This window comes from Emys orbicularis, chromosome 1 (genome assembly GCF_028017835.1).
Source record: "Emys orbicularis isolate rEmyOrb1 chromosome 1, rEmyOrb1.hap1, whole genome shotgun sequence".
Lineage (NCBI taxonomy): Eukaryota > Metazoa > Chordata > Testudines > Emydidae > Emys > Emys orbicularis.
In genome coordinates this window covers 159,774,506-159,845,770 of record NC_088683.1, presented here as the reverse complement: position 1 = coordinate 159,845,770, position 71,265 = coordinate 159,774,506, and the positions used below count along the sequence as shown (strand labels likewise).

At 47.0% G+C, this 71,265-nt stretch overlaps 2 protein-coding genes across 3 annotated transcripts; one reads left to right on the top strand and one right to left on the bottom strand.

Annotated features, from left to right (window-relative positions):
• Positions 1-14,795: 14,795 nt before the first annotated feature.
• LOC135881523 (beta-1,4-galactosyltransferase 3-like) lies at positions 14,796-31,156 on the top strand. 2 transcript variants are annotated; one of them, XM_065408195.1, is made up of 7 exons: positions 14,796-14,867; positions 15,552-16,044; positions 22,795-23,030; positions 23,911-24,101; positions 25,320-25,442; positions 29,061-29,165; positions 30,732-31,156. In XM_065408195.1, the coding sequence occupies exons 2-7, from the start codon at positions 15,807-15,809 to the stop codon at positions 30,901-30,903; spliced, it is 1,065 nt and encodes a 354-aa protein (XP_065264267.1). In that variant the 5' UTR covers positions 14,796-14,867; positions 15,552-15,806; the 3' UTR covers positions 30,904-31,156. The 2 variants fall into 2 exon arrangements, with proteins under 2 accessions (XP_065264267.1, XP_065264274.1); XM_065408202.1 differs by lacking the exon at positions 14,796-14,867 and having other exon boundaries at positions 15,167-16,044.
• A 4,678-nt stretch (positions 31,157-35,834) lies between these two features.
• On the bottom strand, positions 35,835-50,254 carry B4GALT4 (beta-1,4-galactosyltransferase 4). The gene is made up of 6 exons (XM_065414886.1): positions 49,984-50,254; positions 47,832-48,064; positions 43,834-44,021; positions 38,007-38,129; positions 36,596-36,700; positions 35,835-35,976 (listed from the first exon to the last, which is right to left on the bottom strand). Exons 1-6 carry the CDS (start codon positions 50,252-50,254, stop codon positions 35,835-35,837), a joined length of 1,062 nt encoding a protein of 353 aa, XP_065270958.1.
• Between the last annotated feature and the right edge of the window lie 21,011 nt (positions 50,255-71,265).

Here is a 71,265-nt window from a genome sequence, read left to right as displayed (position 1 = left end):
AAGAGTAAGGCAGAGCTGTTGGGCTCCAGACTACAGCAGTGGAATCTCCTGGCAGGTGATGTTAGGGTTTCCATGTTCCGTGACCGTCAAAAGGATCTTGTCCCATTCTTCTTCATGGAAGGTGATCTTGTAGCCTGCAACAACATCGATGGTGTGATGGCAGCCCTCAACATCGTTCACGATCCAGATGAGTGGAGACTGTTCATTGATTCATCGAAGATGAGTCTTAAAGCTGTTTTACTGCATAATGGCAATGTTTTGCCATCAATTCCAGTTGGTCATGCAGTCCATATGAAGGAAACCTATGACAACATGAAACAACTTTTGAGGTGCATAAACTATGACCAACATCAGTGGCAGCTTTGTGGCGATTTGAAGGTTGTTGCTCTCTTGCTTGGTCTGCAGACTGGATACACAAAGTACTGCTGTTTTCTCTGTGAATGGGATAGTCGTGCAAGAGATTCCCACTACATCAAGAAAGATTGGCCACTCCGACAGTCATTGGAGCCTGGGAGGAAAAGTGTTCAGCATCCACCACTTGTTGAATCAAGGAAGATTTTGTTACCACCCTTACACATCAAGCTGGGTCTGACGAAGAACTTTGTCAAGGCCATTGACAAAACACAAGCAGCTTTCAAGTACCTCCGTGGAAAATTTCCAAGGTTAAGCGAAGCTAAGATAAAGGAAGGTGTCTTTGTTGGTCCTCAGATTTGTGAACTTCTTCGAGATGATGCATTTGACCATGGAAAGCCTTCCAGTTAGTGGCAATAAATTTTCTCGGAAACAACAAGGCAGACAACTACAGGTTGTTGGTGGAAAACCTCCTCAAGGCATACAAAAGCCTTGGTTGCAACATGTCGCTAAAGATACATTTTTTGCACTCTCATCTAGATTTTTTCCCACAGAACTGCGGAGCAGTGAGCGACGAGCACGGCGAGCGATTTCACCAGGACATTGCAACAATGGAGAAACGCTATCAGGGCAAATGGAGCCCATCAATGCTTGCAGACTATTGCTGGACAGTGACAAGAGATGCTCCATTTAATGAATACAAGAGACAAGCCAAGAAGCGCCGAGTAGACAGTGAATAGGACTAAACTATGTACATAATAATTTTTTGCCTTTTGTTTCATAATAAATTTTATTTGTATAACCCTTTTGCTGATTTTTAAAGTGTTACATAAACAGGACAGGTGAAATATTATCATGTAAAGCAACCATAAACACATGAAAAGACCTAGGTTTACAATTTATGATTAAAACTCTACTATCTACACAATATACATAGACATAAAATGTAAAAACTTAAATATCTTAGAAACAGTAGCCAGTTGTTTTAATTGTCATATTTGAATTTAGCACATCAAAATACATAATAAATAGCACATTTTATCTCTGAAGCAGACGACTTCTCAAAAATTGTAGACCAGTGTTATTTCCTGCATTCATTTGCTTGCAGGTTATATTCTTTACCCTTCATCTGTTTGTGCCTTTAGATTGTAAGCCATGAGGGCATGCCTCTTTTGCATTTGTACAGCAGCAGGAGGCCTCAGTCTCAACTGGGGCCTTAAAGGTGTTACCATAATAATGTACATATTTCACAGTAATAATAATAGCAAATGTGCTTATTCCAGAGTCCCAGACTGCCTCCAGTACATTTCTGGATAAGGAATTTAAGTCAGAATAAATAACTCAGAGGTTACTGTACTGATCATCTTACTCATATTCAATTCATTAAAAATCTCCATTTTTAAACGTAAATGAAACCATCCCCGAATTTCCAGGCTGCTGTCCCAGAGTGTCACAGAATTTAGGTCCAGTTTGCCATGATATGCACAAGGCTTTCTCTAGGATTTAGAAGAGAAATAATGATTTATGAACAGACAAATTAGGCCAGAGGATGAGGGAATAAAACAACATTTTAAGAGTGGCGCTGTAGAGAAATGGAAGGGTAGAAGGAGATTCCCCACTGCTTCCCATCTTGTGTCCTCGTTTATACCTGTGCAAAGTGCTAGTGAGGCACAACTCTCCAATCACACCTGTGGGAGTTGTATCATGATCAGTGGAACTGGAGTCAGAAGACTTGTGTTCCCTGGAGGGAGTGTTATTGCAGGGACACAAGGAAAATAGGGAATGCTGGGGAGTTAGGCTGAAAGCAACTCAGCCACCTGGACAGAGCAGTCCAAAAAGTTAAATAACCTTTCAACTTAACCTGCAATCAGCATCTGTCTTTGTGACAGAAACATCATGAGCCATGGAACTCAGTCTGAAGCCCCCTGGATTTTGAAGACACAAACCTAGCCCCGCAAATGACCTGGTGGAGAGAGGAGGTTGAGCTGTACACAGACCTGGCCATGCAGGAGGATGACAGCAGCAGGAAAGTAAAACTATTATTTTACCTTATTGGGAAACAAAGTAGAGAAGCCCTGAAGCCCTCGGAAACTCACCACACTGCCTCAAGCCTCACAGCAACCCTAGGAGCCTTGGGGACCTAGTGCTCCCCAAAGCAGAACAAAACTGTGAGCAACACATGTTTTTCACTAGAGACAAGTCCAAAGGGGATAGACTCCTGCGTTACTGCCTTACACACATTGGATGCTACATGCAATTTTGGGGACTTTACAGACTCCCTAATTTGGGACAGGCTAGTCTGAGACATTTGAGATTACCACCTACAGAAGCAACTGCTCCACTGCTTAGATGTAAGGTATGCAACGGAAGCCTCAAAAAAAAAAAAAAAAAAAAAAAAAAAAAAAAGGATGAAAGCCCTATGAGAAGTCCCCTGCACTAGGACAGCATTGCAAGGAATGTGTCAAGCTGAACCATTTTAGCACTATGTGCAAGAGCAGAGAAAGTTCTCAGAATGATTCAGTCAGACTTGTACCAGAGGGGGTGGCACATCAGACAGTGGGGATAACATAACTCTCTCCTTGAGTCTAAAGCATATCAGGTTGTCGGGACAGGAAAGCAACAAAGGACAATACCAATCTCCATGCATGCAACAATGTTAATAGGGAAATTCCTTGTGCAATTTCAGCTGGATTGTGGGGCCTCCTGCAGTGTGATTCCTCAGGGTGAATTGGACTCAAAGACACTCATTACAAAGAGCAGGCACAAGCTAAGGTATAATAAAAGCATAATGCAGCCCATCAGAAAATGTGAACTCTTAGTCCAAAAAATAACAGAGATTACCAATTGGAGTTTGTGGCAGTGGATAGTAAGCACCTCTGATCCTTTTTGAGGAATACAGCCACACAAACCATGGATCTAGTCAGGGTGCAGCATGAGAATTTTAGAGCTGCACAGCCAGAAACACAAGGGGGAGTCCCACAGACAAAGGAAACAATTTTAAAAGCATATGGGGATGTTTTTAAAGGAAACTGTGAAGGAAAGCTGTGATTGGAAGTAGACCCCAGAGTGGAACCTGTGTGCTTACCACAAAGGAATATTCCAGTGGCATTACAAAATCTAGTATGTAAGGAGCTCAAAAATCTGCAGATCAGGGGTATCACAACACCTGTAGAGGCCCCTATAGCCTGGGTAGCCTGGCAGTGGTAAACAAGTAATCAGGGGCAAACTATGAATCTATATAGAACCAAACCCAATGAACCAGGCATTGAAAAGATGCCACTATCCACTGCCCTCAGTTGAGGACATCTTGCCAGAACTTTCCAAAGCCAGAATCTTTCTGGCCTGTGATGTGAGGAATGGGTTTTGGCACATAAGCCTAGATACAGAGTCCAGCATGCTGGTCACTACAGATATCTGCGCATGCCAATGGGCATAAACTCAGCACCAGAGGTGTTCTATAGAAGCTTCACTGTGATGCTCCGTACCTCGGGGGAACACTCAGCACCCCTATGTTCATCTTTATAAAATGATTGTGTGGTATCCAATGCAAAGCTTGTCATGCTGGGTGTCTTTGGAAGGCTCATAATGCACTGAGCATGGTTGTTATAGTAATTGGTTATAATTTCATGTATATAGTTATAAGGCTGAAAATGTACCCTCGTGGCTTAAAGCAAACCCAGGCAAAAACTCTCCAAGAACAGAGAGGCAGTTCACACCTCATCAGGGCCTGGATGGGACAAACCCAGCCAGCCTCACAGAAACAATGGACACTGGCTTAGGCAGCAACAAAAGAATCTGTTAGACCCTTCCTTTGGGCAGTTTGGGACTGCGATGAGGTAATGCTCACCTGACTCGGGGGGCGGGGGGGAAGCCAGGAGGAAAGAAAGGACATGATAAAAGGGAGAGACGTTTGCCATGCTCTCTCTCTTCCACCTCCATCTACAGACATCACCACCACCAAGCGACTGAAACGCTGATCAAAGGGGAGAGCCTGACTGAAAAGTCAGCCTGTGGTGAGAAGCATCTAAGTTTTTAAGGACATTGAAAGTGTTAAGATCAGCTTAGAATGCGTTTTGCTTTTATTTCATTTTACCAAATCTGACTTGTTATGTTTTGACTTATAATCACTTAAATCTATCTTTATAGTTAATAAATCTGTTTGTTTATTCTACCTGAAGCAGTGCGTTTGTTTTGCAGTGTGTCAGAGACTCCCCTGGGGATAACAAGCATGGTATATATCAATTTCTTTGTTAAATTGACGAATGTATATAAGCTTGCAGCGTCCAGTGGGTATAACTGAACACTGCAAGATGGAGGTTCCCAGGGTGGTGTCTGGGACCAGAGATATTGGCTAGTGTCATTCGCTTGCAAGTAGCTGGGAGCAGCTTACATGCCAGAGGCTGTGCATGAACAGCCTAGGAGTGAGGGTTCTCACAGCAGAGCAGGGTAAGGCTGGCTCCCAGAGTCAAGGATTGGAGAGGCCTAGCAGACCACCCCTCCAGATAACACCAGAGGGGAACGTCACACTCACTCAAGCGCAGGAAGGACTGCCTGGAATGAAAATAATTGCAGATGATATCCTCATTGTAGGTGAAAGAAGCAATGTTACAGAAGCTGAATGAGACCATGTCAGAAAACTACAAACTTTTGTACAGTGATGCAGGGTAGAGAATGTAAAACTCAACCCAGAAAAAATGTGATTCAGAAAGCCTGATGTGTCATACTTTGGACATTTGCTCGTGGCAGAGGGACTGAAAGCAGCTCCCAACAAGATCAAAGCAGTCAGAGACATGCTAGCTTCGGTGGATGTGAAAGGGGTACAACACTTCAGAGGAGTGATACATTTTCTGTCCAAGTTCTGTTCACAGAACAGGAGCAGAACCCATATGTCAACTCACAAGGCAGGATGTTGAGTGGGACTCGTGAGATCCCCAGGAGCTTTTGACATGCTGAAACAATTGATAATGGATGCCCCTATCCTGAAGTACTACCAGCCAGAAGAGCCACTGATACTCCAGTGTGATGCATCAGAGAAAGGTCTGGGTGTAGCTCTTCTGCAGGAGCAGCTGGCCCCTTATGCCAGCAGAGCCTTGTCAGAGACTGAACAGGGGTATGCCCAAATAGAGAAAGAGCTTCCAGCTATGGTATTTGGAGTGGAGTGATTCTATCAGTACACCTATGGCCACCCCATAAAAGTGCAATCAGACCACAAACCCCTAGAGACAATCATGGCAAAGCCCCTTCTTAGTGCTCCAAAGAGACTGCAGCGCGTATTGATGCATCTCCAGTGTTACCAGGTAGAAAACGGATATTGTCCAGGATGATTACTTGTGTTAGTTGACACCCTGAACAGGGCACATATACTGAGCATCAGTGAGCTGGAGGAAGGGGATCAGGACATTGAATCCATTAACATGCTGCACTATCTCCCAGTATCAACAGCAAAGCTGATAGAAATCAATGAGGCTACTAAAAAGGACACCCAACTACAGGTAGTCAAGAAAGCAATACTAACAGGGTGGCCAGAAGACAAAAAACAGTACCAGTAGGAGCAGAACCATATTTTCAAATTCAAGATGAGCTGATCATGCAGGATGGAATCTTATTGCGAGGACAGAGCTGTTGTCACCACCTCATTATGTCGGGGGTCCATGCAAAAAATACATATCTTACACCAGGGCATTGACAACTGTCTTAGACAGGCTTCAGAGTGTGTTTACTGGCCGAGAAAGATTACACAACTCTACTCCTTGAGAGAAGAATGTGACACCTGCCAGCCATGTGATAATCACCAGCAGAAAGAGGCTCTGTTGCCATATAAGGCCTTGGCTACACTTGCAGATGTACAGCGCTGTGAGTTAAACCTGATTTTGTGCAGCTGAGTAGGGAAAGCGCTGCAGTCTGTCCACACTGACAGCTGCCCAGCACACTGTCGTGGCCACATTTGCGGCAATTGCAGCACTATTGGGAGCGGTGCATTATGGGCAGCTATCCCACAGAGCACCTTTTCCCATTCTGGCGCCGTGGGTTGTGGGAAGGGGGTGTGGGTGCGGGGGATTCTGGGTCCTGTCCCAATGCCCCGTGATGCATCGCTTCGCATCCCAGAAATCCCTTTGTTTCCGTCCACCTTTGGCGCCATCTTTCAACGGTTTCTGTGCAGCGCGATCTGTCTGCGGGAAATGGAGTCCGAACTGCTGAGGCGTATGCTGACGAGTCTCGCCAGCACGTCACGTTTGGCTGTCGAACTATTCCTTAAGATCCAAAGTGACAGTGAGAGTGAGGGTGAGGAGTCCGACGATGCTATCGAGCCGCGTAATGCATACGACACAAAATTGCTTGTGGCATTCACGGACATGCTCAGCACCGTGGAACGCCGCTTTTGGGCTCGGGAAACAAGCACCGAGTGGTGGGATCACATCGTCATGGAAGTCTGGGATGACGAGCAGTGGCTGCAGAACTTTCGGATGAGAAAAGCCACTTTCATGGGACTGTGTGAGGAGCTTGCCCCCACCCTGCGGCGCAAGGACACGAGATTGAGAGCTGCCCTGCCAGTGGAGAAGCGGGTGGCTATTGCAATCTGGAACTGGCAACTCCAGACAGCTACCGGTCAGTCGCAAACCAGTTTGGAGTAGGAAAGTCGACCATTGGAATCGTGTTGATGCAAGTTCGCAAGGCCATTAATCGCATCCTACTCAGAAGAACCGTGACTCTGGGTAACGTGCAGGAAATAGTGGATGGCTTTGCACAAATGGGGTTCCCTAACTGTGGAGCGGCGATAGATGGGACGCACATTCCTATTCTGGCACCACCCCACCTAGGATCCGAGTACGTTAAGCGGGAGGGGTATTTCTCTATGGTTCTCCAGGCGCTTGTGGATCACCGTGGGCGTTTCATTGACATTAACACAGGCTGGCCCGGAAAGGTGCATGACGCACGCATCTTTCGGAACACTTGGCTGTTCAGGAAGATGCAGGCCGGGACTTTTTTCCCAGAGCGGAAGATCACGGTGGGGAAGTTGAAATGCCCATTGTGATCCTTGGAGATCCCGCTTACCCGTTAATGCCGTGGCTCATGAAACCCTACACAGGGAGCCTTGACAGCAGCAAGGAACGGTTCAACTACAGGCTGAGCCGGTGCCGAATGACTGTGGAGTGTGCCTTTGGCCGTTTAAAGGGCCGCTGGCGATCTCTGTATGGGAAGCTGGACTTGGCCGAAAACAGCATCCCCGCGGTTATATCCGCGTGCTGTGCCCTCCATAATATTTGTGAAGGGAAGGGTGAAAGCTTCACTCAGGCATGGACCTCCGAGGTTCAACACCTGGAGGCTGAATTTGCACAGCCAGAGAGCAGGGCTATTACAGGGGCCCAGCGCGGGGCTGTAAGGATTAGGGATGCCTTGAGGGAGCAATTTGAGGCTGCAAACCAGCAGTGATATCTGGTGCCCTGCACAGGAGTTAAGTGCAGTAGTTCCAATCTTTAGGAATCAGTGTCTGCTAAGCAGACAAGCAGACTTGCAGTGCCTGTTTATTTCCTGGGCTATGGAGTCTTTTACTTTATGCAATAATAAAGAATGTTTTCAAAGCCAAAGACTCCATTTATTGAAAAGAAACAAGGGGGTGGAGTGGGGAACAGTACAATCACAGATTCGCGTATGTCCAGTCTGGTGTGCTGTGCAGTGAGTGCTGCACTTCAGGACAGCTATACTTCATGGTGATGGGGGTTGAGTGCAGAGGGTAAGGGTCATGGTTTTCAGGGCTGGGTGGTGAAGATACTGGTGTTGGAGGCAGCAGGTGGCGTGAAGAACACGGAAGTTGGGGAAAGTGGGTTGGAGGTGACAGTGGGGCACAACGGAAAGAGTTTTGGGACAAGGGCTGTAGGGGGGTGTGGCGTTTGCGGTACTGCTCCTCTTTCTGCATGGCTACCAGCTCCTGGATAGCATCTGCTTGGCGCTCCAGGATGCTTATGAGCCTATCAGTGCTTTGCTGCCAGTGCGCGGTGCTTTGCCGCCGGTGCGCTGCGTTTTCCTGGCGGATCCTGCTTTCTCTCTCCCTCCAGTTCTGTGCTTTCTCATTCTCTTTAATAGATTGCCACATCACTTCTTGCAGCATGTCTTCTTTGCTTTTTCGCGGTCTCTTCCTGAGTCTTTGTAGTCTCTGAGCAGGCGATAAGAGGGACGGCTGAGGTCTCAAGGTTGATGCAGCTGTATAGGCAAAATGCAACATTTAACAGAGGCAGCATTGTTTATACCAGACAGAGTAATGATTCCCCCCGCACTTAAGGAGTAGAAAACACACAGGGTCTACACAATAGCATAATTTTCCCGTCCAAAACAGAGCACACGGGAGCCTCAAAATGGTGAGTAAGGGGGACTGATTGTTTCAGGGCTGCACTGTCCTCTGGGTTTCTGTGCCTTGGGGAGAGCCAACAGCTTCAGGGGGCACCTACACTGAACCCTGTCCCAACATTTTCCACAGGAGTTCGTCCTGGACGATATCTCGCTGCTGAGGGTGACCTGGGAAGCAAGGGAGGGTCTTCTACTGCAATGCGGCTTCCGCCCTGGCCCATATGCAGCTTGCCTGTGTGCAGAAATGGTCCCCTCGCCCCTCGCGGCACAGTGGCGCGGATACGTTAGCCTGGCTGGGACAAGGACCACGGTGGCTCTCCCGATAAACCTGCGCAAGCATTGCACACGTTCTGGATGAGACATTCGAGGAGATTACTGAGGCCGATTACCGCGATGTGATAAACCACATCAATGCACTATTCCGCATTTAGGCATGCATGCCTAACCGTCCTCTCCCAAAGAGCCCGAAAAAAAAAACGCTTACCGGGAACCTGCTCTTCTGTTTGTCCTCCACCAAGTACCGGCCGCTGCGACTGGCTACCTTCCTCCTGGCTCGAGAAGAGCTCCTGGCTGCATGGCTCCAGGGATTCCGGGGTGTCTCCATCTGGCCCACCACCATCACTCCCGTTTTCCTCCTCCTCCTCTTCCTCTTTCCCCCCCCACACCGGCTCTGAACTGTCCATGGTGGTGCTCGGAGTGGAGGTGGGGTTAACCCCTAGTATCGCATCCAGCTCTTTGTAGAATCGGCAGGTCGCGGGGGGAGCACCCGAGCGGCCGTTTGCATCGCAGGCTTTGCGGTAGGCAGTCCGCAGCTCCTTCACTTTAATCCTGCACTGCAGGGCGTCCCGGTCATGGCCCCTTTCCATCATGTCCTTTGATACCTTCCCGAAGGTATCATAATTCCTATGGCTGGAGCGCAGCTGGGACTGGACAGCTTCCTCCCCCCAAACACTGATGAGGTCCAGCAACTCGCCATTGCTCCATGCTGGGGCTCGCTTGGCGCATGGAGGCATGGTCACCTGGAAAGATTCGCTGATAGCACTCCACGCCAAGCTGGGCTGAGCAAACAGGAAGGGGATTTTTAAAATTCCCGGGGAATGTAAAGGGTGGATCACATGGTTGGTTACCTGAGGCCAGGGCAGTAGAGTTTGAACTGATGACCAGAGTGGCTAGAACAGGCATTGTGGGATACTGCCGAATAATTCTGGAGGCCATTCACAGTGCATTGGGTGGCCACACTGGCGCCGCAGCACTGCAGCGGCAGTGCAATACTCGCTATTCCTCTCGGAGAGGTGGAGTACATGCAGCGCTGCAACCACGGAGATACAGCGCTGCAAATGCCTTGCCAGTGTGGACGGGGAGTGAGTTACAGCGCTGGGGGAGCCTTTACAGCGCTGTAACTCGCAAGTGTAGCCAAGGCCTAAGTTGTTCACCTGACCACAGGAAAAGGTGGAGCAGACTTATTTATTTTCAAAGAACAACAGTACTGTATTTGATTACAGTGGACTACTTTGCAAGATACAACATTCCAGACACTGTATTCACGGATGACAGACCCCAGTTTGCCTCAGAAGAATTCCCAGAATTTGCATGCAAATGGAGTTTGACCACCACACCACCTCCCCAGCAGACCCACAGAGTAAGGGTAAGGTGGAATCAGCTGTGAAAACAGCTAAGAGACTGTTACACAAGACTGTTTCTTCTGGTTCAGTCTCCTTGTTAACATTTTTGGCACATAGGAATACCCCATCACAGGGGTTCCAAAACAATCCAGCACAGGTATTAATGGGGAGAAGGACCAAAACATGTTATCAGTGATGGCAGACCTGTTGCAGCCTGAAGGATGGAAAAACTGCTGAGAGGAACTGGCCAACAATCAGAGAAAGCAGGTTCTGGAGTACAAAAGGTTAGCCAAGGACCTACCGACCCTGGAGACAGGCAGTCCTGTGAGGATCCAGCCATTGAGAGAAATACCAGAAAGAGTAGATGAAGGGAGTTGTGAGGGGTGCAGTGGTAGGGTTACCATATCTGAACATTCAAAAAAGAGGACACTCCATTGGGGGGGTAGCCCCGCCCCCTGGACACTCCCTCCCACTTCCACCCCCTGCCAGCCCCCCCAGAGCCCCCGACCCAGCTAACCCCCCCACTCCCTGTCCCTGACTGTCCCAACCCCTCTACACACCCCTGCCCCCCGACAGGCCCCCCAGAACCCCAGACCCATCCAACCGCCCCCCCCGCTCCCTGTCCCCTGACTGCCCCCCTTCTCCAACTCCCCGGCCCCCTTACCGTGCCGCTCGGCTTAGAGCAGGTGTCTGGCTCCGCGCCCCAAGGAGTGCCCCCCCCCCCCCGAGCGCTGCCAAGGAGCGTGCTGAGGCTGTGGAAGAGGGAGGAAGCGGGGGAGGGGCTCTGGCCGCCGCTGCCAGCCCCGCCGCCGCGTTCCCTCACAGGCACACAGCCCCGCCCCCGAGCGCTGCCGGGCGGCGTGCTAAGGCTGCAGGGAATGAGGGGAGCCGGGAAGGGGCTTTGGCTGCCGAGGCCCCAATGCGAGCGGCACTCGGCCGCCCTGTCAGCCGCTTTTCGGTTGATAAATAGCCAACCGGGGGAAATCCCGGACATTTTTAGAAATCCCCCCCAGACGGCTATTTAAAGAGCGAAAAGCCAGACATGTCCGGGGAAACCCGGACGTATGGTAGCCCTATGCAGTGGTACCCAGGTGTAGAAGGGTTCGGTTGGGGGTCGCCCCCCTCTGGGGTGGCTGGGAGCCAGGCCACTTCACTACTTAGGTCCGGTGAGTCAGGGAATTAGCCTGGTGGGGCAGGAAACAGTCAAGGGCTCAGGCCCTCAGGCAGGGGCTGAGCAAATAGTTCAATAGCAAAACCCAGGCTCCTGGTTCTGAGAGCCTGGGGTGAGGGGGAGACTGCCACCTGTGAGTGGGGTGGCAGGGGGACGCTGCCCGCCCACTCCACTGCATCCCAGCCCGGGGCCCTAACAGCAGCAGGCAGCCTGCTGCTGTGTCAGTGGGGATCCTGGCCGCAACACACTGACATCGGCTCTGGGTGTGCCGCAGCCAGACTAGGGTCGGCTGCCCCCAGGCTACTTCCTACCTCCCCCTCTAGCAGTACCTGCGTCTGGTTGGTGTCCTCCACGGAATCAAGCACCATGGGCTCCTCAGGGTACTCAGCGAGCAGTAGGCTTGGCAGCTCCTCTGGGTCGCTTCTCTCCGGTAGGCTTAACAGCTTCTCCGGAGTCTTGACTGGTATGGCCAGTCCTCGGGTCGGTCACAGGCTGCAGGAGTCTCCCCAGCGGGAGCTAGGCCCCCAGCGTCTGGCTTCTCCGGCGGCCAGGCAGCTTCTGAGCCGTGGGGTGGGGCTTTTATACTTCCTGTCCTGCGCTTTGACCTTTGGGGGGCGGGCGCAGGCTCCAGTGGCTCCGCCCACTTTGGCATCCGGAGGGGCTCGTCCCTCTCTGGGGCGGCTGGGAGCCAGGCCGCCTCACTACACTCAAGGCTGGCTCCCGTTCATCGGGACCAGACCCTTCCATGCCTCCCAAGCGGGACAGAAAGTCTGCATTTGCGTGGTCCTTCCCAGCCCTATGGCGAACCGTAAAGGCATAGGGCTGTAGCGCCAGGTACCAACGCTGTAGTCTCATATTATTATCCTTCATCCAGGCCAGCCACTGGAGTGCAGCATGATCGGTGACCAACGTGAACAGGACTCCGAGGACATAGTAACGCAAGGCGTCACAAGCCCACTTTACTGCAAGGGCCTCCTTCTCCATCACCGCGTAGTTCTTTTCCCGGGGAAACAATTTCCGGCTAATGTAGATGACCGGATGTTCTTCCCCGCCCACTTCTTGGGATAGGACGGCCCCAAGTCCTACGTCTGAGGCGTCTGTCTGGAGGATGAACGGCTGGTCAAAATTGGGGCTATATAGGATCGGTTCACGGCAGAGACTTGCCTTGAGCGTCTGGAAGGCCTTGTCGCACTCTTGGGTCCAAACTACTTGCCGAGGGCTGTCCTTGGTCAACAGCCCAGTCAAGGGGGCTGCAATCGCCGCGAATTGGGGAATAAACCGCTGATAGTAGCCAGCAAGTCCCAGGAACTGGCGTACCTGGCGTTTTGTGGCAGGCGGTGGGCAGGTTGCAATGGCCTGAACTTTTCCCACGAGGGGCTTCACTTGTCCGTTCCCTATGGTATACCTAGGGTGACCAGATCACCCAGGTCAAATATCGGGACACGGGGGGGGGGAGGGGCGGGTGTCGGGTCAGAGGGGAAAAACCGGCGGCAGAGCAAAAAAAAAAAAAAAAAAAACCACACCCACACCCCCCATTTCTGCTCCCTCCGCAAGCGCTGGAGGGAGGCCCGGGAGACGCAGGGGACCGCGGGGCCGGGGTGAGTGTGAGTCCGGCCTGGCCCCGAGCAGACAGGATTTGGGCGCGGTACCTGGAGGGAGAGTAGGGGGGCGGCCTGCAGGGCCAGGCGGCGGCTGTTCTCCCCACCTGGGCAGCGGGACTCGGGAGCAGCCGCTGCTGCAGCTCCCACTGCCGCCGGGGGAGGAAGCGGCTGCTGGCCAAGCACGTGGCGCTCGGCGGCTGCGGCTCTGGCGCCCGCGAACCCCCCGAGCCCGGGCCTGCTGCGGGGAGCCAGCGGCGCGCACGCTGCGCCCAGCCCCTGGCCAGTTGCGTCTGGGCTGGCTGCCCAGCTGGTGCAATCCCGCGGGCGGCCCCGGAGTGGGGACAGCAGGCCCCAGCCCCCCCATCCTGCTCGGGTCCTGCAGGGGAACGAACGGGGCTGCCGATGCCTCCACTCTGGGGCCGCCCGCGGGATTGCACCAGCTGGGCAGCAGCCCAGACGCGACTGGCCAGGGGCTGGGCACAGCGTGCGCACTGCTGGGTCCCAGCAGCAGGCCCGGGCTTGGGGGGGTTCAGGCCCGGGCGACAGAGCCGCAGCCGCCGAGCGCCACGTGCGATGGTTCGATGACTCCCAGGTCCAGCATGGCCTGTACTACTTCTTCAACGACCTACTGCACGTGATATGGCAAGGGCCTGGTCGCGCCCCGGATCACCACCCCAGGCTCTGTCTGAATAGTATGATGGACGAGGGTTGTGTATCCCGGTTGGGCTGTGAAAGTGCACGGGAATGCTTGTAGAAGACACTGGGTCTGCTTAAGTTGCTCCTCAGTCAGTGTCTCCCCGAGCTGGGGTCCTGCAGGGTCCTCTGGACGTGTTACATGTGGACCCAGCTCGGGTTCCGGTGGGTAAGGGTTAATTAAGAGTCCCTCTCGCTCCCGCCAGGGTTTGAGGAGGTTGATATGGTACCGTTGAGTTTTCTTGCGCCAGTCGGGCTGGTTGATCTCATATGTGACAGGCCCGACCTTTCGGACCACCTCATAAGGCCCTTGCCAATGGGCCAGAATCCTGGACTCATTTGAGGGGAGGAGGAGTAAAACCCAATCACCAGGTTGGAAGTCGCGGGTCCGTGCGTCCCGGTTGTAGGTCTGGGCCTGAGCATCTTGGGTGGCCTTCAAATTCTCCCGAGTCAGGGCCCCAGCCTGAGTAAGGCACTCCTGGAGCTGGAGTACGTATTTTAAGAGGCCCTGAGTAGGTGACGGGGCTTGCTCCCATGTCTCCCTCATTAGGTCCAACAGTCCACGCGGGCGGCGACCATATAACAGTTCAAAAGGGGAAAACTTTGTAGAGGACTGGGGAACCTCCCGAACTGCCAGGAACAGAGGTGGGAGTAGCTGGTCCCATCGGCAGAGATCTTAGTGCAGGGCAGATGGGGCCTGATATACAGAATCAGTCCACGGGCCCACATCTATAACCAAGTGTGGTTCTCCACTTTCAATCTGGAGGGTCACCCCTTAAAGGCCACAGCTCCCATCCCAGCATGCACTGCTCTATATGAGTAGAACAGGACTGGGGGGTCTTCAGTGCATACGCTGGGGAATTTTAATTCCCCCCCCCGCTCGCGTTGCATGCTGGGAGCTGTAGTCCCTGAAGAGCCGCGTTGCATGCTGGGCATTGTGGTCTCGCATCGAGTTTGAGGCGGCGTGGATCGGGTCCATTTTATGCAAATTACAGGAGCGAGGCGGGGGAGGGGCGGTTTTAAACGGAGTGGGCGTGGCCCGGGAAGGGGCGGTTTAACGGAGGCGCCTGCTGTCTCCGCAGGCAGGTGAGGGGCTTTCTGTGACGCCGCTCGCCCCCGCCGGACTCCTGGGTTCGGTCTGGCGCGAGGGGAGACAGGAGAAGGCCCTTCCCGTACCGGTCCCCGCCGCTGTCGAGGGGGGTGGTCACTGCGGCCCCTCCCATAACCCAGCGCTGGGGGGCTGGAACAGCAGCCGCTGGGGCTGCCCCAAGGCCCCGCAGGCCGCTCCGCATGGGGGGGGTGTATCCGCGCTGGACTCTCCTCCCCCCGCTCGCCTCTGACTGGAGCTGTCTCCTCACGCGGCTGCTGCCTGTGTGGACGCTCCGATTCCGGCATCAGCGCGCCGCGTTCTCCTGGAGCCAGATCCGGAGTGAAACCTGGCAGCGTTATGGGGGGGATCCGAGCGTCCACACAGAGAGCAACCCAGCGTGGGGACGAGCCCGAACTCCCCTCGCCTTAAGGGGCGGCTCGCTCCGGGTCTGTGCGGCCTGGCTGCTGCCAGCCAGCTCTCGCCCGCAACGGGGATCTCACCCCGCCTGCCGCCGTGTTTGAAATAGTTTTCTTCAGTGGCAGGGGGCGGGCTAATGAGGGGAAGGCAGAGCCAGCCTGGCCCCGGTACACCAGAGCTTGACTGTCCGTGGTAATTAGTCGGGAAACGGGCCGGCGTCCTGTGGTGGAATTACTGTAACAAGCTGTCTTTTCTCTAATTAGCTGCGCAGATTGAATGTTGAGGAAGAATGAAGAGCGATGCACAGAAGATCGCTGAAGTTCAGCGTTTTGGACTGCACTGAACGAAACAATGCTTGAAATATGCACTGCAGTCAAAAGACATTAATCGTTTTGCTGAGCCCTTTGAAGCGGACAAGCATGCTTACATACACAAATGTAGCCCTGAAATTAAAATGTGAAGTTGTTCTAGAGAATTAAACTCTCAACAAGACTAGTTCCAGTGGATGGCCTAAAACCATGTCCCTGTCTCGTGTTGAAAATCCTTGTTTTCTGCTCTTCCTAGCTGTCTTTCAAGCAATATTTATCCTGATTTTGTACCGAGGTGGAGCATCGAGTGTGTTTCGAGGACTTTTAGATGCACCTCAGCCCTTGGATTACTCAAAAACACAGGATGTGTATACAAACCTCAGCTTGTTCACCCGAGCTCCTAATGAAGAAACTATGCCATATTGCACAGCCCAGTCACCGATATTTGGTATGTATAAACTGCTAGTGTCTGAACTAGTGCATCAGTGTAATAACACTTTTCACTTTACAAAAGTGAAACGTGTTTGTCAGTAATTTACTATAATGTCTGAAGCTTCTACTAGCATTTCCTCTCTTGGGGCTAGATTAATCTCTCACTTTCATCCTAAATCTAGATACTGGAAATTTACTGACTCTGATAGCATGTGATGCAGTCAAACAGTGCAGGTGGTTTTTGTTCAGTGTATGCTTAGGCCCTGTTTATGCTAAACTTCACAGTGAGCTTATAACCAGTTGGAGCTGGCCATGTTGCAAACACTAAATATGTTTTTTGTTTTGTTTTGTTTTTTGTCAACACATAACATAGTTAATACTCAGTAACCATGGCAGCTGAGTGTTTTACATTCCTAGAGGCCTTGACTGGCCCATGTTCTTATTGCCAGTTTGTAATGCTGTTTTGCTGTTTGGATTGGACCTTTATGTACACAAGGAAATTCCGTACCAGTTTTCCAACAATGGTGTAGGTAGCACTGTAGCTGCTGCAGTACAAGCTATAGTGTAGATTGGGCACTATGCTATATTTACTGGTGTTGTCTAGCTTTTCTCAGAACTCTGCCTGATTGGACACAGGTAATTTTGCAATCAGACAGAGCTTTAAGAAGGGCTAGATGACACAGTGGTTTTAAAAAATAAACTGTTTAGTTTACATTAGAACTTTCACTGTTGGTAGTATTGATTCAGCTACATCACAACATGTTTCAATCTGGAAACGTTTTTACATTTCCTAACTGCCGTGTAACCAGTTCAGCCAGTCCTCCCTCCTCCAAGCTCTCTGTGGTAGGGCACCTCACAGTCTATTGCCCCTGTGTTTCAAATGCTATAATCTGTGTATGTCTTTCATGTACAATAGCCACTGCTGAGGCACTATATGATAGCTGCCCAGATATTCTGTAGGGTGACCAGACAGCAAGTGTGAAAAATCGGGACAAAGGGTGGGGGGTAATAGCCTATAAAAGAAAAAAACCCAAAAAATCGGGACTGTCCCTATAAAATTGGGACATCTGGTCACCCTAATATTCTGAGATGTAGTGACACAAATGTGATCAGACAGCATGGTAAGAGGGGATACACAACCTTGCTTCACACATAATTGTGTTTGTTTAAAAAAAGCTAATGTGTGGGCACAACACAGCTGTTTGGAACAGTTGCCTGGTTTAGTTAGAAAACATGTATTTACTAATCCGGGTGGGCATTTAGACTAGCTCTACAGGCTTTATAACAATATTTGATCATCCTTTTGTTTCTCCCTCTGTCACTGAGATTAAATGAAATAAACAGGCAGTGTGGTGGCAATGTGCGTGGCTTCTCACTCATGTTGTCTTGCTTGTATGACCCACAGCCACTTCTGTGGGCAACTCTCCTCATGGCCATTGAAATAATTGTCTGTGAGACTATTGGCACAGATGCCAGTTATTATTTCTTGAGATGTAGACTCAGTCTAGAGCAGACTAGAGTTCACGGATTCACTTAAGAGGGCCTGGATAGATGGTGACCAAAAAGTCTTACTATGACCCAAGTTGTAGACTAGTGAATGGGATGCTTGCGCTCCCTTTCAGCAAACACTAACAAAAATCCCCCTCTTAAAAGGCTTTCTTTAAATAGGAGGCTTTACTTTATCTTTAACCTCCAAACAAACAAATGGTGAGCACTGTACAACTTGCTTTTCAGCCATCAGAGAATGTTTTATATGGAGCTGCCAAAATGAGAGCAAATTAAAGATGGAGTTTAAGTAGATTAAATACTCTAGAGTAATTAGCATTTATGGAAACCTCTCGAGGAAACTAGAATTGTGCATTTGAAACAACATTACACTGCAAAAAGCAACCTTGTGAGGAGTTGGAACACTTGCAGTGTGACAAATAAGATTCCGCTTTAGTTTACTAACTTTCTAACCAATAACGCTTTTTTTTTTTTAGTGCATAAAAAGAAATTCTTTTCTCCAGATACTCATGATCCATTGTATTCAAACCTCATCCAAATGAACTCTTTTAAATGTATGTTACTGTAAAAGGCATTTACTCTTCTCCTCCTTAGAACTAAAATAGATATACAAATTATTTATTAATAAAAACCTCTCTCGAGTCCCATTGCAATTAAAAACGTAACATATAGACTAAATACCTGTCCTTCCAATTCTTATTTCATAATCTCCATTAAATAAGACTTCAAATGTAATTCTTGAAGTTCCAAATTGGAGACTGGTAACGGGTCACTTTGGGCCTGATCCAAATCCCTCTAAGGTCAATGGAAAGACTCCCATACCCATGGGCTTTGGATTAGGCCTTCTGTGAAGTGCAGCCCTTTCTCCATTTATGTGTGTGGTAAATGTTCAGTGTCTTCATTACTATACGGAACAAGTAACTATTTCCATCTTGAAGATTGTGTAAGCAAAAGCCTATTTCTCTTTTTTGTCAAATACTAACCTACAGTTGTATGCTCAACTTGAGCCCAGTCAAACTGATTCAATCTATTTATCATTTAACTTCAAAATCCTGTGGTTTTGCACCTTGCTTGTAATATCTACTGGAAGCAATGTGGTTCAGTGCATTGTCTCTTCTAGTTCAGCTTTTGCTTGTGGCAGAAGCTTGTTTCTGAAAGATTTTCAGCAAGGAATTTTTCAGCAATATCCACTTTGTCGTTATGTGTGAATGATTAGATTTAGCTCTGGAAAACTTGATAGGTCAAATTCCTCCGTCATGTACCTGCTGAATTAAATGGGTTTATACCAGGAGCAAACTTGGTCCAATGTCTTCGAGAATAGTCCCTCCTTCTTACTCCCATCTGGCATACCCCTCTTGGGAGCATGACCATCTGCTGTGGTACTAGTGAGTGACAAGACTGCAGGGACCAATCTGATACTTTTTCTATTAGGGATCATACTTTTGTTTGTATTTAAAGGGGGGGGAAATAGGCAAGGGCATTTCTATGAATAGGGTTTAAGCCTTTAGCTGCAGTTGAGAGGCCTGGCCTGGACATGCTTCTGGATTGGGCCCATCCTCCATCATTAGGATTTGGTGCTTAAGCTAATGCTCCTTTACTGCTTCTTATTTCTTCAGCTAAACAATGTGGGCTTGTCTACATAGGGAAGTGTACTGGCAAAACTATACCAGAATAATTGTACCAGTATAGTGACATAACCGGTGATGTACCAGTGCACTAGAGTAACCACCTTTTCAAAAGGCAAAATTGGGACACATGCAGGAGCCCTGCCTGCCTCCATGGCCCAGGCCAAGCCAGAGCCAGGCAGTAGTAAGAGCCACCCAGGGAGCCCCATCCATTGTGGTCTCAGGCACCCTGCCCTGAAGAGGGGGAGGGTCAGGAGCTTCCCACAGCAGCCCGGGCTCCCTGAGTAGCTCTTACTACTGCCTGGCTCTGGCTGCTGGGGGGCTCATGGCGAGGGAGGACAAAAGCCCACCTCAGTCATCCGTCTCTCTGTCTTCCCTCCCTACCACCCACACCCACACACCAGGAAGAGGTTGACGCAGTCCCAGAATCTCAGACAGCCGTGGAGCGACACCGCAGGGAATCCAGGACACATGCTGTCCTGGAGTCATTCACACTGGGACTTGAACTCTGTATTTTGGGACTGTCCCATCCAATTCAGGACAGGTAGTCACCCTACAGTACGCTAATATAACTGCACATGTGGACACTCTTTCTCTGGATTCAGGGAGTCCACACGGGGAGTTATATCGGTATAACTATAGTGGTATAATCATACTGATCTAGTTCTACCAACAAATTTCCCCATGAGGACAAGCGGTTTCCATTCAAGGTAGTGCTTACACCTAATTGTTTAAGTTCCCCTTTGATAGGATGAATCATGCGGGTCTTGCTGATGCAAAACTTCTGTTGAAGTCAATGGTGTTGCACCCACTTATACCAGATTAAGCGTGTACCAAGAGGACCGTTGTAAGGTCATCTGATCCTAAGGTGTGCACACTCGAGGTCTGAAAGGTCTCACATTTCCCTTCTTGACATGAATTAGATTCAGCCAAAACCAGCAAAACCCTCTCCGTTTGAATGCATTGCCTAATAAGTAAAGCAGGCTGAGAACATGTCCTGCAGTGGTGGTGTTGAGCTAAAGGGATGGATGGGGGGGGCGCTGTGGTTTTTATATATACAGCTAGAAGCTTCCTGTTCTGGTTGACAATTATACGTCTCTAAACATGGTTAAAAGATTCTTTTCCATGTAATGTTATAGATGCAGAGCAACGACTCAGGAAGCTTTGGGGAAATAACACTTTATATTTTTTTGATTCAGTAGTACTCTAACCTGTTTCCTCTGCAAATCATTTCATAAGTAATATGATTCAAGAGAAGCTCTCCTACCTTAACTCCTCGCTGTTTGCCTTTGTTACGTTCTGTCAGCCAGTGGTGGTCAAGGGAGCACAGGTTGGGAGCACAGTCTTTATGTAAATAGTGTCTTCTGAGAGAGAATGAACAATAGTGGCAAGGGCGTCTTAATTCCCGCTACAGTACAAGAGTGCACTGTGCTCAGGGCCCTGTCTTCCGTGGCAGCAGAGCTTGCCATGGAATTGTGCTCCAGAATCTGAGTGTTAATTGAAAAATAAAATATTGTTTATAGCACTCATGGTTGTAGAGAGAACTTTGAAAATGTAAATCGATGAAGTGCTGTCTGCACAAGTATTCAGAGAGCTGAAATAATAGCTCTGAAAGGTGTGAACTGATCCATTCATTTTAACTGTGGACTCTGGAATATCAGTACTTCTGCCCTGAAATTTGCTATTTTACTCCTGTTGGACACCGATGATTTTTCTGTCTACTCGCTCTGCAGAGATCTGTATGCAGCTGCCTTTTATTTTCCCCACAAGAGGGAGTTCATTGCATTATAGTGCTTGTTCCCTATGCTGTTCCATGGAGCCAGGAGGCCGGGGTTAGGGAACCAGACCTGAAGCCCAGCTTGCAGCCAGGGAGTGTGGGGGTAGGGTGACCAGACAGCAAGTGTGAAAAATCGGGACAGGAGATGGGGGGGGTAATAGGAGCCTATATAAGAAAAAGACCCTAAAATCAGGACATCTGGTCACGCTATGTGGGGGAGCCAGAAGTCCTTAGGGATACGAGCCATAGAAGCAGTTTGAAAGGAAGCTTGTTTTTTCTCCCCATGTGTGGCAGGGAAAGAAGCAGGTTCTGAGCTAGGTTGCTTGGACAATAACATAGGAGCTGAGGAGCCCCGTGGCCAGGAGAGCATGACAACTAACTTTATCCTCTTAAAATAATCATGGTTGGAAAACACTTCCAAAATTCATCGATGAGCGGTGGGGGTGGGAGAACAAAAATGTAAGAATATTGCATGGCAGTAGAATAAATTAAGGTTGATTTTTAGAAAGCAGGAGTTGCTGTTGTGGAATTTACAGATTGGCGCTACTGAATTTGGTCCTGCAGTATGCAGGGCCCTGATTTTATACTGAAAGAAACAACACCATCTCTTTAAAAAAACAAAAAAACCTCATACCCTTTGTTGTAGTGACTCCCATAAATGCAACTGAATCTGAATAGAAGTACATTTTGTTAGTATCTCTTAGACAAACGCCAACTGACACTGGAGCAATAGTTAGTACTTGCATATGAAAACAGTTACTTTAACTTTTTATTTTAAATATAAAAACAGTATAATAGAAATGTACAGCTTAAAAACAATAATGGAATAAAGTGTTTTGTTTTTAAAGACAGAAGCTGAGAGTTCCATAGAAGCAGATAATACAATCATAGTAATCACCTAGCCATGGTAGGTATGATCTAGAGCTGTTCCCCCATAGCATAGTTCCCTGAAGAACAGCCATTCTGTTTGTTGCAAGTAAGCAAACATGGGAGCAGTTGGTTAGGAAAATTCTTGGTAGCAGTCAAAGATCAGAGTTCTTCATTAGACAGACATCTGGTTCTATTATTATTATTATTATTATTATTTTTAATACTTAAGAAAGGTTTGGGTTTCATCAAGAGGGGGGGAAAAGTGGTGCGGGAGGGGAAAAGAAGCTGCCAAAATAAACTGTAGGGTAGCAAGGGTCTGATTTCCTGACACTAAGAAGGTGGCAGAGCCCATGTTACAGCAGAATGGACTGAGACCTGGCTGTGAACTCTCAAAGTAGGAAATATTCCACCTACTGCTAAATAATATCAGATTGCCCTTAGAACAGAAGGGGAACTTATCTTTGGGTGGCATGGGCTGCAGTGAGAGAAAGTGCCCCTGCTCCCTTTAAGTTCTGTTTTCTCCAAAATAGTTTCTTTGTAGTCACCACAATTCCTCCACACCACTTTGTCCTTGATCCCTTACCTGAAGTGAGGCATTGATACATAAATGGGAAACAGTAGTAAAGAAGGCAGATATGATTGTAGAAGAGTAGTTGGAGAAACAACCATCCTGCAATGATAAATATCTTGCCTTTTATCGAGACACCCTTGTGGTCTGCTTACACAATGTACTTCACAGGAGTCTGGTTCTTCACTCACACTAGAAGAGAAGACCAAATGTCAGAAGAACAAGACTGTGGATCAGCCCACTGAAAGGCCTCCCTTGTAGATTCAAACCCATAGTGTGACAGATGCCCCACTATACTGCTCCCTGTTGGGTATAGCTCAAGTGTTTCAAGCTTTACTCTGATGGATTCGAACAGTGATTCGGCTCAACCTCATTCACCAAATTTTCACTTTTTTTCCCCCCCTTCCCTCGTTCTTACAGTTGGTCCATTAACCATCACCTTTAATGCATTCCCCAGTGAAAGACTGATAATAAAAAAAAATCCCTTTGTTCGGTTTGGAGGCCGCTACAGCCCTCCTCACTGCCTGGCTCGCTACAAATCAGCCATCATTGTACCACACAAGAACCAGGAGAAGCACCTGCGACACCTTCTCTATTATCTTCATCCCTTCCTGCAGCGCCAACAGCTTCACTACGGCATCTACTTGATTCACCAGGTAAATCAAAACGATGTGTGTCTATCACTGCTGCTGAGATTTCCAGTTAAGGAGTGGTTTGACTGTGAATGGAAAAGTGGACACACAATTCCCCCCATGAGAAATACGGAGTTTGTGAATGTACAGTGGCACATAATTTGTATGTCTAAAGCGCTTGTCGTTGTATCTTAGCACTAGATACTGTTCCATGTTTGTTTTTTGGAGGGACAAATTTAAACTTAAAGGGTGATGATCTTTCCTGTGAAAGAGGACTGAATATGGCTCCTCTCGAGTTCATTGGAGCTGCTTCTGAGTCAGTCAGAAGTAGGTGCCAGAGTGGAAGTAGGTATCCTTACTGTCTGCTTAGAGTGAGATCCAAACTCTGATTTGATCCTGCTCTGGGTCACTCCTACATAGGCCAAACAGTTGGTGTAACGGATGAGTTCTGGCGTTGTGAAGGATCCCTAGAGGGGGGAAATTAACTAGTGGTGACAACTGATGGCTAGTTAGGAAGGGGAGTGTCTTTTTCAATTGCATGTAACCAGGATATGTGTTCTGATTTCTGGCTTCTTTCTAAAGAGGGATGAGGATATAATCTCTGTGTGCAGGGAAGTATAGTTGAAGATCTACGTTAGTCTGTTACAGAGATTAGAATCCTTTTCTTTATGTCCATGTGGAAAAGACTTCCAACTTCCCAAAGTTCATAGAGTTGCTAAGGCAGTAGGTCAAATTTTCAAAAGCAGCTAAGAGACTTCTGAAAACTTTTCCCAGCATCACTTGGTTCCAGTCTCACTCAAATTGAAATCCATGGGAGTTTTGCCATTGACTTCAGTGTGAGCAGCCTTAGATCCTTGAAGCCATTCCAGGAGTTGGTGAGTAAACTGCATGTTTTCTTTTCCAGGCTGGGAATGCTACTTTTAACCGAGCCAAGCTCCTTAATGTTGGTGTCCGGGAAGCCATGAAGGATGAGGACTGGGACTGTCTGCTCCTGCATGACGTGGACCTCATTCCTGAAAATGATTATAACCTCTACGTCTGTGATGAATACTACCCCAAACACATTGCCAGTGCCATAGACAAATTCCAGTACAGGTAAGGGTCTGCATTTGGGATGGACACTTTTCATGATCTTATCAGCAGTTCCTTTTAATGGAACATATAGTATAGCCTAGGACTGGACACTGAAGGATGTTACCTCAATGTATTCCCACCTGGGTGGCTGTTGCAGGAAGGGACATGTGTCAGAGTAGCTAGTCAAATGATTCCTGCTGCTCTTCCCCCATGCACCCATATTGAAACTGAAAGGTTTTTGTTCTCTTCTTCCCTAAGATGCAAGATGGAGAGCATTAAGCAGCACAAATGTGACATGCTTTTTGCTCATTTGCAAACTTACCATTAATTTGGGCTTGAATAGGGACTGGGAGTGGCTGGCTCACTACAAAAGCAATTTTCCCTCTCTTGGTATTGACACCTCCTCATCAATTATTGGGAGTGGACCACATCCACCCTGACTGAATTGGCCTGGTCAACACTGGTTCTCCACTTGTAAGGTAATTCCCTTCTCTTCATGTGCCAATATATTTATGCCTGTATCTGTAATTTTCACTCCATGCATCTGAAGAAGTGGGGATTTTTACCCACGAAAGCTTATGCCCAAATAAATCCGTTAGTCTTTAAGGTGCCACTGGACTCCTCATTGTAAATGTGACATGATACTGCTGCTAAGTAGGGATCTGAACACTGAGCTGTCTTTGAGATGTTGATGAAATCATAATCTACATCACTTTCAACAGCTATGGCTTCCCTCCTCCGCAGCGATAGAATTATCATGGATCATTTTATGACACACCAGGACAAACCCAGTCCTTTGAGGCCCCTTTTTGCCTTCAGCAGCTATTGAAAGCAAACTGAAATGCATCTTCCTGTGATTGATGGCTAATTATTTTCTTTCCTCCTTCTGTGAGCAGAGTACAGTATTTCCCTCACACTGAGGAAAAAATGCCCGAGTTACAGAACAGTTATTCTCTGAATTTTGCTGGTTAGAAGGAATCTCAGTTGAATTTACCAGTCTGATCTTCTGCACTGAAGTCTTAATATCCCACTTAGTCAGTGACGAAAACCTGTAGAAAGTTATCTTTTTAGTTCAATACACTTGCCATGTAAATATGAAAACTATCATCCAGCTTCTTGTGCAATACAAGTACAATAAGCTGAGACCAACATGCATGTGATTCATCACTAGTGTAAGACAGTTTGTCAAGTGACTGATGCAAACTCTCAATTTTGACAATTTGCTCTTCTCTTCTCCAGTTTGCCATATTGGTCCTTTTTTGGAGGTGTCTCTGCTTTGACTCCAGAGCATTACATGAAGATAAATGGGTTTCCAAACACCTACTGGGGCAGTCGTGGTGAAGACGATGACATTGCTGCAAGGTACTAACGGATAGAACTGGGCCATTTAAAATAGAACTAAATAAAGGTCTAAAGTAACAACATATTGCGTGGTCTCCATTAGCCCTATAAAAGAGCTAATAGGTTCTGGACAACTTTAATTGTATATAGTGCTATGATTCATAGATTCCAAGGCCAGAAGAGGCCATTATGATCATCTCGTCTGACCTCCTACTTAATACAAGCCACAGAACTTCCCCAAAATAATTCCTAGATCAGTGGTTCTCAACCAGAAATAAATCAGAGAGCAGGGCTGGCACTAGAGTCACTGGGGCCCAGGGTAAAAAGCCGAAGCCCGAGCCCCACTGCCTGGGGATGAAGCCAGCTTAGCTTTGCAAGGTCCCCTGTGGCATGGGGCCTCGGGCAATTGCCCAGCTTTTTATCCCCTAATGCTGGCCCTGGCTTTTAATCTACTGGATATGCAGAAAAACACTTTTTGTGGCACAGGTGTGCTGTGGAGTTTTTATAGCATGTTCTGAGGGGGGGGGGGGGGGGGGGCTCAGAAAGCAAAAGGTTGAGAACACCTGGTCCTAGACCAGATCTTTTAGAAAAAAAATCCAATCTCGATTTAAAAATTGACAGTGATGTAGACTCCACCACAACCCTTAGTAAATTGTTCCAATGGTTAATTACTCTCACCATTAACAATTTACACCTTATTTCCGGTCCGAATTAATCCAGTGGCTGGAAGTTGAAACTAGACAGTTGTACTTTCTCTGCTAGATTGAAGAGCCTATTAAATATTTGTTCCCCTTGTAGATAGAAACTTACAGACTGTAATAAAGTCACCCCTTAAAGTTAAGCTATAAATAGATTGAGCTCTTTGAGCCTAACCTATCACTGTAAGGCATGTTTTGTAATCCTTTAATGATTCTGGTGGCTCTTCTCTGAATCCTCTCCAATGTATCAGCATCCTTCCAGAGTTCAGTTCTGGAGACATTAAATTCAGAATTGATGGTCAGGGCATGTTAGATCTAATATTATTTAAAGTATCACTTTTGTACAGTAGGAGGTTAGGTTTCTTCAGATAGTTTGGGCTTCAGGAGCTAGATAACGTTGCATTGAATACCCCCATGCTGTCTCTGGGGTTCTTCCAAGAGCTGTATAAACCACTAGTGACTGATAGTTGACTCTCACCGAAATTAATCATTCCATAGGAGAGAATACTAGGCTGACAAGTCGAAAACCTAGGGCATTTTAAGGGAAGCTTTAGATTTAAAAATAGGAGGGGATTCAGTACATGGCATTTACCACCTGCAAGACTGTTTCAGTAAGTACACAGTATTTGGGGAGCTAGGAATCTGGATTCCTTACGTTACTATCTTTAAACCGTCAGACACGTAGTGACATACCATAGAGCCTTAAAGTACCATATGTGTCAGTGATGTTTTGTTGCTAGGAAGGTGACGTACTACGGGTGTGAACATAGAGAGTTTTTAATTACAGCTGCTGTGCCCAATGCAGCTCTGTAGCGTACAGAATAAAGACCCTTTGGCCTCATCTACCCTAGCAAGCACTGTAGCTGTAATTCACCAGTGGTACAGCTCTACTAGTGGACATTGAGGCAAACTGTTGGGGAGGTTATACTACTTAGCTGGCAGTAAAAATCGTACATTTATTTCCTGCTCTTGCACAGTGTGACAAGTTATGTAATTTTCAGTGGAACATTCTGTTCAAGGACACCGGGAGTCTTACCAAGCATTGTGCTCCTGAGAATGGAAAGTTAGGTGTTTAACACAAAGTTACTTCCTTTGATCAGAGAAATCTTATTAAAGGAACATGATTACTTTTAAAAATAATGAAAGTACTATTTGATTAATGGAATATCAGGGTATAGTGCATCTTGAATTTCTAAAAACAAACAGGAGACCTATCCCAATGCTTTCTGCACTACTTCAGCTCTTAACATGGGTCTCAAGTGGGGTGCCAGTGGTGAGAAGTGCCATACCAGAGTCCTGTGCATTAGAGTGCACTTCATTTTTTTTTTATTTTATTATTTTTTTTTTTTTAAAGGAATAAATCTGTTCAAGGGGCACTGTTAGCCTGAGTAGACCCCAAAACATACCTTCCTTGAAGGAAATTAAATTCCATGCACTATCCTGTGAGAATTATGTACTACAAATAATTGATAACCACAGCCACTTGAGGGGCACATTGCTGTTGGTGGTGGAGGCTAATAAAGATTCTTTGTTCACAACCGTACAGGCCTGTGTTTACAAAAGTTTGCAGTGATTTGGGGTGCCTCAGTTTTTGAGTGACCAGCTTGAGACACCTAAGAGAGCTGAGTTTTAGAAAGGACTGAGCACCTATGCTGTAGAACAGCAAAAATAAAATGAGAAATATGGCATGAACCCTTGCTGGCCTTGTCTTCTCTATAAAGTTTTATTATATTAAACACAACTGAAGAGCTAGGTTGGCCAATCAACAGTGACCACGGTTTTGCAGTCAGTACAGATGAAGCCAAGTTGGGTTCAACAGCATCAGGTAGTTGTGTTTAAACCTTAATCTCAGGCATTAGTATCCTTCTCATTCACCTCCTATGAGAAATGAGCTTCAGCATCTTAACTGGAACCATTTAAGTATTAACATTAAGCACAGACCGTGTTTTGGGGTGTTTATGCTAATTTTGTGGGTTTTTCATTGTTGCATTAACATAGTAATGCAACTTTAAATACAAAAAGCTACAATTAGTCTGGCAATACCAGACTAGAGTTCAACAGCAAAGTTAGCTCAGCTCTTTTGCAGTTGTGTCCATTTTTCTGTGCAGTGTAATGTTTATTTTCTGAATGCAAACATACAAACTTTTGCTACAGCCCAGGCTGAGATAATGGTACTTTACCAAATGCTAAAACATACTCCCTTAATGAATTAATACCATTTCTGGGTTTCTTTTGATAATTCTAGTCTAAATTTAAATATTGTTGGCATTCTGGCCTTTCCCAAGGGCTTGGGAGCAGGAATGTTGCAGTGCAGCTTGCTGCTATCTACCTCTAGCACTTATCTCAAACAAAACGTTTATTGAAAGAGATTGAATAAAAAGTTTCAAAGATGTTAATTTGCCAAACTAAACTGCCTAAATCTTCAGCAAATTAAACAAACATGATAGTAGCAATGGGTCTGGCTATGGGAGCCTTTTCTGCCCTTAAGATCTATCCAGAACTGCCAGTGATTCACTTCAAGTGATAGTAGTACTAGTAATACTTTTTTGTAAATTTCCCTAGCCTGGGCATTCAGACACAGCAGGTACGGTCTCTGAAACTCTACGGCCCTAGCTTATCTGAATGGTAGCATAATCCTCTGCTGCTGGCCCCGCTCACACTTATGTACCACACTAGTTTTAGGTAAAGTAAGTGTTCCTATCACAGTCTCTACGAGTGGTGTCAGTCAAGTCAGTGGTGCATTGTGCCATAATTCAGGAGGTACTACTGAGTACCATAATCATACTTCCTCTTCTTGAATTTGAAGTACTGTCTTTTCAGCCCTGTTGTGTGTTTTTTGCTTTGATTGTGTTTCTGCCAGGAAACATCTCTGTACTTTGTGTAGCCTAGAGCTGGCATTCTTGTGTATAAACCCAGATTTTGCTCTGTCTTCATTTTAAAGGATTCAGTTAGCAGGAATGAAAATAGTCAGGACCCCTATTCATCTTGGACGTTACAAAATGGTGGATCTTGAGCAACACAAAGGGAGTGAAGAGTACCCAATAAGGTAACTATTGTAGGAGGGCCCTGTCCTCACTTGTCCTAATTCCAATGTGGCCATCCCTGGTCTGTAGAGCCTGCTGACTGAGTGCTATCAACTTCCTCCTCATGCAGGGCAGAAAGCAGCTTCTTGGACTGTGCCTTTCACCATCCTGCTTTTAAATGCTGCTATTTAAAGAAACTGTCTCTGGCTTTGTTCAGCACAGAGTTTAGGAGATTCACCGGGTGGAAGCATTTGCTTGATTTGTTTTGATTACAACTTAAATTCCTGCAGTCCTGCTGGCAGCCTGTGGACTCATGGACAAAAGAACATTTGTGATATCAGCAATATTGTCTGGTCAAAAGCCAATTACAACTGAACCTTACTTTCTTTTGGTGGTTATATTTTTAAAGTGTAGATGTTTTAATACTAGTTCATCACATTGTTTGAAGTCCTTATTAGTAAGCTCATTCTTTTGATTGGCAGTTGCTAGCAAGAGTTTTGTACAGAGCCTAGCACAGTGGGGTCCTGGCCCATGATTAGGGTTCCAGACACTATAGTAATAGTTCGTTAAAATATGAATTCTAAATAGTCATCAAATTCGTCATATGAAGAACCAAGACAACTTCCAAGTTAATAATTCCAAGGTATCTTGGAAACATTGAAGCTTGTTCTCTTATGTCTTCCCTCCTCTCAAGATTTCTATGTACATCTCAGACAAAATAAATATCTTAAGATTTTTATATAACAAAGTATTATGCTAGCAGTAGACAAACACTAAACTGTATGCAGACCCATTAAAAATGTGAAATCAGAGCACTGAATTCAGCCTATATGGGTAAGGTGGACCCTCTAATTTAAATCCCCGAGGACCTACTTACATACCAAGAGCTGGAAGAAGGTGTTATCTGGTGGGGTGGAGGCTGTCTACATTGGCATCTCAGCCCTCCCACTTGCCTTATCCTTAAGGCTTAGCTCCTTAACAGCTTCTCTCATGTGTTTCACATGTTGACATACAGCCATCTGCATCTCTATTCTACCTCTGAAATCCACATTGCCACCTTTGCCTCCTCAGGCCCCATCTCTCCATGTTCCAACATGTGCAGTGTGGTGCTGCCACTGCCTTTCCATAGATACAGATCGCCATTGCCACATCATCCTTGTATTCACACAGGCCACTAGTCTTCCCCATTCATTTCAGGCTCCAGTTCCAAATGGTCCTAGTTTATAAACACCATACGATTACTCCAGTCTCCTGCACCTCACAGCATGTCTCTGCTCCACTCTCTGCTCTTTCTGCTGGTCTAGAACAGGTTTCCTTTGTGCGAAGGAACAATCTGAGGTCTTTTGGTGGAACAGGCTTTACCTATAAAGCTACTGCCACCTAGAACAGCTTCCCTATCTACATCTTTCTTCAAGTGTTACCTGAAAGTGCACCTCTTCTCTCTGATTAAGCTACTTAATCATAGTCGCATATACAGTGTTGTGTATTTCTCAAGAGTTGTATTGTAACTGACTGGACAAAGATGGGAATGTCCCTTAGTCTCCCCCTGCTGTCCTCTTATCTAACTACAGGTATTCTCCTCCCTTCAGGCCTGCTCCACTGCATAACACCAGAAAAACATGGAAGGATGATGGAATGAATTCTGTAGAGTTCAAACTCCTTTCAAGAAAGAAGCACCTTCTTTATACCAACATCACTGTGGACATTGGGAATGCTCCCACGCTGCCTCCAGAGAATAAAAACAAAGAGAAGAGAGCTTGAGTATTAGTGCAGCACCTGGAAATTGTGCAACACAGGAGGTGCCAGCCTATAGTTAATCAGGAATCAGAGGTCTACAAAGATTGAGGAATTATTTCCTGCTGTGGGCTTCACCTTTCCTCCAAACATGCAAGGGTTAGAAGAAAAGTCTTCAGGAATGAGGCATGACAGCTACTAGACTGGATTCAGTTTATTGTAGAGAATCTCTTTTAAGCGCTGTAAAATGTGATGCTTACTGAGCCCTTTACACACACACACACACACACACACACACACACACACACACACACACACACACACACACACACACACACACACACACCCCCTCCATTGCAGCCTTGCAGAGTACGTCCTTATTCATCAACAGATAAATCCACTCTAAACTGTGTACTCTTAAATCAGCATCACCCATTAGCTGGATAGTTAGTTGAATGCCAGCTACATAACCTCTGCATAGCCTACTGCTTACTGTTTTTAAACGGTAATTGGGATTAAAGCCACTCTGAGGACATGTTCTATGTTTTGTTTGAAAGAAACCTCAGTCCCATATCACTGGTAAAGAGATTCTCCAGTTGCAGTCTGTCTTGAAATAATTTTTTTTTTCTCAGTGTTAAATATTTCCCTTTCCAACTGTTACATTTTTTGTAAATATTCTTCTGGAAGTTTAAATATAAGATTTTGAAAGTTTAATAGCCATCTTATGGTTCCTGTTTTATGTGACCACTTGCTATGTACATGAGCTTCTCCATAGGAAGTCTAGAGGCTTGGTATAGCAGGAACCTGAGTATTGGCCTCCTGCATTTTTTGTGTCTGCCAGTGCTGATCTAATTATAAATCTATTCACTTAGAACACTACTAAAAAAACTCAGCATGGGATTAGTAGAAATAAAACACCATGTATCTATAAGAGCTAGAAAAGGGTTACTTTAAACATAAGTTACCAGTCTCCCCTCAGCTGCAGGAATTGGGCCCTACCAAATTCATGGTCTATTTTGGTCATTTTCACAGTCATAGGATTTTTAAAGCTGTAAATTTCATGGTGGTGTAAGGGTAGGGGTCCTGACCCATAAAGGAGTTGTGGGGAGGTCACAAGATTATGGAAGGGGGAGTTGCAGAACTGCTAACCTTACTTCTGCACTGCTGTTGGCAGCAACACTGCCTTGAGAGCTGGACCCTGAAGTTCTCATCCATTCAGAAGTACAATGCAGGCTTCCCTAAATTCCTGCCACCACCTCAACTCTGCCCTGGAGAAATCTGAAACCTGGGGGGTTTCAGTCTCCACAGCCAGTTCAGTCCTTGGCCTAGCTCTGAGACTGCAATAAAGGGGGAATCTGTCACTTTTGTGATACAGACACTTCTCCACTGAGTGTGTGAATTCTCAGCTAGTTCTACATGTGCCAGTTCTTAATGCTTTAGTAACTAATCTTGGGCTAACACCCTAGTTAAAGGCCTGTGTCTTCCCCCTTTACCAGTCCTTTCAGCCATCCAGTGGGCCATCTCTTCAGTTTTCACAGATCATGGGAGACAGCTAGTGCATTTCACTACCTTTCCTCTGGATTCTGACTGTCACTGTGACCCTAGAACCAGCCATTTATTCTTAGCTGACTGCAAGCAAGCCTTGTCATAAATCTAAAGAAGTCATTTTGCTCCTATTGTATTTCTTACTGGGTTACATCTTTTAAGCAGCTGAAGCTATTTGAACAGTCCCCTACTCCTTCTGTGTGTTGTCTGGAGGTCACATTGCTAAATGTGTTAATCCCTTTAGTAATGTGGAAGTCCTCTTCCCCTAAACAGTGGGGTGACCCTCAGGACTAGCCAATAATAAAGAAAGTTTAATTAGACCAGTCAGGCTCTTGGGTTGTTGAATCCTTTTAACTGCCAGCTAAGGTAAGCTCCCCATCTTTCATTTCACACTGCCTTCCATTCTGGGTCTTTTCTGTTGACATGTTAATAAGGAAAAATTACTTAGCTTTAATGGGAATAAGAAGAGATTGTAGTACTGAGCTGTCGTCTTTCTCCCAGGGTAAAGGAGAAGTGGTTGAAGCTGGACTTTGTACCCCACCCAGATAGATTAAATCAATTTATAAAAGGCACCCTCTCAATACATTTGCAGTAAAGCACCACTTGGAGTTATCCTGTCCTATTTCTAAATACAAATTGAATTTCTTCCACCCCTTAAACAAGGCAGAAGTACATCCACACAGGCTTTGTATTGTTTCCTGACAATCAACAGAGTGGCTGTGTAAGGATTGGCAGTCTCAGGGGAAGGCCCTATTTTTTTTATTTCCTTTCCCCAGCAGGGTCTGAATCTGCACACGTTAGGATTAAAAGCCTCACTGTCCCAACTATCTCTGCTGTTTGCTCCTTCTCTATACCTTACCAAGCTGTTCTAGTTTGTCCTGTGCCTACTAAAACAGGACTTAATTATCACCAACCAACTTCTCAAATGCATCCAGAAACTACTTGAAAGAGCATAAATTCTGACATGCACAACCAGCTGAGAAATACCATTAATAAAGACTACTGTCTTCTGCACTTGCTAAGTCTTTTTTGCCTTCCTGTTCAGCGTAGACTGGTGGTAGCATTCTGTAGGGGGGACAAGAGGACCAAACAAAATGCAAATACAGTTTAATTTCCTTTTGTTGTTAGGTGGCCCTAGAGATTAGTCTGTTCTAAAAACATCACTTCTCCAGAGCAACTGCTTTGTATTCAGTCTACAGCCTATATCATATTCTCCACCATATGAGGTCAGCTAGCCCCAACATGAGGAAGTCGTTGTGTCATAGCCACAAGAGAATGTGTGGTGGGATAGAGTTCCTCTGGGCTGCTGATCTCCCTGCATGAAACAGACACTTTTAACAGCTGCAGCTTCCTTACTAAAAGGAGCAGTTATTGCTGCAGTGTTCAGGGGGAAACGGCAGATGGCAGCATATGATGGAATTTACTTTTCAAAGTGTTCATGGTGGAGCAGTGTCTCAGCTTTTATAGCATTAATGATAGCAAGCATCTGCTATTTCCATTATACATCATTTCTAATTTTCACTGCCACACATTTTTAATTTTCCAAACATTGACCTTTTGTCTCAAGTTTTCAAGATGTGGTCTCTTGCTTTTTGACAGAATTGAAAAACAAAACAAAACCCACCCCTCCACCCCAAACCTCCAAGTAAAATCCTGGGTTTTGAGGAATAAGTTAGAAAAACCCTCCACACTTTTTCCATTATAAAACCATTCTAAGCACACAATACAGTGAGAGCAAGAATGACTGAAATGTAAAACTTGGCCCATTTGCTTGATTTGAGGAAAAAGGTAAGAGTGTAAAAAAAAAAAAAAATAACTCACTTTTCAGATTGAAGCAGAGTGTCTGGAAGGTCCTGCCCCCTTTGTGACCTCACTGTATACAGTCAACCTGTTCAGCCCTGGTGGGCTTGAGCAAGGGCTGCTTTTGGGACAGCTTTACATAGGGGAGATGGAGTGTTTTTTCTCTCTCCCCTCAAAAAACCACCTGCCTGATCATCAGCAACAACAGAAAATAGTGGAAGTGAAAAATCTATCACTGGTTTTAAAATCTCAGCAATTTTTGGTACATTCCAAAATATTAGTAATGTCAGAGCTAATCTGAAGATCAAATGGATGAAGTTGGCAAACTCAGGGGCCAAGATGGACACTGTTCTTATAAGCAGTAAGCCTTAACAGCTTGAGTCTTTCCTCTGCAGGACAGAATGAATATGCTTAGCAACTAGCCGGAGGAAATAATTCTTTAGGCTTTATGCTACCATAAGCAGGGTTTTTAACATTTAAGTTTCTAGGTAATAAATTACTGCGTCCTAAAGGAATTAATATAACAAAAATCAGAATCAAAGCTTTTCTTCTTGAGACGACTATGATCTTACATTTATTGATTGCAACCAAGATCTACCCATCAAGCGCCAACACAGTGTTGTCTGCTGCTGTAGAGAAGGGGCTTACAACACTCCCATGCATTTGCAATGGGGAAACTTGCAATTTACCGCAACTGCTAACCAGTTTATCCACAAATCAACCCCATTTTTTCTAAAGCAAGAACTACAAAAAGTCAAGTCATTACCTTGCTGGGTATTTATACCACACTGAGCACCAGGCTAACAGTGTCTAGGAAGCAAACTGTGGGTAGTCTCAATCCATTTTACACATGACTTATTTGTGTGTATTCCCTCAATGCCCAGCCCAGACTGGCACAGTAGGAAGGTGATAACCATACTAGTGTCTGTATTGCAGGCTTGCTGTAGAAATAAGTATATCCACAGGACTCTTGAGCACTCCCACTAGGTACTGAATTGAACTGATGAAGGACAAGGGAATCCTTCGGAGTGAAATGGGTTGTATTGTATTGAGAGTTTTTAAACTCTCTTCAATGTGGCTGCAGTTAACATGATTACTTCCCTCTCCCTTTCCTCACTCACCCAGGCTGAGATCAAATCAGCCTTTCTAAACAAGACTTTAGGCTATGAAATATTCTTGTGCTTTGTATGATAACGCAGTCTCGCTCCTTTTGAAAACACGGCAGTGTTGGCTCCTGTGTCCTGCTCTCTAATGGCAGAAGGTTTGGAAACAGCTACTGGAGCTGAAGCTTTCAGTGGGTGTAGTTCAAGCTCCCAACAATAAAAAGCCAACAGCCCGAACAAGTAGACTTTCTAAATATCCCAGTGAAAACAAACTAACAGGCACGGTGACATATCCACTCGGTCAGTCCAGGTCCCCTGCTTAACGCACAGCGCTGCCACAAAACAAAATTCGTAACCAAATAATTAGAAAGGATCTAAGAAGCTATTTCCTCTGCACTGTCTCCGTGCTGCTGGGGGACCCCTTCAGGCAGAACGCTGCCTTTCCAGTCACTGCAGCAGCTACGGCAAGCGGAAGATCTATTCCCGTCTCCTAGAATCTACAGGAAACTGTTACGAGATCTTGGGTGGCATGCTGAAATCCACTGTGACGTTAATGTACAAAGGGTTGTGCTCCACCGAGAGCAGTTTATAGGAACAGGAGTTCAGCCCATCTGTTTTCCACACTCGGGACACCTGCTGCAAGAGTTTCATCCTAAAGATATAATCAGAGAAAAAAATATTTATAGGACTGTGGAGTTGAGAAACCCCTACTCCAGAGGTGGAGGTGCCATTACAATTCACAGCAGAGGAGCATCAAGCTCTACCCTGCACCTGTGCTACTGGGGGATCTGAAGGAGAAGTGAGAGCACTTTAAAGACTGTGTTCCTTTTATCCAGTTTTACATCTGTTCTCGTGTGTGCATGTGTATTGGGAAGCATAAAGTCCTGCTTTCCCTTCCCTCAGCAGGCTCAGACTCACATGTACAGGGAGCCTATAATTTCATGAAAACTCCTGGCTTTCTAACCTTTGAGGCTTGAAAGATACTGTGCACCCAAACAATGGATATGTGCCTGTAACTGTAACTCCGTCTTAGTTGTTGGGGGCGGGGGGGAGGCATTTATGTGCACAATTTTAAGAGGTGCTCAGATACCATGCAATGGTCTCCAGGAACAAGCCTGGCTAGTTAGCCTCTTTCTCCTATAAGGCTCCCAGGAGAAGGACACCGCAGAAAGCACTTTCCCAGATGGTGTTAGTAGGAGAGAGGCTGCGCCATCAGTCCTTTCTGTCTCCCCCTACAGGGAGAGGGTGTGGAATGGAGTGCTAGTCCTTACCTTTCTCCATTTGCCTCATTGCCTCTGTCTCTTGTGTGGAAGATCATAGTATACTTTCCTACATCAGGGGATGGCCGCATCACCCTCATCTTCTGCATCTCAACCCTGAAAGCAATAACATTACAGTGAGCAGAACAGTACCTGTGAGCATGGCAAGAAGAGGGTCACAGACTTCTCAAGGGCATCTAGAGGATGATGGGGAGCTAAAACATGTATATAGACAGAACAGAGAGCCACACTCCCAGAGAACTGAGACACACGCTCCTCTCCCCCACACCACACACCACCATAGAAATGGAGCCCAGCACACTTCTCTTTTCCCACAGTATATTCAGTTAGGGCTCCAGTCACCCATTCCTTTTGACCACAAGCAATTAACTGTTAAGCTAGTATGGCTTATTTGGGGGGTTTAAACACATTATACTACAGAGCATTTAAACAGCCATTCTCTCTAGCCTTGTGGTCTGTTTCATGTTGGCTGTATTCATCCAGGGAGTCTATGGCAAGGCCTCATTCATCCTACAGTGAACTTGGCTTAACTTCTGTGGCAGGGCCCTGGATTCTGAGGCTCTCAGGTGACAGCTGAAAATTCCAGGGCATCATCAGGAAAATTAAAAACAACACAGTCTAGTCTGTCTTGATTGTATGATGGAATGCATATTTAACTCTATTATTATTTATTTTGATATTAAATTCACATTATTTTATGCTGCCCATTCCATTTTCAATGAGCTACAGGCTTTTACCTTGAAAACCCAATGGCATTGAAGAAGTTAGAGGGAAGCTAAAGATTTCAACTACTAAGGTAGGGGACCATTGTGGATTTTGGCAACAGGGGAGGCAGTTTAGCATAGTGGGATAAACACACAAACTGGCTGTTTGTTAGAAGGACCAAGACACATGGACAAGGAAATAATAACATTAATATTCTGGCCGCAATTAAGTCAATAGGTTCACATTCATCGTTAGGGTTTAGAGTGAACATCTTACTGCAGTAACTGGGCAGTTGGCACCTCTCAGAACTATTGTTTCAGGCTGTCTGCAGATTGAGACACACATCATCGCATCAATTTAACCTCTTTACATTTTGAAGGGTCTCTGCAACAACACCCATCACCCAGAGAGTGCAGCTATGTAAGAATCCTGCTGCCAGACACAACCACATCTCGATTCCAGCACCCAATAACACACTGCTGATCAGCCAGTAATACCCTGCCACACACATTGCAAATTCCCTAACTCGTTTACTCTTCATATCTCAAGAACTTCCAGTGGTACATTCCCTTCCCTATTCCATCTGAACTGAAGTGCTCATGTTAAGTCACACTTGGGATATTATCGGCAGATATCCCATTCATCCAAATCCTATACCATACCATATACACCCATATCCCACTAGCCATTTGGTTACCTGATTCGGAGGTCGTCGTCTTCTGCACCCCAGCCCCAGTAATTGTTAGAGAATCCATTCACCTTGGAAAACTGATCCCTTGTTAGAGCAGTTACTCCCCCAAAATATCCCTGGTAACGCAACCTAGAAATGGACAAGAAGGTATAGTGAAAAAAACTGAAAGACAGAAGTAACATAAAATGTAAGAACTAATACTACTGGAAATACAGCCCTGAAACCTTGGGCCCAAGCTGCAAAGTTTGAATCAAGGTATGAACTTTCTCAAAATTCAAAGGTGTTCAGGTCCTGGATTTAGGCCCATTTCTCTCCAAAAAACAATGATTCACTTTAGAGTGCTAATCAGAACAACTCTCTCCAACTGGCAGTCTGGAGCATTCTTTACTTTGCTCCTCAACTCTAGATCTCTCCTTGCCAGTTAAAGATGGCTCTGTATCCCAAGGGCTCCAAATGAAAAGGGAGGCAGCAAGGCTACACAATGACATACTGAAAAGGAGAGCTATTTTCTAATCAGTGGATTGGTAGTATTACAATTTGACAGTAAAGTCTTGAAGACTGGATATGAAAAACTGATTGCAATGGTACAGAGCTAAAGGCACTGCAGGACAAATTCAGAGGTGATGTGTAAGATACTGTAATATGTAAGGTAGTGTAAGTTACACAGTGATAAATTAGTGCAAGGGAGCTTGACTCTAAGAGAGATTAATTTCAGCTTCTAGCTTCTCTGTCCTGGAAATTACACCAATTAGGAGGTGACACACTACTCGCCCTTCTACCCTCTTGCTAGTTGCTTTTTCTGACACACTCCTCTCCTCTGGCCTTAAAGCCTGGGTTACAACACAGCCTGCCAGGTGATATGCAAGTGGCTTTAAATTACATGTCGGTCAGTGCGTGTGAGTAAGTCTAAGTAGATGTAATGCATAAGCTGAAGAGACTGGAAGAAGGTGTCCATTATAGTTTATACAGAAGATAAGCAACGTAAACAGCCTGGAAGATCCAAGTGCTATTATTCATTTCTTTAATGTGCCCAACATGGAACAGTCTCCCACCGATGACCAAAATAAGAGCTCCCACCCACCTATTTTCTTTCTACAGTTAGATGATTTAGGCTGCCCCTTGTACTCCTGTCACTCTTTGGGACTGCAGTCTGCTTCTCTAGAGACAGTGTGCCTTGTCGGTCTGTGAGCAATGAAAGATGCTGTTCTGGCTGGATACACTCTCCCTCTGATGTCTCACCTCTTCTTCCCCTCCTTCTCGCAACTTCTCTTCCTACTTTCCCTTCACCTCCTCCCCCAGCATGCAAAAGGAGGTCATCAGGCTGCAGCATGCAAGGATTGATGGGGGGAAAGGGTTTGAGGTCCTATGTTGGATAGAACTTGCTGTGAATTTTAGCTGTGTCTCACCACCTACAAACTGTAGTGATGGGTGGTTTAGAAAAGCAGAGTGATTTAATCAGCTAGATGGACCAGCAATTACCCCATCTGTACAGCCAAATAAGGGGGTTTGAGTGCAAGCCCATTTGAAAGTGTGACTCCAGCACCTAAAACTAGTAGCTCTGCTAGCTCTCTGAAATGGGACAGTGGGTTAAGCCTGCCAAGGAATGGGGAGGGACCAATAAAACACTGACTTCAATTCAAGGTTTTGAATTCATTTCAGGCCAATGACATTAGATCTGTGCAAAGTAAGTAGTATTATAATGAGGCCCCATACACACATACATACACACACACACACACACACACACAGCCCATTTCACTATCCAGTTTTGCTCTCTATTGAATGAGTCATTAGACTCCCTGCAATAGTGTTGCCCACAGTGATTACCCCCATTGTTCACCATAATCCACATTTTCTGGAACAGTAAACAAGGGTTTATAGCCATCACACCTATGGGCCTCAATGTGAATGTGATTTTGTTGTTTCTCCCTTTGAAGCAAATCAAGTGGCACCATCACAGTCTTGGGGAAATTCCAGGATGCCCATCTGCGGAACAGTGAATACCTGTTGTGCACAACAGCAGGGATAATAAAGAGCTGTTTCTAATCTGCTGTTTATCAGGTGAAGCTCCACAAACCTGCTTTACTCAAGACACCCTGTTGCATGACCCCTGTGCTTTAAGGCTGAAAACAGCTTATTACAACAGGAAAAGCCAATCTCTTTTGAGCGTTGTGAATGGGCTTTTAACAAAGCGATAGGAAAGGAGTGATAGGCTCCATCAATGACCTGGTTGTGTGTGTGTGTATTAGTGTTTCAGCAACCTCAGAGGGGTTCTTTCTTAGGGGAAGAGGTGGAAGCCTTTCACTTGGGACTTTTAAAACTAGACTGGGTGGAAAAAAACCACTAGAAAATATACAATAGCAACAACTGTGTGCTGGCCCCAGGGAGATGGCCTGGCTGAGCTAGAAAGGTTTTCCATCCTCAACTTCTGGGATTCAATATTATAAGTCTGATGAGAAAAGTTTCTTACCGTCCCAAAGGATCGAAGATGAAACTGCAAACTATATAAATACAGAACTACTGAAATGTAGCCACTCTGGGTGGGGGAGGGCAGCAGCCAAGTAGACAGTCACCACACAGCAACAGGGATAAGAGGCGATTTTCTACAGGGCCACTGGGGCAAATCCCTCCTCTGACAAAAAATGCCCTGTAAGTGTCTATGTAGAACAGATAGGGCCTTGCATTTTAAGATCCTGTTTTACAGGCACCAACTCCGTGGGTGCTCTGGGGCTTAAGCACTTACGGAAAAAAATAGGTGGTGTTCAGCACCCACGGACAGTTGCCCCGCCCGCACTCTGCACTGAGGCACTGCTCCCACTCTGCCTCTTCCCTTGTGGCCCCGCCCATGCTGCGCCTCTTCCTGCCCCTGCCTCACCTCTTCCCCGGAAGCCTCCGCCACTTGCTCCTCTCCACCCCCTCACCCCCATCACTCGCCCTTAAGGCAGGAGGGGCAGGAAGGAGTGAGCAGCCAGTGGAAGGCGCTCAGGGATGGGGTATGGGCATAGTTTGGGGGAGTGCAGGGGGGCACTGTCCCCTCAAACAGAGGTGAGGTGTGTGTAGGGTGGGGGGGGGTTACACAGGGTCATGTGCCACTTCTCCTCCCCCCCCCCCCCCCCCGATTTCTGCGAGTGCCAAGCTGCTCTGTAAGGCTGGCTCTGCTCGGCCTGCAGGGCAGGAGGAGGACTCTGTCCTTCACGAACTGCGCCTCCCCCTCCAACCCCCCTTGCCCAGCATGTTTTGGCTCAGGGAGAGCAGAGGGGGCAGGGCAGAGCAGCTGTTCTCCAGTGCTCCAGGCCACTGCCTCCTGGGTCTTAGTGCCCGCCTGTTTACTATACAACAGTGAGCGCCCCGGGGGGCGGGGGAGAGCAGGGCAAGGGGTGGGGTGGAGGGAAGAGAAGGGGATGGGGCAGGGGAGAGTGGGGAGAGGAAGAGGAGGGGTTACGGGAATGGGTGGGGGGAAGCAGGAGCCCAGCATCTGGCATCTGCTCCGCAGCAACAGCAGCCCCAGCAGGGAGGTGGCTGCAGCAGCACTAGAGCAGTGACATTGCTGCCACAGCTGGTGCCGGAGTGGCTGCCAGCAGCTGCTGGGGCTCCCCTGTTAAGCCAGTCCCGTCCCCCCCAGTACCGGCAGCCCAGGTACCACTGCAGGTAGGGGAAGAGGCACTAAGCCAAAGAAACTGGCTTCAGTGTGCACGTGTGTGCATGCATGGGCGCACCCCTTTTCCCCTCCACCCCCAAAATAGCAGTCAAACTACACCTATGGGAGTGGAGCAGAGAGGAGCTTTGGGGAGGGGGCAGAACAAGGGCAGGAAGAGGCGGAGCAAGGGCAGGGCCACAGAGGCCAATCAGGGGTGGCACACCCACCGGGAAAAACAAAAAAAGTCAGCACCTGGGTCCTGTTTGAAAGATCTGCACATAGTAAACTGCCTCATTTATCCACCTCAGCAGGACAAAAGGGAGAGTCAACATGTGGTTCCAGGCTCACAAGGGCTCTATCTATCTAGCTTCTTACATGGCTGTCCTGAGCATAGGATCTGAATGTCTCACACATGATAATGAAGTTGCTGGGATATAGGGAAGAACTGTCCCAATTTTAAAGATGGGTATAGGAGGCAGAGATTTTAAAAAGTGACTTGCCCAAGCTCACATGGGAAGTGTGTGGCAGGGCCAAGAATTAAACCAAGATCCCAGTCCAGTGCCTTAACAACATACCTATCCTTCTGACAGATTTTTTTCTCCCTCTCTCCAAACCAAGGCTCGAACCACTAAATCATCTGAATGAAAACTAGCAGCTCCTTCCCGGAGACAAAAGAAGGCTTAGAAAATTAACTGTAAGAAAATCGCTCGTAAGAGCAAAAATTCATCTGTGATTCATTACTCAAAACAGATGCAGTAACTAGGGCATCTGAGGCCATTCAAGTGCCTCAAGGGTCATTCCATGGTTACTCTTCTGGAATCCAACTATCTCTTGAATAACTGTGGTGCTTGCTTCTACTGTGTTCAGGGGGCTGCCTTATGGCCCTTGGTATTCTCTTTGCAAGGCACAGTACTTCCGGAAATCTGTTATGAGTCTGATTGGAATCCTGGAGTTAGACTGACTGAGTGGTAAGAGAGAAGGTGAATGAGGTAATATCTTTTATTGGACCAACTTCTGTTGGTGAAAGAGACAAGCTTTGGAGCTCCACAGAGTTCTTCTTCAGATCTGAGAAAGATATGGTAAAAGGCTGTTTATCACGTGTAAGAATTTGCACATTTAGTCTTCTCCCCCCCACCCCAATCTCTTTATAAAGGGTATAAAGGAGTTCTACTTTCACACACTGCACATCAGCTTTTGAGTAGCACAACTTTTATCACTAATATTTGGATTGGCATGGCATAAAAAAAGGAAGGATGTCTTAAAAGAAAAGGCTATGGCATTCCTACTCAAACTCCTCTAAGTATTCATGCCAAATTTGAGGGCCTCATTTATTTGAGGAGGGTGGGACTTGATTTCCTATTTCACACTCTAGATATATTATTTGTGTTACAGTAACACCTAGAGGGCCCAACTGACATCAGGACCCCACTGTGCTATGAGCTGTACAAACAGCTAATGAGAGGCAGGATCATCCTCCCAAAAGTTGCTCTAATAAAGTTAGGTTTCAGAGTAGCAGCCGTGTTAGTCTGTATCTGCCAAAAGAACAGGAGTACTTGTGTCACCTTAGAGACTAACACATTTATTTGAGCATAAGCTTTCGTGGGCTACAGCCCACTTCATCAGATGCATAGAATGGAACATATAGTAAGAAGATATATATACTGTACTATATGTTCCATTCTATGCATCTGATGAAGTAGGCTGTAGCCCACGAAAGCTTATGCTCAAATAAATGTGTTAGTCTCTAAGGTGACACAAGTACTCCTGTTCTAATAAAGTTACCTCTTCTGTAAGATCTTCATATCAGGCCTACATCTGTAGAAGAGGAAACTTTATTAGAGCAACTTTAGGGAGGATGATCCTGCTAAAATCACAGGACCAGGAGACCTGAAATGAATTCCCGGTTCTGCCACAGTGTCTATGCATAACCTGCGATATATCACTTAGCCCCCTCAGAACCTCCATTTCCCCATGTGAGAAACAGGGCTAACCACAGTGACCTACCTCACTGGTGATTTGAGAGACTAAATTCATTTATGTTTGTAAAGATCCTTGGATGGAAGGTGCTATAGAAGGGCACAACATTGTATGAGATGGCAGGGAATGCACCAATCTAAGGGTCCTTTAGAAAGGGGAATGTTACCAATAATCTGGCAATTACTAGTCAAAATATTCTCCAAGCTCTTTTATTCCTACCTGTACCCAGTGTTGTTCCTGCCAACTACAAGGTGCTTTGGTTGTTTGTCACACGTGTACATATTAAAGTCATTCTCTGGCACCAGGTCCACATCATGGAAAATGAAACAGTCCCAGTTTTCCTCCTTCAGGGCCTCCAGGTATCCTACATTCAGCAGTTTAGCTCGGTTAAACTTGGTATTGCCAGCCTGTGAAAAAGGAAAGGAAAACAAGGCATACATCAAACCCATTAAAGGTTATTTGCAACCTGCCTGGATTCCATCCTAACCGCAGAGTTTACAGTATCCTTCATGGCACTCAGCCTTTATACTGTACCAAGTTCTCATACGAAACAAAGAGCTATTCCTTGACATATGTGGGCATCAAAGCACCCAATATTGTGAGGTGTTTCTTCATCCCCTACCTGTCATGAATGGCCATGGACAGAGTCAGACAAGGCACAGGTTATCTAGCTGCCAGAAGTAACGTAAGTTGTGTGATACTATTCTACTCCCATCACTGATCTTGCCTTAGAATTTCCATCTGGCAAAGTAATGAAAGAGCAACGACCATGTAGCTTAGAAAGCATGGAGTGTAAATGTAGTTAACATGAGTTACATAAACATAAAAAATAATTGTATTATAAAATTTAGCACTTTTCTGCTAAAGCATAGAGAGGTAGTGACTTGCTTAAGGTCACACATTATGTGCAGAACTGGGGGAAAATGTGGTACTCCTAATACCCAGTCTGGTAACCTACTCGCAATCGACACACACTGTCTTTTATATACACAGAACTGTACCAGGACTCCTGGCTTGGGATTTTATTTTATTCTATTTTTTACTGAATTGTACATGTTTACTTTTTGCTACAATTTGGTGCCTCTTCCCTCTTCAGAAGGCTCAGTTCTATAGGTTTATTTTAAATTGTAGCTGAAGAATTTCGAGCTGTAGTTGGTCGTTTCATAAGCCTATGCTGGTGACAAAATTCACGTTAGAGCAATGACGCAGCCGTCTGATGAGCGCGCATGTATTTGCATGCATGCACGCACCTACCCACACACTAGCCTGCAGCACACATCCTGTGGCTATGTGTGAATAACAGCCTGCAGTGCAAACAGAAACAGAATGACAGTTCACATTCCCTTTAAAAAGGAAGTTAACCATTTTCCATCTTTATCAATGTTTATTTTTATAAAACCATCTGCTAAAAAATTAGAATCAATATTGTTTTTTCAGTTGCCATTGGACGTAACCCTAGGCTAATATATATTTCCTGCAGACAAAGCAGCCCACACCCACATAGGATTCAGTTGTGACAGAGAATGAGCTGCAATGTATTAATCTATGAATACTGATGTGCAATAATGATATGAATAGTTAAGTGACCTGATCAGGGAGGTACATTTATTGTGTAACTATGGTGAGTTAATAGAATTTCCTGTAAGACTGTACTGATCTAACTTAATAAAGATCTGAAGGGACAACAAACAGGAAAGCAACGCAATAAACCTAGGTAAGCAGCCTCACGCGCGCACTTGGAAGACAATGGGACAAGCTGTTAGCTTCTAGGATCCTGTCTCCAGGCTGAAGTGTCAGAGTTGTTTTGCCAAAGCTGGGAGCCTGGAGATCAAAACACTAAAGAGTTTAAAAGCCCTTCTCAGAGGAATGAGAGGGGGTACTTTCAGGATCCATCCAGGGAGACAGAGAAGTGCTCTGTGAAAGAGTCTGAAGAAGTTGGCTCTTCTCACATCCAGGGGATGGTAAATCTGGGGGAAGAGCAGGCATGCATATATGTTGAGTATGGATATGGAGCCTTTCACTTACATATTAGGTCAAATTCAGCCTAGGCTGGTAGTTACAAAGAGTCTAACATCTGAAGGCTGTTTGGAGTCACTGATCAGGTCACCCCAATCCAGTTCCTACATGCAGAGAGCCACATCACAATTACCATTGGCTCTAACTGGCCCTCTTGTTGCCAGTTTCAGCCTAAACCCAAGGACTGCATAGCATAACCCATGGAGATTAAACTCCCCTTTCTCCCCCTATAGGCAGGCTTAAGGCACACTGGTGGAAGAATAAATTGCGGCAAACAGCTCAGCACCTACTTCGTGGACAAAGGAAACATTTGTTCTCCAGGGTTTTCACCAGCACTGCTTTAAAAAAAAAAAAAAATACATATTTTAAAAATAATGTAAAGGTGACCTGCAGAGGGAAAAGGATTGGGTTGGTGCCCTTTTCATGATCAGTGGAGAAGACTTAAAAGGCCCTTTCCTTCTCTTTCTCTCCCCCGCCAAAATCACCCAAGAGGCAGTCCCTGCATGTTCAGTATTAAAAAGTCAGGTGTGGTCCACCCTGCTTTTTCTGGAACACAGTGTGAACAACTAGTAAGGTTATGACCTCACAATTAACAAGAGCAAGCAACAGCTGATCCTCAAAATCCCTTCTCTGTGTTTACACATGCTGGTTTTGTGTGTGCCTATCCATCACCGCCCCCTAACAATAAAGGACTATGGGAGAGTCCCAGTCCACATCTGAGTCTTCAAAAGAGAGACCCTCCAGCAAAACAGGGAAACCAAGACCTGGCACTCTTGATAGATTAGACAGACGGAGCTTTGGGGCCTTCTTTAATACATCCTAAAGTAGTTTAGGAGGGACATCCCCCTCTTCAGCCAACCTGTAAAACTCCGATTCAGAGCAATGAACAAACAAAACAGGATATTCCAAGTGAAAGCAGATCCTGCCAATCACTCCTGTTCCTAGATGATTTAGAGCTAGAAATAGGCCTTCATTCTGAATTTCCTGCCTCCTCTTGGTTTATGACACAATTGTGAGGTTATTTAAACAGGACAGGGTGAGGAGTTGTCCATTAATTTATTTGTTTTCTGCTATCTGAATAGTGAATCAAAGTAGAGCAAACATGTGAATGGAAGTTTAAAAACAGAAAGCCCTGAGAGTGGGTTACGAGAAAAGCATTTGCTGGTTTCCACTCCCAGAGCAGGCTGCTGCTTCAAGCTCACCTGACCACAGCACCAGTGCTGGGCATGAAAGAAACCCAAACAAGGGTTAAAATGCTCTACAAAATTAGCAATTAAGTTAGCAGAGCCACTGAATGTGAACAGGCAGATCACAGAATCTCAAAGGTATCAAACATACTGTCAGGACTTCACATTCCATTCATCTTTGCTACTCAAAGAGTACCTGTATGCCAAAGAGCTCTTATTTAGTGTTTTGTTCTAGACAACAGGAATTCGTACACAAGTACTATGATGTGAATAATGATTGTCACTATCAAAAAACTATCTGAAGGCGTGGAAGAGACCCATGAACCAAGATCCTCGATCTGAACACCCCCAAAATTTTGGGGCTGAGAACATTTCATCCTGGTTGTGTAAGTTTAATGTGCTGGGTAAGTTAATTTTATCAGTAAGAAACATTATTAGGATGGTCAGGTCACCTCAAGCCCTAGCTCAGAAATGCTAACTAAGCTACAATACATTTCATAGTTTATTCAGGCTGGCAAGGGCTTCCTATGTATGATTTTAAAGGCTCTAGCTACATCAAGGACATTTTCTAAAAGGATTCCCATCTTTAACAATAGTCCAGATTCCCCAGTATTAGCACCAGTGTGAGCCCCAATGCAGAAGGGCTGCCAAAGCCATGTTAGCACTATAACAATTAGACTTGTTCTGAGCAGGCTGGATGGCACCGTGCATAAAGCACAAGAGGCAGCTACCAGCCAGTCTGTCTTGAAGCTCGCAACATTGTTAACACAGACAGAACTGAATTGGTGTTAGTGAAGGCAGGACATTTTAAAGAGCTTCTCTAATTCAGACAGGATCTCTGAGCAAAAGGAATGCTGTTGTCCTCTAGCCAATAAAGGAGACAGCCAGCCCCAAGACACCATCACAAAGCCAGGAGGAATATCTGCAGGACAGAAGAGTTTGGGATGCACAGTTGTTAATTAATCTCCCATCCCTCCCAGACAGGTAGTTCTCTTGCCTTCATTGTTGCCTCACCTGGTGGATGACATAGATACCATAGTCCAGTTGCTGTCTCTGTAGGAATGGGTGGAGGTGCTCCAGCAGGTACAAAAGGTGCTTCTCTCGATTGCGGTGTGGGATCAGGATGGCCACTCGTTGCAGTGCTGAGCACTCTGCAGGGCGATGCCGGCCTTTTGCGACCTGAGGGTTCTCCTTCTGTACCTCTTCCAATGTGAGAGATGCTTTGAACTTGAGCTTGCTGGGGCCCTCTAGGAGAAGCACAGGAAGCATTCTTAATTCATTTCAGGTTTCGGGCTAGCTCAGTACCTTCAGGGGAGTGGCTCTGCACTCCAGCATTTATAGATTCCAAGACCAGAAGGGGCCATTCTGATCATCTAGTCTGACCTCCTTTATAACACAGTCCATACAACAGCATGAGAAGCCTGGGTTCAATCCCAAATTCTGATTTATCTTGCTTCCCAGATCAAACGGAATGGAGAGTGCTGTAAAGGCAATACATGAGTCCTGGAGGGAGTGGGTACTTGGAGTTGCTTAGCATTTATTCATTGAAGAAGCAATATCAATGATACATAAAAAGAGTCCCACTCAAACAGAAGGATAGTCATGGTTTCAACATGGGCTTCAAGGAGAGGGAGGGGAGGAACAAGAGTGGAGAGAGATGTGAGAATAGGAGTGCAGGGAATCATCATGGCTTTAACCATGGACATAGAAGGATGTAAACATTTTAGGGTCAGGAAATGGCTCTTATTAATCCAATATTCCCATGCCCAAATGAGACCTTTTCAATGGCTGCTGTGCTGATCTTTCATCATGGCCTCTGCTGACACAGAGAAAGCTCACTTGCGGGAGAAGAAATCACACAACTGTGACTAGAGATGGTTGCAAAGTTTTGACTGAAAAAAATTCCCAGGAAAAAATAAATGTTTTAAAACTATTTTTTTTTTGCAGGAAAAAATGTCAGCATCGCCCAACCAGCTTGCATGAGTGTGGGCATACAAGGAGGACGACATGGTCCGGAAGCTTTGTGCTGCTAACATAGAAATCACCCCCTGGCAGTAAAGCTGAAAAAGGTAGCATGGGCCAATATGGCGAACCTCAAGGTTCCATAGGCCACTCAAGGTTCCATAGGCCACTCAAGGTTCCATGGAGCTACAGTACTAATAAAAATGGCCAGTCTAAGAAAACAACGAGGAGTCTAAGGAAGCCTCTGAAGATGTCCACCAGGAGGACAGCATTAATCCCCAAAACAGTCACACAGTCTTTGTCAAAGGAAGGTACACTTATGAAACTGCATTTCATTTCCTACCAGGGTTTTCACATCTGCTGTGGAGATGGAAAGGGGAAGGAAGTGTATGGGTTGTGAGGAGGATGGAAAGCTCTTACCACAAAAGCAGGGTACAGCATAAAATAAAGGAGTGAAGCAGTGGAATCAGCAAGCAAGTCAGGTAGGGGCAGAGGCCCATTTCTTACTAAATTATTATTCTGGAGTTCAGCACATTGCAATATGCATTTCAGAAAATGGACTGTACTCAAGTACTGCAGATACAACAGATTAAACAGTGAAGAGCACAGTTTGGGACCTGTAATGAGCCCAGTAACCAGGTACCTACAGTTGCCAATGGAGCACAGTATCCAGATATCAGGCTGCTACAGCTATTTTTGATGGGTTTTCCTTCCCCCGCCCCTTCTGTCCCCACTGTCTAACTGGCTGTCATAGCCAGTAAGTACATATGGGCCAGACTAGTCTCATAGGCAAGCAGGAATGTCATCCATTCCATCTCCTTCCAGTGTTGGCATGGTGGGTTTTTGCTATCCTTTCAGAACGAAGGCAGGGGGACAGCTATATAGGTAACGCATGAGCTACCAGAGTTAGTTTAATTCACCTAGCCAAAGCACCATCACTGGGCATGGCATGGACTCAACAACCTCTCCCCATAATGTATTAAACTGTCCTCCACATCTCTTTATACTTCTTAAGTATTTCTAGGGTGAACGGATATCTAACTGTTAAGAGGATGCTGTTTATCTGTTATGCAACAATCACTAGCTGTGAGTTTGGTTCACAGGAAAAAGCACCTGGGTGAGAGGTGGCCAGAGGGGAACCAAGGAATCGGTAGCACAAAAGCAGATTTCATTCATTAAAGACACTGAAGACTGAGCCACTTACGCAGGTAGGGAGAGAGAGCAGGGCAGTGACTCATGGTGGACTTCACTGTATGAACTTCCACAGTTGACACGGCCTTCTTTTTCTGATTCTCCTTCTCCAGCATGGTAGTCTTCCTGAAATTCTCCACCAAGCTCTTTGCTTTGGGAGTCTCCTGTACAGTGTCCACAAGGTAACTGGAGGTGGCCCATGCTACCACCATCATGCACAAGATGAAGATCAGCAGCAGCCTGAATTTGTAGGAGAGGTGAAGGATGACAGAGCTCAAGCCCATGGCCCTCTCTCGTTTGCAAGCCACTCCCTCAGCAATGTTCATGATGCAGCCCTTTCACCAGACACTTCAGAAGGGTGAAAATAAAGGACCCAAAAGGAATGTCACAATAAGGCAGGAAGCTGAGAGATATCAAAGGCTGCTGAGACTCCTGTTGCTTTGGAATTCATGGAGTTCTGGTACAGTGATTGTTGGAAGGCAAACATCACATGACTCACCCTAGACCAAAACAGAGAGAAGAGGTTATTTTATATTCCCCCAGCTGCACTACAACACACTCCCCGCCCACCCCTTCAAATTCACTAGAAGAACATGAGGCACAAGGGGTGCTAACAGAGAAGCGGAGAGCCAAAGCACTACAAAAAGTTGTTAGGGCACCAGACAGTAAGTCGAGAAACCTGGGTTTTGTTCCCAGCTCTCCCACTGACCTGCTGGGTGACATTGGGCAAATCTCTTCCACTCTTTGGGCCTCTGTTTCCCCTCCCACCCTCTCTCTGTCTGGTCCTATTTAGATTATGAGCAGCAGGCACTGTCTCTTACTATGTGTGTATACAGTGCCCAGCACAATGGGGCCCTGATTTTGGGTCTATAGGACTATTTCAGTACAAATAATTAACACCAACCGGAAGCCAGGAAGCTCTGCCTGGCCTGCCTCTAACCACACTCCTGAAAAGTGAGGCATAGCTGAAATTACCTCTGAGGAATGAAACTTGCTTTGCTTTAAAGTTTAAGGAGAGATGTTCTCAGGGATGCACCCCAGGAGTGAGCCACACAATGCTTGCTTAATGTCAGAAATCCTTCCTTCCCCAGCCACTCCGCATTATTACCTCGTGACCCCTGCCCTCCACTTTCTTCTCATCTGCTCTCAGAATGTTGAAGAACTAGCTGGGAGGAGGCAAGTATTCCTGTTTTTCTGAGTGGGAGTTTCAGTTTCAAGTGAGATTTTTCCCAATGATCCTGTGATACTGGTAGACCAGGTGCTAGCTCATGCCAAGGCCACAGGCCTCACTGAACATTTACAAATGCATAACTGGAAACCAGTCTTGTTTACTTGTGTTAGCATCATCAAAACAGATAACAGGTGTTAAGTTGATAAGAACATGCTTAGTGTTTAGACTTGATAAAATGCTTGGAGGATGCTACATGTATTACTCTCATTTATAATCTCTCTATAGCCCAGGGATCGGCAACCTTTGGCACGCGGCTCGCCAGGGTAAGCCCCCTGGCGGGCCGGGCCAGTTTGTTTACCTGCCATGTCCGCAGGTTCGGCCGATCGCGGTTCACACTGATTTGCCGCTCCAGGCCTATAGGGGCTGCGGGAAGTGGCGCGGGCCAAGGGATGTGCTGGCTGCTGCTTCCCGCAGCCCCCATAGGCCTGGAGCGGCGAATCAGTGGGAACTGCGATCGGCCGAACCTGCGGACGCGGCAGGTAAACAAACTGGCCCAGCCTGCCAGGGGGCTTACCCTGGCGAGCTGCATGCCAAAGGTTGCCGATCTCTGCTATAGCCCATGGTACAAAATTATACTGAGTGTTTGCATTGTAACCCTCTGTAACTGTGTTACACAACAAACAGGAAAAGAAGCACTTACAAAGGTAAAGTGCTTGTCCTGCATACAAGAATAGCCCATTGGAAGCATTGACCTATTTTGTAGCATCAAAGGACAGAGACTTTGTTGACTGCATTCCTAATTCCCTCCAGGAAGGAGAGACCTATGCATAAACTTATTCCATCAGTTTTGGACAAGAGAGGAAGGGATAAAAATCCCTATCAAGGAGAAACTGAATCTCTCTTATGCTACGTGGACTTGGAGGAGCAAGGATTTCTAAACACAACCATAGAGATCCACATGATGCTTGGCATGATTTAGCCCGGGCGGGGGGGGGGGGGGGGGGGAGAAAAGACATTTTGCATTGACAGATCACTACATAGAATATTAGGGTTGGAAGAGACCTCAGGAGGTCATCTAGTCCAATACCCTGCTCAAAGCAGGACCAACACCAACTAAATTATCCCATTATTGTCAAGCTGGGCCTTAAAAACCATTAAGGATGGAGATTCCACCACCTCCCTAGGTAACTCATTCCAGTGCTTCACCACCCTCCTAGTGAAATAGTGTTTCCTAATATCCAACCTAGACCTCCACCACTTCAACTTGAGACCACTGCTTCTTATTCTGTCATCTGCCACTACTGAGAACAGCCTAGCTCCATCCTCTTTGGAACCCACCTTCAGGTAGTTGAAGGGTGCTATCAAATCCCCCCTCACTCTTCTCTTCTGCAGACTAAACAAGCCCAGTTCCCTCAGCCTCTCCTTGTAAGTCATGTGCCCCAGACCCCTAATCATTTTCGTTGCCCTCAGCTGGACTCTCTCCAATTTGTCCATGTCTCTTCTGTAGTGGGGGGATCAAAACTGGACGCAATACTCCAGGTGTGGCCTCACTAGTGCCAAATAGAGGGGAATAATCACTTCCCTCAATCTGCTGGCAATGTTCCTACTAATACAGCCCAATATGCTGTAGGCCTTCTTGGCAACAAGGGCACACTGCTGACTCATATCCAGCTTCTCATCCACTGTAATCCCCAGGTCCTTTTCTGCAGAACTGCTGCTTAGCCAGTTGGTCCCCAGTCTGTAGCGGAGCATGGGATTCTTCCTTTCTAAATGCAGGACTCTGCACTTGTCCTTGTTGAACCTCCTCAGGTTTCTTTTGGCCCAATCCTCCAATTTGTCTAGGTCACTCTGGACTCTATCACTCTTAGGATTTAGACTGCAATTCATTTGTGTTATATGCTTTGTGACAAAGTTCCTCCTCTATCTTGGTGGGTCCTGCGCTTATTGGTGGATTTTCTTGCCTCAGAGGTTCACCATGTGGGTTGGGGAACAGCCCAGAGACCTTCCCCTCTGGAAGAACCCACAGTCCAGGTCAATTGGGAGGTTTGGGGGGAACCCGGGCCTGCCCTCTACTCCAGGTTCCAGCCCAGGGCCCTGTGGACTGCAGCTGTCTCTAGTGCCTCCTGTAACAGCTGCATGACAGCTACAACTCCCTGGGCTACTTCCCCATGGCCTCCTCCAAACACCTTCCTTATTCTCACCACAGGACCTTCTTCCTTGTGTCTGATAACGCTTGTGCTCCTCAGTCCTCCAGCAGCACACCCTCTCAGCTCCTTGCGCCTCTTGCTCCCAGCTCCTCACACTCGCACCACAAACTGAAGTGAGCTCCTTTTAAAACCCAGGTGCCCTGATTAGCCTGCCTTAATTGATTCTAGCAGCTTCTTCTTAATTGGCTCCAGGTGTCCTAATTAGCCTCCCTGCCTTAACTGGTTCTAGCAGGTTCCTGATTACTCTAGTGCAGCCCCTGCTCTGGTCACTCAGGGAACAGAAAAGTACTCATCCAGTGACCAGTATATTTGCCCTCTACCAGACTCCTGTACCCCACTGGTCTGGGTCTGTCACATATCCCTCTCCTCTGCTCAACGCCAAGGGGTTGGGCAGCTTGGGACGCCAGACAGTGCACACGTGACAAGCCATCGGCATTGCCATGACGGCTCCCTGCTCTGTGTTGCACACGGAACTGGAAAGGTTGGAGGGATAAGAACCATCTGGTCACCCTTGTGTTCTTCTCCTTGTTCCGCTGCATCCTTTGAAGAGGGGCATGGTCGGTCACAAGGACAAATCTGCGCCCAAGCAGGTAGTAGCGCAATGTTTCCATGGCCCATTTTACAGCGAGGCATTCTCTCTCCACCACTGCATATTTTTGTTCCCTTGGAAGGAGTTTCCGACTGAGGTATAGAATTGGGTGTTCCTCCTCCCCGACCATCTGTGATAGAACGGCCCCCAACCCTACTTCTGATGCATCCGTCTGCAGGATAAACTCCTTGGTGAAATCAGGGGCTATCAGTACGGGGTTATTGCAGAGGGCAGTCCGTAGGTCTGTGAATGCTTCCTCTGCTGCGTCAGACCATCTCACCAGATCAGGTCCACGGGCTTTCACTAGGTCTGTCAGGGGGCTTGCCCTTGTGGCAAAGTGGGGGATAAATCGTCGGTAATACCCCACCACACCTAGGAACGCCCGGACTTGTTTCTTGCGACTTGGTCGGGGCCAATTTTGGATGGCCTCTAACTTGTTCACTTGGGGTTTTACCAGACCTTTTCCCACAATGTAGCCAAGATATTTGGCCTCTGTAAACCCTACAGCGCACTTGGCAGGGTTTGCTGTAAGGCCAGCTCGCCTGAAGGTATCGAGGACTCCCTCCACCTTCTCCAGGTGGGTTTCCCAGTCTGGGGTATGAATGACCACATCGTCCAAGTAGGCAGCAGTATAACTGTTATGCAGGCATAATAGCTTGGCCATGAGGCGCTGGAAGGTAGCTGGGGCCCCATGTAGTCCAAAAGGGAGGACAGTATATTGAAAAAGACCCTCTGGTGTAGAGAACGCAGTCTTTTCCTTTGCGTCTTCTGCAAGGGGAATCTGCCAGTACCCCTTTGTCAAGTCTAGGGTAGTCAAGTACCGGGCATTACCCAGACGGTCCACTAGCTCATCTATGCGAGGTATGGGATATGCGTCGAACTGGGATACTTTGTTTAGTCGCCGGAAGTCGTTGCAAAATCTTGTGGTGCCATCAGGTTTGGGCACCAGCACGATTGGGCTGGACCACTGACTGTGGGATTCTTCGATGATCCCCAACTCCAGCATTTTTTTTTTACTTCTGCTTTTATTTCCTCCCTTTTTGCCGCTGGCACCCGATAGGGCCTCATTGTTACTCTGGCCCCAGGGTTCGTGACGATGTGGTGATATGTCTCGGTTGTTCGACCCGGTTTTGTCGAGAACACATCTTGGTTCCGGAAGATCATCTCAGACACCTCATTCTTCTGGTCTGGTGTTAAATCGGGAGACACTCTCACCTGTTTGGAAGGCTTGTTTTCCTGGGTTAGGTCTTTTTGGACCGTTGTGCATGCCAGGGTTTCAGAAGGTTAACGTGATAAATCTGTTCTTGTTTTCTGCGTCCTGGCTGCCGCACCTTGTAGGTTACTTCCCCCACGGGTTCAACCACCTCATAGGGCCCCTGACACTGGGCCAGAAGCTTGCTTTCTGCCGTGGGTACCAACACCATAACCCGATCCCCTGGATGGAACGGTCACACTTTTGCCTGGCGATTGTAATGGGTTCGCTGGGCCTCCTGTGCCTTCTCCAAACGTTCCCGTACAATAGGGGTAACCCGGGCTATCCGGTCTCGCATCTGCATTACATGCTCTATTATATTTCTCCCCTCATTGGGTTCCTCTTCCCAGATCTCTTTGGCGATATCTAGTATGCCACGGTGGTGACGCCCGTATAATAACTCGAAGGGGGAAAACCCAGTTGAGGCCTGAGGTACCTCCCGGATAGCGAACATAAGGTAGGGTAGTAGGGTGTCCCAGTCCTTCCCGTCCCGACTTACCACCTTCCTTATCGTAGCCTTGAGGGTTCGGTTAAACCTTTCTACCAACCCATCAGTCTGCGGATGGTAGACCGAAGTTCTCAGGGTATGTATATGGAGCAGCGTACAGAGGTCCTTCATTAGCTTCGACATAAATGGGGTTCCTTGGTCGGTTAATATCTCCTTCGGTAGCCGCATTCGGGCAAAGATCCCCACCAGCTCTTTGGCTATAGTTTTAGAGGCCGTGTTCCGCAGGGGGACGGCTTCTGGGTAGCGAGTAGCATAGTCCAAAACAACAAGTATATATTGGTGGCCCCGAGCCTTCTTCTCCAGGGATCCCACTAGGTCCATGGCTATTCGCTCGAAGGGGACCTCTATGATGGGAAGGGGTACTAAAGGTGCCCTCAAGTGGGGACGGGGACTGTGCAGCTGACACTCCGGGCAGGAGGCACAGTACCGCCGCACTTCTTCATGTACTCCGGGCCAGAAGAACCGTCGTAGGACTCGTGCCAGGGTCTTCTCTACCCCAAAATGCCCCCCAAAAAGATGACTATGAGCAAGACTTAATACAGCGTTCTGGTGTTTTTGAGGTACTAGGAACTGCTGTACCTTTTGCCCCTGTACTGGTGCAACCCGGTATAAGAGATCCTTCTTCATTATGAAGTAGGGTCCTGGTCCCTGGGTTTTCCCTTCCACGGGGACCCCATCTATTTCAGTCACCTTCTTCCTAATGTTGTCATACCTTGGGTCTTCTGCCTGGTCACGTCCAAAATTTCCTCTCCCGGGGCTAATCTGCCCAAGATCTAGGGGCCCAGTCTCTGTTGCCTCTACTGGTTCAGAAGCATTAGGGTGGGGGTCAGACTCAGGTGCTTCTCCCTCCTGCGTGGCCTCCTTTTCAGCTGCGCGGGTCCACCTACCTACAAGAGCGACCCTCTGGCTTTGGGTCAGTATTCAGGTTCCCAAGGCCTTAGCTGCCCTTCTTTCCCTTTTTGTTTTTCTACCCTGTCTGGGAGTGGAGAACAAATCTGGGGATATTTCAGAGAAGATTGGGGGTTGACAGTCTGCTGTGGATGCCTCACCAATTTTAGGGTCCCCATCTTTCTCCAATCCCCCTACTGAGAGTAAGTTTCCAAACCCTGGAAAGTCCCTCCCTATGAGCACCGGGTATGGGAGTTTAGGGACTACACCTGCTGCTACCTCAGTAGTGTTCCCTTGGATCTTGATTTTTACTGGGATGGTGGCGTAGTAACTAACTTTCCCATGGACACATGTTATCCCCGTACGTTTAGCCTGCAGCAGCTGACTACGCTTCACGAGCTTCCCTGAGATAAGCGTGATAGCACTCCCCGAATCAGCCAGTGCCGTGGTCCCTATCCCATTTAGTTTCACTGGTCTGGTATACATATGTGGGGTTAGTGAGACCCCCACAAGGTGGATTAGGGAGCATGGATCTGCCCAGTTCCCCAGGTTACACTGCATAGGCTCCTCAGCATTGGGACACTGTGCAGCTATGTGTCCCCACTCCCCGCAGGCATAACATCTGTATGGAGCCCTAGGCGTTCCCCGGTCTCTTGGTTTGGGCAGTCTAACATCACGATCCTCTTCTCCCTCAGTGCTCCGACTCTTTGTGGCCTCTGATGGGCCTTCAGCCTCTCTCTTTTTCCACCTGGGCCCTCCTGGTGGCCCAGTCACCCGAACTTTAGGGCTTGGTGCTGCTAGTTTAACCCGGGATGCCTCTTCCTTAACTGGTCGGGTCAGCTCCCTCGCTGTCCTTCGCCTCTCTACCAGGGCGACAACCTCGTCATAGGTGGAGGGTTCGTTCTGGCTTACCCAGGCACGAAGGTCTGATGGTAGTCCCCTCATGTATCGGTCGATGACCAGAACCGCTAGTATCTCTTCCGGACTCCGGGACTCTGTTTGCAACCACTTTCGTGCGAGATGGATGAGGTCATACAATTGGGACCACGGGGTTTTGTCTTCCTGATACCTCCAACCGTGATACTGCTGGGCCCGCACTGCTGTCGTTACCCCAGATCTGGCCAGGATCTCTGCTTTCAGCTGGGGGTAGTCTGCCGCAGCCTCTTCAGGCAGATCATGGTAGGCCTTCTGGGCCTCCCCACACAGGAATGGGGCAAGGATGCCAGACCACTGATCTTGAGGCCAGGCCTCCCGTAGGGCTGTCCTCTCAAAGGCCAGAAGGTATGCCTCTACATCATCCTCCCGTGTCATTTTCTGCAGCCAATGGCTGGCCCGTATGAGCCGCGTCCCATCATGGCCGCGATTCAGCTCTGTAAGGGACTTTACCTGGTTTACCAGTTCCCGCAACATAACTCGGTCTTGAGCAGCCTGGTCCATCAGCAGGCGATTAGTCTCTTGCTGCAGCCGCACTGCCTCCTGTTGGGCAGCTGCCTGGGCACAGGTAGCCTCCTGCTGGGCCGCCGTAGCTTGTATCAGTGCCCGCACTACATCATCCATTGTGGTGAAAAAAAATAAACCCTCTCCCTTTTTTTTTTTTTTTTTTTTTTTTTAAATATCACCCTCCTCCTTCCGCCACGCTGTGCACCCCAAGATCCCACTCCTGACACCAGTGTGACAAAGTTCCTCCTCTATCTTGGTGGGTCCTGTGCTTATTGGCGGATTTTCTTGCCTCAGAGATTCACCGTGTGGGTTGGGGAACAGCCCAGAGACCTTCCCCTCTGGAAGAACCCATAGTCCAGGTCAATTGGAAGGTTTGGGGGGAACCCGGGCCCGCCCTCTACTCCGGGTTCCAGCCCAGGGCCCTGTGGACTGCAGCTGTCTCTAGTGCCTCCTGTAACAGCTGCATGACAGCTACAACTCCCTGGGCTATTTCCCCATGGCCTCCTCCAAACACCTTCCTTATTCTCACCACAGGACCTTCTTCCTTGTGTCTGATAACGCTTGTGCTCCTCAGTCCTCCAGCAGCACACCCTCTCACTCTCAGCTCCTTGCGCCTCTTGCTCCCAGCTCCTCACACTCGCACCACAAACTGAAGTGAGCTCCTTTTAAAACCCAGGTGCCCTGATTAGCCTGCCTTAATTGATTCTAGCAGCTTCTTCTTAATTGGCTCCAGGTGTCCTAATTAGCCTCCCTGCCTTAACTGGTTCTAGCAGGTTCCTGATTACTCTAGTGCAGCCCCTGCTCTGGTCACTCAGGGAACAGAAAAGTACTCATCCAGTGACCAGTATATTTGCCCTCTACCAGACTCCTGTACCCCACTGGTCTGGGTCTGTCACAGCTTGCTTGCTTGAACCTGTAAATAACTCATTTCTTTTTCCTAGTTAATAAACCTTTAGTTAATTTATTACAGAATTGGCTACAGGCATCTTTTGTGAGAGATCTAAGATACCAATTGAGCTGGGCTAAGTGACTAGTCTCTTGGGATTGCAAGCAACCTGACTATTGTGATTTTTGGTGTAAGTGACCATTTATCACTAAATCCAGCTTGTCTAAGTGACAAGATAGACTGAAGAGCTTAAGGGAACTGTCTGTGACTCCGTGGTAAGACTGTTACAGTGATCCAGAAGTTCACATTTGTTACTGGGTTGTATAATTAGATTTCACCAACATACCACCAGTTTGGGGTGTCTGCCCTGTTTTTGACAATCTGCTCTGAGGTAAGCACTCATGGTCATGAGCCACTCCAGACAGCATGATAGATCCAACCTTTTATTTCTTCCCCCAACCACCTCACAGTTCCATGTCCAGAAGACACTCCCTCTCACTGACCCATGATCACATAGCTATGATGTTAATTTTTCATGATGCAGACCATACAAGGAAGAGAGAAATTAGACTGTAACTGTGGTTTGTAGCCTATCACTTAAATCAGCTTCTGTACCAGATGACTGGAGGATAGCTAATGTGACAACAATTTTTTTAAAATGCTCCAGAAATAATCCCAATTACAGGGTGGTAAACCTAACTTCAGTACCAGACAAATTGTTTGAAACTGTAGTAAAGAACAGAATTACCAGACACCTAGATGAACACAATTTGTTGGGGAAGAGTCAGCATGGCTTTTGAAAATGGAAATCATGCCTCTCCAATCTATTCGAATTCTTTGAAGGGGTCAACAAACATGTGGACAATGGTGATCGATTGGATATAGTGTACTTAGAATTTCAGAAAGCCTTTGACAAGGTCCCTCACCAAGGGCTCTTAAACAAAGCTGTCATGGGAAAAGAGGGAAGGTCCTCTCATGGATTAGTAACTGGTTAAAAAATAGGAAACAAAGAGTAGAAATAAGTGGTCAGTTTTCACAATGGAGAGAGGTAAATAGTGGTGTCCCCAGGGATCCGTATTGGGACCAGCTCTGTTAAATATATTCATAAATGATCTGGTAAAAGGGGTAAACAGTGAGGTGGCAAAGTTTGGAGAATATACAAAATTACTCAAGATAGTTAAGTCCAAAGTAGGGATGTAAATAGGGTTTAAAAATAGTAACCATTTAACCTACTAAAATTCTATCAGTTAAACGGTTAACAGTGAAGCTGTTCTGCTGGCCCCGCCAGGCACGGGGTCCCGGCAGCAGGCAGAGTTTAATTGTTAACCAAAACTGGTAAGACTACTCCTGAGGGCATTCTGTGCCAAAAAATTAAAAATTCTGCACACAATATTTTAAAATTCTGCAAGTTTTATTTGTCAATAAATAAATGCAGAGGCTCCAGGATGGCAGTGGGGAGCACAGGCCACTGGCTGCACGAAGGTGGAAGATCACCCTGCACAGGGCCGTCCCTAGCTGTTCTGGGGCCCTATGCGGGGGGTGCGTGTGGGGCCCCAGGCCTCTGCGGGGGTGGGAGGGGGAGCTGGGCCCCAGGCCTCTGCAGGGGAGGAGCAGGGGGCAGGCCCCAGGCCTCCACGGGGGGGGGCTGGCTTGGGGGGCAGGGGGAACCACCCCCCAGCACTCCCCAGCAGCGCGGCTGGGGCCGGGTTGCTGCACTCCCGCACTCAGGGGAGTGGGGGTGGGGCTGGGCAGGGGTGGGAAGAGATGGGGCTGGGGCAGGGAAGGAGTGGGGTGGACCAGGGCGGGGGCCCTTGGGAAGAGCCAGAGCAGGGGCTGGAGTAGCACGCAGCTGCGCAGGGCACCAGGAAATTTGGTGCCCCAAATTTCCTGGTGCCGTACACAGCTGCGTGCTTTCGTATGGGTAAGGACGGCCCTCACCCTGCAGCCTCTACCCCCAGGACACGGACTCAGCGGTGAGGCTGCACCCAACCCTGACACAGCATAAGGCCTGGGCCTGCCCCAGAAACACCCGGGGGCCCTGCCCTTCTGTGCCAGGTGCACCAGGTGTGGGGCAGCTAGGCTCAACCAGGCAGGATCCAAGTGTGGAGGGGCTCAGTGTGGGGGGATCCAGGTGCGGAGTGAGAGGATTCAGTGTGAGACAATCTGGGTGCAGGCAGCTCTGTGGGGGTGTCTCGGTGTGGGGGGGATCTGGAGGAACAGAGGCTCATCGGGGGGTTCCAGATGCAGGGGCAATGGGACTCTGCAGGGGCTTCCAGATAAAGGTTGTTGGGGCTCAGCAGAGGGGTATGGGTGTGGGGGTCTCAGCAGGGGTGTGTGAGTGCTAGGGGAGTGGGGCTTGGTGGGGGTCTGGGTGCAGCTAGTTGGCAGTCAGTGGCGTGGGGATCTGGATATGGGGGCTCAGGGTGGTGTATCAGGGTGGGGTGTGAGTGCAAGGAGCTCAGTGGGGGGTGGTCTGGATGCAGGGATGGGGGTCCAGAGACAGGGGGTCTGGGTGCAGGGGGCTCCAGATGCAGGGGTTGAGGTTCAGTGGGGTGGGGTTCGGATATGAAGGGCTAGGGGGCTTCTGGATGTACCGAGTGAGGCTTGGCAGGGGTGTCTGGGTATGGGAGGTCTGGATGCACAGGGGTTGGGTGAATGGGGGAGTAGCTCTGCATACACTTACCCCCCGACACACACACACACACAGCTGAGGAGTGATGGGGGCAGGAAGCAGGAAAGGATGCTGAGTTTCCTGTAGCTGGGGGAGGTTTCTGGGGATGGGTCTGAAACAACCCCAGCCACTTCTTGCAGGGGAAGAGGAAGTCTCATCCTCTCCTGCCTCCAGCCCAGCAGGGACTAGCAGCTAATCCTAGCTCAGGATAGGAGCCATTGGCTGGGGAGTCCCCAGCCCTGTGGTGATTTACCTCTTCGCCGGCTGCTCTGAGTGCCTGAAACATTGTACCTGCACTGCTAGGGAGTGGTGCGTGACTGCTCTTGCAGCTTCCCTTTGCTTCCCTGTCAGAAAAACATTTTTCTGTGGGGAAGAAAAGAAATCTGCGCGGGACATGAATTCTGTGCACATGCCGAATTTCCCCAGGAGAATAAGACTGATGCTTATCGGTTAACCGGTTAGACTTTTACATCCCTAGTCCAAAGCAGACTGCAAAGAGTTACCCAGTTCTGTGAGATCCCTTTGTGACTGGGCAACAAAATGGCAGACGAAATTCAATGTTGATAAGTGCAAAGTCATGCACATTGGAAATCATAATCCCAACTAGACATACAAAATGACAGGGTCTAAATTAGCTGTTACCACTCAAGAAAAAGATCTTGGAGTCATTGTGGATAGTTCTCTGAAAACATGCGCTCAATGTGCAGCAGCAGCCTATAACAGGTTCAAAAAAGAACTAGATACGTTCATGGAGGATAGGTCCATCAATGGCTATTAGCCAGGATGGTCAGGGATGCAACACTAAGCCCCTTGGGGCAAGGACTTCCTTTTTTGTTCTGTATTTCTACAGCCCCTTGCACAGTGGAGGGTTGGTCTATGACTAGGGCTACTAAGAACTATGGTTAAAAAAAAAATAGAGGTTTGATAAAGGAGAGATTCAGGAGGTTATTCCAGATGGGAGGAGCTGCAGAGGAGAAGGCTCTGGCACCAACTCCATAGTGATGAAGCAGTGGGAAAGGACAAGGTGAAGGCTGGTGCCAACTGAGAAGAGGGGAGCAGTGAGAGACAAGGCCAGTGATACAGGTTGGATTAAACATAGATAGTGTTAAGAACAAGGAAAGTTATTTTGAACTGCTTCACAAAATAAAGGGGAAACCAGCAGAGCTGTCTCAGGACGGGGGTCTATGTGGCCACAATCTGTCTCCTCCTCCCGCTTCCTCAGCTGGGCACTGCTGAGTGTGAGGGACAAGTCTGTGGCTGGCAAGGTGACTTGGTTTTACCCACCCCTGGCTCCACCTTCTTTGGTAGGAGAAGAGGGCTCTTGGCTTTTCAGGGAAAATGCTGGCACCTAGCAGCAGCTATTCAGAACAACTCTCTCCTGTCCCCCTCACAGGGCTGTGGTATGAGTGAGGCAGAAGCACCAGATGAAAGGAGAGGGAGATGCTCTGTATAGCAGTTGCAGGGCAGAAAGCAGCAAGCAGGGAGGAGGGAACACTACTTCCTGCAAAGCCCCAGGGTCCCCAATTCCTGCTCCCAGAGGAAACTGGGAAAGGTTAAATGGGGATAAAAAAGGAGAACTTAGAGGCAATAGGAAAGCTGAAAGGACAGTGGGGGGAACACTGCCATTCAAGTTTCAAACAGAGAGGGAAAGGCCCTGAGACTGCATGAACTCAGGGGAGAGGAGAATAGTGCAATAATATTTGACACCTCCCCACTAAATGTTTAGTTCCCATCTGCAAAAGCAACAGGGCAGAATCTCCCTTCCAAAAACACAAGTAAAATTAAAGCCTCACCTCTTCTCAATCCTTCCCCCTTGTCTATCTCTCCTGCCCTTGAGACAGTACTCACTGATCTCTGTGTTCTTTTGTGGATTACTCTACACCTCACCATTACAGGGACACAGCTGAGTTTGCTTGGGTCCTTCATTTTCACCGTTTTCCCCAGAATTTCAAGAGGAAAAGCACTGGAACATTTGGTAAAATGTGTGAACAGTACAAGTCTCTGCAATGACCTCTGACAGCGGGACGGACCGCTTTGTTTCCTTTTTAGGTTTAGAGAGAAATAAAACCTGCACCAAGGAGAACAAATTACATGCAAATAATTCACTGAGTCACTGCTGGTCACTTTCAACCCCACACGAATGCACTAAAAATAGAGTGAATACGAAAGTGGCTGGATGAGCTGGCTGCCCAAGTATGTACCTAAGGTCTCGGACGAGAGTGACTTGGGATGGGTAGCCTCTCCTGCTACTCACACTACCCTGGCTACTCTGCTATTTTTAGCTCAGTCAGATCTAGCAGGGTTATGTCAAACGGGAAGTTCCAGCTCAAGTTGGTGGAAGGTGTAAGTTACACCTTCCACCAACACTACAGAAGGAAAACAAGAGGCAGCAGCTAAAGGTCAGCATGGGTAATGAGAATACCAGTAAAACACAATGCTTTTCATCACCGGAACTCAAAGCACTTTACAAATTAAATCCCCCAGCACCCTTGTGCGGTGGATGTCATCATCCCCATTTTGCAGATGGGTAAACAGGAATACAGAGGGGGAAATAATTTACTCAAGGTTCCCACAGTCACTCATTAACAGTGTGCCCGGAAGTTCATCTCCATTTTGCAGATGGGTAAACAGAAATACAGAGGGGGAAATAATTTACTCAAGGTTCCCACAGTCACTCATTAACAGCCACTGCACTATCCAGCAGAGTACTCCCCTCACATTTAAGGCACAAAGTCATAAAAGTAACTATATAATAATGGCATCTCAGCAGATCTCCTCCTTGTGCATACTGAATCTTGCATCTACAAACTTTAGTGATGAGCACACGGTTTTACAACTTTTTACTCCTACGGAGCAAACACAACTAAGAGACACTGACTCAGAGTTTATTTCTCTTGCTACTCTCTCAGAGCTAACTAAATTCTGACTGCAGAATCCTTGTTACTGGTGATGAGGCACATGCAGAGAAGTGGCCTTGGGGTGCCAACTCTGAAGCATGGGGACACCACCAGAGTGCCAAAAATGCAACCTCTGCTCCATGAGCACTTGCATTCCCTTTCCCCCCCCCCTCTCTCTCCCCTGTTCGAGTGATGTGCTGCCAACATTCTAACAAGGAATCTCTGAAAAACATTCGACCTCACTGAAGGCTTGTCTACACCGGCACTTTACAGCACTGCAACTTTCTCGCTCAGGGGGGTGAAAAAACACCCCCGAGTGCTGCAAGTGTCAGCGCTGTAAAGAGCCTGTGTAGACAGTGCACCAGCACTGGGAGCCATTCCCCTCGTGGAGGTGGGTTTTTTTTTTTTTTAAAAGAGCACTGGGAGAGCTCTCCCCCAGCGCTATGCCGTGACTAGACAAGCCATGTTAAAGCGCTGCCGCAGCGGCACTTTAACACTGCCAGTGAAGACGTGCCCTTAGCAACACATGGAACATTCTCTGGGTAAAATGCTCTTCCCCAAAAACATCCATCAGTTCCTCACTCTCTCCCCCTACAAACCAATTAATTCTTCCACACTCACCCAAGTTCTGTGAGCTGATTGGTTGGGAATAGGTTCCCTCTGATAGAAAGGCTGAGTAATAATGTGAGGATAGGATCCCTTTAGTTCTTGAGGTAGGTGCGTCTCCTCTAGAAGATTTTAGAGGATTAGGTGGGAGAGGAGGTTATCTTAGCTGGTGGGGAAGGGAGTTGTGAAGGAAGAACAATGCTCCAGGCTCTCTCAGTACCAACTCTTCAAACTATAAGAGAGATGAGGTAGGTGAGGTAATATCTTGTATTGGACCAAGCTCTTCAAACTAGAAGTAGTTGATGAGAGGGACATGCATTGGCAGGGAGAGAGGTAGGCTGCAGTGGCTACAGGATCCCTACTCAGTGCAGCAGCAAGTTCTTCCCATCTCTTCCTTATTTGTGCCTCAAGTGGGCTGTGCAGAGGGAAGGAGGGCACAAGAACTATGCATCGCATCCCTCATTCACCGTTAAGTGTCATCCATAGTAGACACTTAATTGAACAGGTTGACGCACAAACAATTCAGCATGTCCCCACTAGCCTTGCTGAACTGGCTAAGTTTGGGCCGGTGTCCACACTGATTTGCCAAAACCAATTCAGCTATTTGTACATTATCCCCACCATGGAGGGTGTTTTGGGAGCGGAGCTCGCAGCCCCACACCACAAATGCAGCCAATAGTTCATTGACTGAGCGTCCCCATTTGTCTCCCTTATCATGAACACACTAGAAACCTACCCTCAAATAATGCCCCCTGAAAACGTCTTCCTCCCCCAGCCTTCAGTAAACCCCACAGCTTTACACGTCCTACGTGAGCAAACCACACTTAGTTTGCTAGCTGATAGGCCCCTCTCTGCCTCCATGCCATGCCCTATACAGTTCTCCTCCCACCCCACATTAAGCCAGCCGTGGAAATCGTACCCCACCACCAGCCTCCCCTAATCCCCTCCATTTCTGCTCTAGATATCCTTGACCTACAAATACCTTCTCAATAGCTCCCCCACTTTAGTGCTACCTCCAGTCATGCTAAACTTTCTGCTGACAATGAACAAGAAACTGTTTTAAAATAAGGAAGACAGTATTATCCCTAAAGATATGCTGCCTGTCTGACTCTGCTTCACTGCAGACCTTCTGCCTAAGTTTCTGTTTCTGTTCTTCAAATCCCATACCTCTGTACTATGGGATTTGAAGAAACAGTGCACATAACTTGCATTAGCAGCAACTGTAGCCCCTGCACATCTTGTCTGCCACTCATAACTCTGAAAATGATATGAAGATACATGGAGTGCCAATGGCCACTGACTGAGTGATGAAAGAGCCAGTTACAGCAGATGGCAAAATCACTAACATTCCTCCAACACTGGTTTATGAACTAACACTGCTTGCGTGCCCTTTGGGATTCTTGTGAGACCCAAGAGTCCAGCCGCTCTAACACTCCTTTCTTTAGCTCCCAGTCCCACTCTGGCTACGTTCTACTGCAGCTCTGCAGCCATTATGTGCTGTGGCTCTGTTTAACAGGTGTCCAAGGTGGTGACCCTGCAGGTGGTTCTGTGATGAAGGTGCCATTGCATTGTTTAGAGCATGAAGTATTACCTGCACCCATATATTCGCAATGTCAGACCTGTTGGCAAGAGCACCTCCCTTCTGCCACAAAATTACCAGACCATCTCCTGAGCCTGTAAATCTTGACACACTCACTGGTTTGGAATAAAATCAGACAGGTGAAATGTTACAATAATCAAAGACCGGGAACACTTCTCGCTCACCTCATAGTCACCTGAAGCATGTGCCAAGTGAACAATATGTAAGCAGAGCCACCTTGAGCTTCCTGCTGGGAAACAGTTCAGCAGCTGCCTTTTTCTAAGGCTGGGATTCATAGGCTGCCTGCTAGGCGACCACTGAATTCTGGCTCTGAAATTCATTCTAATCAGCTCAGGACTCTTCATCCTCACAACCATGTGGCCTTGATGCACAGTACTGTTTTGGATCAGAGGAAGCACCAGCTTCACAACATTTAAAGAAGACCTGCAAAGGGGAAAACAATTGGGTGTTTTCCTTTTTTGGCATCTTTGTGATGGATAAAAGCAGCCTGAAAAGTGTTGTTTGTTTTTGGTGAGGCAGGGGAGTTGCCTGTTTGCTTTTAAATTAGAAACAAACAGGTTTGTCAAGCCTGTAAGATTCTATAACCTTTATCTATACTAAGGGAATTTTAAAAACATTTCCCATCATTGCTAATACAAGTTCAGCTTCACTGGTGTTAGCAACAGCTGAAGCACCGAGTGTAAATGGGCTGCCAGCAGCCACTGGTATTTTACATGCTATATGGATTAGGTGGGTCTGTGCTGAGCCTGGTACCTCTTGATCCACCCTGCTGCTTCCTTTCCAGCACCTCATGGAGGCTTCACTAGGTGGCTACCCACCTTGGAGCTTGTGACGTTACTGACATAACCTGTAACCGTATAGATCACTGTTATATAGTTGCAGCAAATATTGTACAAAGGTTGTTGTGTACGGTGTCTATGAAAAGGTTATGATTTGCTGATTATGATTATGCTGTCTGTATGGGTGTATCATTTTTGTAGCTGAAGTTATTAATATTGGCTATGTATTTGAATATCAATGTGTTTTGATTCTAAGTAGCCTCAGTGAAGCATTTGGTCAGCTTCTTAAGAAAGAACTATTCTCAGTAAGTGCCGGATCAAGAAACACTTGGCTGACAATGAGCTTTGCGAGATGCCAATCCACATCTGAGCTTCCCTGGGAACGTTCAAACTAACATGTAAACAATGGCGTCGGCCTGTAAAGAACTGAGTCATGCATGGACATGTGGCTTGCCCATGTGACTCCAGGCTTCATCTTGCTGCTGTGATCTTCCACAGGGCAGAGGATATAAAAGGCCCTGAAAACTCCTCCATCTTGTCTTCAATCCTGCTTCTGACCTCTTGGAGGGACTTTGCTACAAACTGAAGCTCTGAACAAACGACTGAATGACCCATCCCAGCTGTGGATGTATTCCAGAGACTTAATTTGAACCTGCAGTTTATTTCATCACTGAACCAAGAACTTTGCCATTAATGTATGTAATTGATTCCATTTAACCAATTCTAGCTCTCATCTAGATCTTTTTCCTTTTATGAATAAACCTGTAGATTCTAGATTCTAAAAGATTGGCAACAGAGTGATTTGCGGGTAGGATCTAACTTGTATATTGACCTCGGTCTGGGGCTTGGTGCTTTGGGATCAGGAGAGCCATTTTTCTTTTACTGGGGTATTGGTTTTCATAATCATTCATCCCCATAACAAGTGGCACTGATGGGGATACTGGGAAACTGAGTGTCTAAGGAAATTGCTTGTGTGACTTATGGTTAGCCAGTGGGGTAAAATTGAAGTCTTCTCTGTTTGGCTGGTTTGGTTTGCCTTGGTGTGCAAAGGAACCCCAGCCTTGGGCTATAACTGCCCTGCTTTAAGCCATTTGTCCTGAATTGGTACTCTCAGTTGGGTCCCACCAAAGCCAGCATCGTTACAGAGCTATTCCTCACATGAGCAATGACGATGATAGGCAGGCCAACCTTTAGCATGTGGCTGTGGAGTGGGTGATCAAGTGGAAGTGAATCTCTTCTAGCAGTGGGTCACCCTGACGGCTGGAGGTTTGTTAGCTCATCTGTGGAGTAGAGTGTCAGGTAAGGGAACAGGTGTCCCATGTGATGGGATGGGGCTCAGGGTGTGAGAGGGACATCAGGTCTCTTCCAGTTCCTCTCTTTAAACTCCAGGCCGGAGGTGGGCTGCAGTGGCTACAGGACTCCAAAGCAGTCCAGCAGCAGCTTGGCCCTAACTCCTCTCCTCCTTGTGCGCTGCTAGGGTGACTGACCAGGCTAGGGTCACTGCCAGGTTGACTTTTCTGTTAGTCAGTTGCAGCCACCAGTACTCAACCCACTATCTATTTCTCCATTTCTCCTGCTCCTTTATGTATGAGCTGCAGGCTACTGAAAGAGCATTCAGAGCATATCAGGACAGGTAGTGAAGAGAGAGAGAATGCATGCAGCAACCCAAGGGAGTAGAGAAAACAACTAAGAAGTGAGGAGGCAATAGAATGAGGAGAAGAAGAAGAAGAAGAAGAAGAAGAAGTGGTGAAGGAGCAATAGCTAAAGGAAGGGAATAGCTCAGTCAGGAAGAGGCCAAAGAGAGGGAGACAACAGCAGATGAGAAGAAAAAAAACAAGGAAAAGGGATGAAAAGAAGACAAGGAAGAAATGGAAAAAGGTAAGGGAAAACAAGGAGGAAACAAAATGCTGAGATTTTCACTGAATATTTCACTTCAGCTCTGAAAAGTCACTTTCCCACATTTTGCTTAATCTCACCAGCAGACATACCACACCAATAAATTTGAGGAAGGAAGGTAACAGAAGGCAAGGGCAAAATATTGTGACTGATATAACTTGAGTCAAATCACTGCTCACTCTTGAGTTTGAAATTAAGTTAACAGGGTAGCATTTGTTCTTTAATATTGCTTGCTGAAACATCAGTACATTCCACCAAAATTTCAAGTCCAATTCAGTTGTCATTTAATAAGTTTTGCCTTATCTGATCTTTCTATTCCTCTAGTGTCATTGTCATTTCTACTGTACTACTCACTGAAATAAAACTTCATACGATGTCCTGACTCCCAATTGTGGTCATCAAAAATCCCCTTCACGTAGAAGAAGGCATTGTTAACCCTGGTATTCTGGCCAAATTTCAGCTCACATATTTACATTTTGCCTACCTAAATTCTCCCTCTAGTTTCTACTAGATACAATATTCGTCTTCACTATCTTTCATAAACCACTGTTTTGCCATGCATCATTAAACAACTGATACATTTCTCCCCAGAGATAGTTTCCCTTAGTTGGTGGGTGAGTTATCATTGTATATTGTGTGATTTGCAACGAGCTCTAGGAAACCTTGGGATATTAAGTTAAATATGTGACAGCGTACCCCATAAGGCTTTATGGGGGGGTGTTTATAAATGTATGTATGATATAACTGAAATATGTTTTGTGCTGCCTGTGCCATGTAACATATCTCCGTAAAGGTTATGGTCTACTATATCTATTCATCCTTTGTACTTATATACCATTTTCTACTTAAGGTTAAGAATATGGGCTGTATGCTTGCTTGATTTCTAAGTAAGCTTGGTGAGGCATTTGGTCAGCTTCTTTAGGAAGGAATTTGCCAGGTTAAGTACCTGATCGGGAAACACTTGGGGAACAATGCATCTTGGAATGCTCCAATCCACATAAGAAGTCTTCCTGGAGACATGCAAGATACCATGTGGACAATGGCGTCGGCCTGTAAAGACTGAGTCATGCAGGGGCATGTGACTTGCCCAGGTGTCTCCAAAACTCCATCTTGGAGCTGGACTTTGCATAGGAGGGAGGAGGGGGGGTCTCCTCCCACAAGAGAGAGCCTATTTAAGCCTGGGGGAGACCCCTCCATTTTGTCTTCAGCTGGCTAAAGAAGGAGCCTCCCCACCCCCCCAGGATACTTGAAAGAAACTGAAACAAAAGACAGACTACAGGGGTTGTGAGAGATTGCTGGACCCAGACTAAAGGGAGAGTAGCCTGTAAAAGGGAGCATTCTGGAACTGGTGAGGAACTTATCTGTATTTAGTTTGATTAGGCATAGATTTGCGCATTTTATTTTATTTTGCTTGTGACTTACTTTGTTCTGTCTGTTACTACTTTGAACCACTTGAATCCTACTGTCTGTATTTAATAAAATCACTTTTTATTTAGTAATTTACTCAGAGTATGTATTAATACCTGGGGGAGCAAACAACTGTGCATATCTCTCTATCAGTGTTATAGAGGGCGAACAATTTATGAGTTTGCCCTGCATAAACTTTATGCAGGGTAAAACGGATTTATCTGGGTTTAGACCCCATTGGGAGTTGGGCATCTGAGTGCTAAAGACAAGCACACTCCTGTAAGCTGGTTTTCGGGTAAACTTGCAGCTTTGGGACAAGTGATTCAGACCCTGAGTCTTTGTTAGAGCAGACTGGAGTGTCTGGCTCAGCAAGACAGGGTGCTGGAATCCTGAGCTGGCAGGGAAAACTGAAGCAGGGGTAGTCTTTGCACATTGGGTGGCAGCTCCCAAGGGGGTTTCTGTGATCCAACCCGTCACAGTGGCGTAGTCGAGCAGGAT

Excerpts from the sequence above, each read along its gene's own strand:
- LOC135881523 (XM_065408195.1), top strand. The coding sequence starts at position 15,807 with ATGTCCCTGTCTCGTGTTGAAAATCCTTGTTTTCTGCTCTTCCTAGCT. Across the intron at positions 23,031-23,910 it reads GCATCTACTTGATTCACCAG|GCTGGGAATGCTACTTTTAA; the intron begins GTAAATCAAAAC and ends TTTCTTTTCCAG. Across the intron at positions 25,443-29,060 it reads GACGATGACATTGCTGCAAG|GATTCAGTTAGCAGGAATGA; the intron begins GTACTAACGGAT and ends TTCATTTTAAAG.
- B4GALT4 (XM_065414886.1), bottom strand. The coding sequence starts at position 50,254 with ATGGGCTTGAGCTCTGTCATCCTTCACCTCTCCTACAAATTCAGGCTG. Across the intron at positions 48,065-49,983 it reads TGCTCTCTCTCCCTACCTGC|AGGGCCCCAGCAAGCTCAAG; the intron begins GTAAGTGGCTCA and ends TGCTTCTCCTAG. Across the intron at positions 38,130-43,833 it reads AGGAACAACACTGGGTACAG|GTTGCGTTACCAGGGATATT; the intron begins GTAGGAATAAAA and ends GTCCATTTCTAG.